The sequence below is a fragment of the Uranotaenia lowii genome, chromosome 1 (assembly GCF_029784155.1).
Source record: "Uranotaenia lowii strain MFRU-FL chromosome 1, ASM2978415v1, whole genome shotgun sequence".
Lineage (NCBI taxonomy): Eukaryota > Metazoa > Arthropoda > Insecta > Diptera > Culicidae > Uranotaenia > Uranotaenia lowii.
Window position 1 is genome coordinate 16,701,526 of NC_073691.1, and position 60,948 is coordinate 16,762,473.

At 39.2% G+C, this 60,948-nt stretch overlaps 16 protein-coding genes across 16 annotated transcripts; 8 read left to right on the forward strand and 8 right to left on the reverse strand.

Moving 5' to 3' along the window:
- Positions 1-14,334: 14,334 nt before the first annotated feature.
- LOC129740990 (histone H2B) lies at positions 14,335-14,839 on the reverse strand. Its single transcript, XM_055732677.1, has one exon. It carries the CDS (start codon positions 14,837-14,839, stop codon positions 14,465-14,467), a length of 375 nt encoding a protein of 124 aa, XP_055588652.1. The 3' UTR covers positions 14,335-14,464.
- A 326-nt stretch (positions 14,840-15,165) lies between these two features.
- On the forward strand, positions 15,166-15,549 carry LOC129741076 (histone H2A). Its single transcript, XM_055732779.1, has one exon. It carries the CDS (start codon positions 15,175-15,177, stop codon positions 15,547-15,549), a length of 375 nt encoding a protein of 124 aa, XP_055588754.1. The 5' UTR covers positions 15,166-15,174.
- Positions 15,550-20,615: 5,066 nt separating this feature from the next.
- LOC129741098 (histone H4) lies at positions 20,616-21,035 on the reverse strand. The gene has a single exon (XM_055732804.1). The coding sequence runs from the start codon at positions 21,000-21,002 to the stop codon at positions 20,691-20,693; it is 312 nt and encodes a 103-aa protein (XP_055588779.1). The 5' UTR covers positions 21,003-21,035; the 3' UTR covers positions 20,616-20,690.
- A 246-nt stretch (positions 21,036-21,281) lies between these two features.
- LOC129758101 (uncharacterized) lies at positions 21,282-26,551 on the forward strand. Its single transcript, XM_055755545.1, has 4 exons — positions 21,282-21,715; positions 23,902-24,275; positions 25,410-25,781; positions 26,092-26,551. Exons 1-4 carry the CDS (start codon positions 21,313-21,315, stop codon positions 26,509-26,511), a joined length of 1,569 nt encoding a protein of 522 aa, XP_055611520.1. The 5' UTR covers positions 21,282-21,312; the 3' UTR covers positions 26,512-26,551.
- On the reverse strand, positions 23,125-23,573 carry LOC129740986 (histone H2B). Its single transcript, XM_055732663.1, has one exon. The coding sequence runs from the start codon at positions 23,571-23,573 to the stop codon at positions 23,199-23,201; it is 375 nt and encodes a 124-aa protein (XP_055588638.1). The 3' UTR covers positions 23,125-23,198.
- LOC129740953 (histone H2A) lies at positions 23,886-24,362 on the forward strand. Its single transcript, XM_055732617.1, has one exon. It carries the CDS (start codon positions 23,907-23,909, stop codon positions 24,279-24,281), a length of 375 nt encoding a protein of 124 aa, XP_055588592.1. The 5' UTR covers positions 23,886-23,906; the 3' UTR covers positions 24,282-24,362.
- A 3,777-nt stretch (positions 26,552-30,328) lies between the features above and the next one.
- On the forward strand, positions 30,329-31,063 carry LOC129740883 (histone H1B-like). Its single transcript, XM_055732538.1, has one exon. It carries the CDS (start codon positions 30,329-30,331, stop codon positions 31,013-31,015), a length of 687 nt encoding a protein of 228 aa, XP_055588513.1. The 3' UTR covers positions 31,016-31,063.
- A 2,301-nt stretch (positions 31,064-33,364) lies between these two features.
- On the reverse strand, positions 33,365-33,739 carry LOC129740997 (histone H2B). The gene has a single exon (XM_055732687.1). It carries the CDS (start codon positions 33,737-33,739, stop codon positions 33,365-33,367), a length of 375 nt encoding a protein of 124 aa, XP_055588662.1.
- A 335-nt stretch (positions 33,740-34,074) lies between these two features.
- LOC129740938 (histone H2A) lies at positions 34,075-34,853 on the forward strand. The gene has a single exon (XM_055732594.1). It carries the CDS (start codon positions 34,075-34,077, stop codon positions 34,447-34,449), a length of 375 nt encoding a protein of 124 aa, XP_055588569.1. The 3' UTR covers positions 34,450-34,853.
- A 1,182-nt stretch (positions 34,854-36,035) lies between these two features.
- LOC129741023 (histone H4) lies at positions 36,036-36,442 on the reverse strand. The gene has a single exon (XM_055732717.1). It carries the CDS (start codon positions 36,415-36,417, stop codon positions 36,106-36,108), a length of 312 nt encoding a protein of 103 aa, XP_055588692.1. The 5' UTR covers positions 36,418-36,442; the 3' UTR covers positions 36,036-36,105.
- Positions 36,443-39,125: 2,683 nt separating this feature from the next.
- LOC129740980 (histone H2B) lies at positions 39,126-39,519 on the reverse strand. The gene has a single exon (XM_055732648.1). It carries the CDS (start codon positions 39,498-39,500, stop codon positions 39,126-39,128), a length of 375 nt encoding a protein of 124 aa, XP_055588623.1. The 5' UTR covers positions 39,501-39,519.
- A 5,758-nt stretch (positions 39,520-45,277) lies between these two features.
- On the forward strand, positions 45,278-45,779 carry LOC129741094 (histone H2A). The gene has a single exon (XM_055732796.1). It carries the CDS (start codon positions 45,281-45,283, stop codon positions 45,653-45,655), a length of 375 nt encoding a protein of 124 aa, XP_055588771.1. The 5' UTR covers positions 45,278-45,280; the 3' UTR covers positions 45,656-45,779.
- A 693-nt stretch (positions 45,780-46,472) lies between these two features.
- On the reverse strand, positions 46,473-46,943 carry LOC129741011 (histone H4). The gene has a single exon (XM_055732712.1). It carries the CDS (start codon positions 46,916-46,918, stop codon positions 46,607-46,609), a length of 312 nt encoding a protein of 103 aa, XP_055588687.1. The 5' UTR covers positions 46,919-46,943; the 3' UTR covers positions 46,473-46,606.
- Positions 46,944-51,108: 4,165 nt separating this feature from the next.
- LOC129740867 (histone H1B-like) lies at positions 51,109-51,816 on the forward strand. Its single transcript, XM_055732537.1, has one exon. It carries the CDS (start codon positions 51,109-51,111, stop codon positions 51,793-51,795), a length of 687 nt encoding a protein of 228 aa, XP_055588512.1. The 3' UTR covers positions 51,796-51,816.
- Positions 51,817-53,714: 1,898 nt separating this feature from the next.
- Positions 53,715-54,089, reverse strand: LOC129741005 (histone H2B). Its single transcript, XM_055732700.1, has one exon. It carries the CDS (start codon positions 54,087-54,089, stop codon positions 53,715-53,717), a length of 375 nt encoding a protein of 124 aa, XP_055588675.1.
- Positions 54,090-59,894: 5,805 nt separating this feature from the next.
- LOC129741086 (histone H2A) lies at positions 59,895-60,278 on the forward strand. The gene has a single exon (XM_055732788.1). It carries the CDS (start codon positions 59,904-59,906, stop codon positions 60,276-60,278), a length of 375 nt encoding a protein of 124 aa, XP_055588763.1. The 5' UTR covers positions 59,895-59,903.
- The last annotated feature ends 670 nt before the right edge of the window (positions 60,279-60,948 follow it).

A 60,948-nucleotide genomic window follows, 5' to 3' on the forward strand; every position in this document is an offset into this window, starting at 1 on the left:
TCTATCAATGGCTCCGACGATGTGAACCTGCAGAACCAGTTTAACCTCTTTGCCTCCTGGTGTGATGCCAATCGCCTATCTTTAAACCATGATAAATGTGTGGTAATATCATTTTCCCGCAAACGACGCCCGTTCTCAGCCGTTTATTTCCTTGGAAACGATGCAATCTCTCGAGCTCAACACGTGAAAGATCTTGGTGTGATCCTCGACGCGTGGCTGGATTTTAAGAATCACACCAACTATATCGTTGACAAAGCCTCCAGAAGCCTGGGTCTTCTTTTCCGCATGACGAGGGACTTTAAGGACATCTACTGCCTGAAGAGTCTTTACTGTAGTCTGGTTCGATCGATCCTCGAATATGCTTCTGCGGTTTTGTGCCCATATTATCAAAACAGTGCTGATCGCATCGAAGCCATCCAACGACGTTTTTTTAAGGTATGCCCTTCGACACTTAAACTGGCAAGACCCTTTTCGACTTCCCAGCTACGAAAGCCGCTGCCGCCTGATCGACATCGACACGCTGCAAGCCCGCAGGACCGCCACTCGTGCTTCTTTCGTCGCTGATCTGCTTTCATCAAGAATCGACTCTCCCGCACTTTTGGAAGTTCTTCCACTTAGCGTCCGACCTCGTGGTTTGAGGAATCGGGATCTTCAGCTTTTCGTTCCTGTTAGACTAAACAATTACAGAGCCAACTCTGCAATTATTGGCGTCATCAAGACTTTCAACCGCTTCTCTGAACATTTTGATTTTGACGATTCGAAGGTTGTATTCCGAAGAAGAATTCTTAGTGTTCTAAGTTCAGTGTAGATTTGTATTTGTAGTTAGTCTCTTAATTTTTAAATATCATTTGGATCAATATATGATCTGTTGATTTAATAATAAATAAATAAAAATAAATAGTCAGAAGCACAGAAGGTGCAAGTCAGATATTTTGGTTCTTGACAGCTTGGGTCCAAGGTGTTTGAAGTTGTCGAAAAATACAAGTTTGTTCAGGAATTAAAGATTTTGTCATGATTGGAAACTAAATCTGAGTCTTAGTTTAAAATTTGTTATAGTTAATCAGAAACTAAATATGTGTTGGAAATTGTTTCTTAAACTTTTCAGAACAAAGTTTCTGATTCAGACTAAGCTTGTGTCTTGTGTTCTTTAGTGAACATTGTCGAAAATCTTGTTTGAATTTTGTCAAAACTGAGTCTCAGGCAGAAAAAAGTCTTTGTCAGAAATATGGTCAAAATATTTACAGAAATCCCGTCTGAAATATTGTCAGAAATTGAGTCAGAGAAAATTGGTCTGAAACTTGTCAGAAACTGAGTCCGTTTGCAAACCTCAGAAACAACGTGTCAGTTTGAGAAGTTGTCTGAAGTTACGTGTCTGAGTTCGTCAGAAAATGTAAGCCTGTGTCAGCCATTTCTGATTCTGTATTCAACGAATTGAGTCCGAAGGGTCTGATTTGCCCGAAATCGAAAATCGTTCGATATTTTGTCACAATTTAAAAATAATCTCCTAAACTTTAACAATAAATTCACCTTCTTAAGTGTTTGTGCCAGAAATTGGTCAGTTTTGGGCAAATTGGGCCAAAGGTGTCCGATTATTCAGAAATTGGATATTGTTTTTTCCTTTTCCTCTGGTTTGGGTTGAGTTGCTGCTTTTTCAGCTCTGAAACGTCGGAGTGAAGTAAAGTAGAAGTTTTGAAGACCGTTTCTTCCAACTGAAGGTTATATTCTCTCTGTATTGATTGCGAAAACCGCAAAAAATACCAACCTGGATGCGAAAAAAGCGAGAAAACAGTATAATTGAAAGCTTTGTAAACGGCTTTGTAAAAGGTTGTGGGTAGTAATGTGACTTCTTCGTCACTTACTACAAACAACCAGCTGGTGCTGGGCGAAGTAGCTTAAAGCTATCGATAACACTTCCTTCCAAAGCGCTCTAGCTTTGACCTTTCCACCTATCAATTTTCATTTCTGTCTAAATTACTCTCTAATAAGAATTAGAATTTGCCGATATGCCATAAACTTAAATAGGAACATGTTTTTTTTTTTTTTTTTTTTTTTTGTGATGGTCCCACAGGCCCATTTGGGTCCTTCCTCCACCCCATACGCATCTTTAGAAGTGGGAGGGACAGTTTATCCTTAGGATAATTCATATTGTTTACTTTATTTTATCAATTTCTGTACGACTTATTCGTCTTACTCCCGCGTATGTCCATCACCGTACAATTTCTATCTGATGCTTCGTCAGATCTTCATCACTATTGTATTATCCTTTTTAGGATTAGTCCTTTTCTCAAATTAACTGTTTCACGTAATTTATTGCCAGGTTCTTAAAAGTGTTTAAGTTTGGGCTGTCTTTGATGCTTCTTGGTAGGTTGTTATACATTTTCAGTCCGTTATAGAACACAGAACGTTTTGTCATCTCTTTTTTCGAGTTTGGTAATCTGAAATCATGTGCTCTTCTTGTATTGTATCCGTGTACATCAATTCCGTACTGCAGACCGTCTGATAAATAAGCTGGAAGCAATCCTCTAATCATTTTGTAGATAAAAATCAAACTGTTATACGCAATCCTCTGCTTAACTGACAACCATTGCAGCATATCAAGCATTAAAGCACTAGGAGTGTATCTGTTGCATCGTATAACTACTCGCATTATTTTGTTTTGTATTCTTTGCAGCCGCTTTGTTTGTGTTTCTGATGCATGAAGCAATATCGTAGCACAATAATCAAAGTGTGGCATAATAACAGATTTCACGTAAGTTTTGACCAAAAAGTCATATATCTATTTATTCGACAAAGTACACCATATTTAATGGCAATTTTCTTTATGATGTAGTCGATGTGAGCTATGAAATTTAGTTTTTCGTCGACTTGTACTCCTAAGTATTTAACCTGACGTACTTTTTCGACGACACAACCATCAATTAACAATTCTGGACAAACTCCAATCTGTCGATTTCCAATAATCATCCAGCTGGTTTTATTTAAATTAAGGCACAGTTTTCTATGCTTTAAAAACTCTGCAATGTTTCTCAAATCTGAATTTGCCTTTGACACCACGAGCTTTAAGTCTTTACCACTCCAGTAGGAGACGGAATCATCTGCGAACAGTTTAAGGCTACCATGACCTAAGCAATTTTTCATGTCATTGATGTAGAGTATAAATAACAAGGGACCCAATACACTTCCTTGGGGAACCCCTAGACTGTTTTCTCTGAATTGAGAGTAAGATGAACCATATTTTGTTCGTTGCATTCTGCTATTCAAGTAATTCTTAAACCAGTTTAAAACCGTACCATTTATGCCATATTTCATCAGCACTTTTACAAGTTCTAATCGATCAATTGTCTCGAATGCTCTTTTGAAGTCTAGAAACACAGCCACTGTGTATTTACCGTCCTCAATATTAATTTTCCAATTACGAAGTAATAGGTTTACAGCAGATTCAGTAGAATGCTGCTTCCTAAATCCTGACTGCTCAGCAATCAAAATGTCTTCACGCTCAATAAAGCGTAAGAATTGCTTTTTGACTGCTAATTCTAAGACCTTTTCTTGGATTTCCAACATGTTTATAGGTCGATATGATGAAGCCTCTCGTGCATTCTTCTGTTTTTCAATAGGAATCACTGTTGAACATTTCCAGGTGTCGGGATGTCGGTTTTGAGGAATTTTATATTACTTGGGAAACGAGATTGGGATCAGGAACAGAATCAGAATAAGAATTATTTAGTATTAGTATCGAAATTAGGGTTGTGATTAAGGCCAGAATGATAATTAGAAGCGGGATGAGGTTCATGATCAGTATCAAGGTCAAAATCGATAAAAATTAGGATCAGATCAAGGGTCAGGATCAGTATCAGTATCAGATTCAGGTCAGGATCAGGATCTGGGTCTGGACCTTTATCAAGATCTGGATTTTGATGAGGATATGATTCAGAATCGAATTCAGTTCCAGGATTAGTATAAAGTTCAGATAATGTATCTAGATCAGCGTCAGGATCAGTATTAAGTTCCGGATCTCAATCAGAAGTCTGGATTGGGATCAGGTTCAGGAACTGAACACGGAGTAGAATCTGGGGTAAAATTATGAATCCTTTTCGATTCGAGTTACCCGTTTCGAGTTGAACTCGAATCGAATTAGAATCTGTATTACGAATCTCGTTCGAGTTCTAAATTTTATAGTACTAGATTTCGAGTAAATCGGGTAGTAGATCATCGCGAAACGTTCCATTCGAATCGAGATCGGTAATGCCAAAGTTGGTCGAATCGAACGAAACTCGATTGTTTCGAGTTCCATAATCCCGCCCCTGGATCTAGATCAAGATTGGATTCAGTTTCAGAATAAGAACCAGGTTCAAATACGTGATCAGAATGATCAGAGTCAGCATCATGATCAGATTTCAGACCAGGATTAAGATCAAGATCGAGTTCAGAATGAGTTACAGGATCAGATCCGGTTCTAGTTTTTGATCAAGGTCTGAATTCTGATCTGGATATAAATCAGGATCAAAATCAGTTTCAGAATTCATTAACAGATTTCCGATCAGGATCAGGATCCAGATGAAAATAAGGATCAAGATCAGAATCCTGATCAGAATAAGGATCAGAATATAAATCAGTTTCAGGATTCGTATAAAGGTCAAATACCAGATCAAGATCAGAGTCAGGATCAGGATCGAAATCCGGATCCCAGTCAAGAAGTTCGATTGGGATCAAGTTCAGGATCTGAACACGGAGTAGAATAGGGATCTAGATCAAGATAAGATTCAGTTTCAGGATAAGAATCATGTCATATATGTGAACAGGATAATCAGGATCATTATTAGATTTCCGATCAGGATTGAGCTCAGGATCAAAATCAAAATAAGGATCAAGATGAAGGTCTTGATTTTGGTCAAGATCCAGAAGCTGATCTGAATATAACCCAGGATCAAATTCAGTTTCAGGATAAAAATCAACGTCAGACACTGGACCAGCATCAGAATCGAAATCAGGAACGGAATTTGGTTCAGGATCTGCTGAACAAGGATTTATCTCTTGATCTTGATCAAAATCATGTTCATTTTCAGGTAGATCAGGGTCAGGGTCATGATCAGATTCCTGATCAGCATTAGAATCAGGAACAAGATCAGAATGAGGAACTGGATCCGAATCAGTAACAGTATTAGTTTCTCGATCGGGATCTGAATCAGGATAAGATTTTGGATTTGAATCTTGATCACGATCTGGACTAGAACCGAAATCAGGGTCATGTGATTAAAAAAAAATTAAAACGATCAAGATCTTGATCACGAGAAAGATTTGCATCTAGATTTGGGTCCGGACCAGGATCAGAATTGGGATCAGAATCAACATTAGGGTCTGTATCAAAATTTTCGGAATTTTATTTCCAATTGTTGTGATCCTTTTGGTTCTTTTGAATCTGTTCTAAGTTTGATTTAACTTTTCGAACCGCATCTCATCTTAGTATCTTATTTGAAATCATGATTCGAAGAGATTTAAACTAAATTTAAAGAATAATTTTCTTTTTTTTCCAGATCCAGAAGTCGATCTTTGAGCTAACTGTTAGAGTTTTGAGTGGTTTTTCGTGGATGTTCTTGGCGTTTTTAGACCTTATTTTATTGTTATTTCGTTTGAAAGCCTGTTTTAAGCCGTTCTAAGCTTGCACTAGCTTTTGCACGACCTAAACCAGCTGTTCTGAGCGCTGTTCGTAATTCATTCTTAAATCTTTAAAGAAATAAAGTTTATTAAAATTTTATCTCTATTTTTAATAAATGTCTAGTCCACAAAGCCGATCTCTTCAAAAATCGTCCTTACAAGAAAATTGAGACGTTCGAAACTCTGACGTAAGTTTTCAGACGAAGGAGTAATTCAAAAACGAAATAATTAAAATGTTCAAAAAAAGAGGCCTATCTCAGCTTTTATGTTATCAATTCCGAAAACGCTCATACCTATCTAAGACCAGAAGGAAAAAACCCACTTTTCTCACAAATGAAAACAAAAACAAGAAAAAAAAACTATTTTCCCGGCATCTTCTGAACACGCTGAAAGACAATGATGGTCGGCCGGCCTCTCTGGCATAGGATCATCACTTGGGGCTGGCTGGCTGGCTGACTGGAAGCAACTCTGTATCTGACAGTTTTGGCATATTTCATATTCTTTTTGAAGAGCCTGAGACTAGGAGGATGGACCCATGTAGGTCTAACTAGACACAGAGCCGACAGTTCTAGTGGTTGTTTTTTTTCTTTTTTCAAGTTTGAAAAGAGTTTTTTCAAAGCATGAAGATAGGATGCTGATACAGAATAATGATGCACAAAAATTGATTGACTTCTTACAAAAAAAATCTTAAATTTGTTGTTATTTAAATTTTGAAACAAATTATTGAGTTGATAAAATTGTATTAGATTACAATTTTGATTCCAATTTTTGTTACCTTTTCGATGTTTTGTGACCCAAAAAAAACTTTTCTATTACAGGGATGAACGAACAAAGGGAATTCTTGGGCCAGAATAGAAAAAGTCAAGTTCAGCATCGAAGGGCACAACTTTTTGGGAAAAGAAAACTTAATAACAAAGATTGAACAGCTCAAAACTGGGCTGCTTTCAAATCGAGAGAGAATGAGAAAAGGGCTAATCTTTCTGTTTTCTCGAGGCAAGGGAGTTTTTTTTTCTAGAAAGAAAGGGATGCAAAAAGTTGACCGGACAAACAAAACCGCCACCACCAAAAGGCAGGGGAAGGTCACAGTCCGGTGGAAGGGCATAGTAGCAGCAATTTCAGCAATTGGACCGTAAAAGATGACCTTTTTCTTTGGCCGGAACTTTGTGTAGGAGAGCCCCAAAATCGATAAGTCGGCTCCAATCGACCTTGTATCGATAAGGGGGGAAATTTTTCGAGCTTCAGTAAATTTCCGAAATATCAAAGAACATTTCGTTCAAAATGAATATAAATGAGAATTAGTCAAACTTGGATTTTTTCTCTCCCAGGAAATCCAAGTAGAGAAAACTTCAAACGAGGTAACTTAAACAAGGCCGACAGTCACGTCTCATTTCAATTTTCGGAACGGGAACCCCGGCAATAAGCCGTTCGATTTGAGTGAACCTTCAGCATACCGGAAAAGTCACGTGCATTCAATCATTTCACCTCAATACTTTCCACAGCACCACCACAACATTCTCAGGAGCCACTATTAGGACTTTCGCCAAGCCAGAGTCGTTTTTACAGCAGCAGCAGCAACATCCGGAAAACCGATTTCCCACTGAATGACTGAATGTCTGACTGACTGGGTTTCTTTTCGCTTTCTAGGGAACTCTCTACCTCCGGATACGGTTCAATAAAATGTGGCCACAAAACGATCGGATTAGTATTTGGATCAGCAACTCTCGACATTTCTCGGCTTCGCAGAGGTACTTAGTTTGGGTGGGCTTTTGCTTCGGTTGTCGATGTGGAACTCTCATTCCGGGTCTTCAGCAGGAAGAAATCTGTGCCTCCCGCGAATATTTCGAATGGAAAAAGTTGGATTTCCTTCCGATTTGGATGAAAACGCTCCGGGTGATTGTTTCTGGGGGAAACTTGAAGGATGCTTACCTGGAAGAGAAAAAGAAAATGAAGGGAAGTTGATTAAATGATGAATTAGGATAGGTTTGTTAAATGTTAACTCTAGAAAAGAAGTACGTTATTTTTTTTTTGGCTTTGAATCCCAAAAACTAGATTTTTTGTGGGGACTTCTAAACTCCTTTTTTTAAATTTCTTGTTATTTTTAATTGCTTTTTTTTACAAAAAGTAGCTCCCCTTGCTAAAAATCGGTCGATCTATCAAAGTATCTATCAGAGGATCTATCAGAGATCGATCTTAAAGCTCCGATTTTTTAAGGTGGATCGATCCTACGGCCGTTTATCTAAAACGATCTTGGAGATCCTTTTTTTCCTGAACATCGATCAATCCTAGTTTATAGCATTTGGGAAGCCTTTGGAAACAAGCATATAATTAAAAGGGAATTAGCTCCTTATGTTATTTTTTTTTAAATTATTGGACAAAAATTTTTTTATGAGAAGGTGCTTGCAAAACACACCGACACATTTTTTTACAGAAATTTACGCAAAATGTGCAAATAGTTCTCACATACGAGCAAACATTTCAGAAGTGCATTTTCATAAATGGAATACGATACTTGAATAAATCTATAAAAATCTAAATAATTTCAAATCTTTTTCCAGTACAATAAACAGCTCAAACACTCCGTTGATTCCAGAAAAAACCTTCAAATTTGTTACTTTAGTTAAAAAAAACAGGCTTTTCAATGGCAAGAAAAACACCAGTTTTTTTTAAACTCAAGGTACCGCCTAGCTGTTATCAATATATTATTAAAAAAAAATTTGAAATTCTAGAAGAAGACCTGAGAATCGATTCTGCTTGCTTTTGTAGAGATCTCTGAAGGAAAAAAGCCATAGTAAAATAAAATATAAATTCATCGATTTTTACCTTTTTGTTGACATTTTTTCCTAATAAAAAACGTCAAAGATTCTTTCGGCATCTCAAATCGAGCATTGTTAACAATGTTAAGGCCTAAACATAAATCACTCAATTGCAATATGTTCAATCAAATCTCAGAGGCAAAAATTCTACTATATTTTTATAAAAATTGACAGCTTCAACAAAATTAATAAAAACGACACAATTTACGAAAATGACAAAATTGTCAAAAAAAAAAACCAAATTAACAAAATTGTGAAAATGGACAAAATCGACTCAATAAAAAAATTATCAAAAATGAGAAATTCGACAAAAATGACTAATTTGACGAAATTGAATTAATTGCAATAGAAAAAATTGATCAATTCGTCAAAAATTACTAATTTCTAAATAACAAAATTTACAAAATCGACGAAATTAACAAATTTAACAAAATTACAAAATAGGTTAATTCGACAAAAATTACAATATTGATAAAAAATAATTGTCAAAAATTGAAAAAATTACAAAAAAGACAACATTAACAACAATGCCTAAAATGACTGAAATTACAAAAATAACCATAATGACAGAAACACAAAATTGACAAAAATTTCAAAATTGAATCCATTCGCAATCCTGACAAAATTGTCAAATTCAACAAAATTAACATAATTGATCAAATTGAAAAAGTTGGTAAAATTGACAAAGCCGACAAATTTCACAAAATTGCCATCAGTGACAAAATTGACTGAACAGCTTAATTGACTATAAACGACAGAAACGATAAAACTGAACAAAAATGATAAAATTGGCAATATTTTCAAAAAAAAAATACAAAAAATGCCAAAAATAAGAAAGCTGAAAAATAAAAAAAAATTGACCAATTTGGGAAAAAATGGCAAATTGTTCAAAATGAACAGATTGACAAAATTAACAAAACTGACGTAACTGAAAAAAATACAAATTTAAGAAAATTTGACAAAACTATCCAAATGTATCAGTTTGAATGAATTAAAAAAAATGACAAAATTAACACAATTGATAAGAGAGACAAAATTGCAAAAATAATCGACATTTTGTAATTTTTCTCAATTTTTTTTTTCAAACTTTGGTCCATTTTGTCAAATAGCAAAATGCCAAAATTGGCAAAAATAAGAAAGCTGAAAAAATGAAAAAGTTGACCAACTAGGAAAAAAATGAATAATTGGACCAAATGAACATATTGATTAAATTGACAAAACTGACGTAATTGAAAAAAATTACAAAATCGAGAAAAATTGACAAAACTATCCAAACTGACACAATTGCCGCCGCCCGTGGCGTAGAGGACAGCCTTCCAGTCTTCTAAGCCAGAGGGTGTGAGATCGAATCCCGGTCTCGGCATACATAGTACACTTTCGGTGGGTTGGTGGTTTTAGCATTTGTAAGATGCTAGCCATCATATCCCCGAAAGATGTACGCTTAGAATTAAGAAAAAAGGAATCTCTTCGAGGAAACATCATGTTTCATTGAGATCCTGTATGTGTTTGTGTTCGTTTAATTGACAAAATTCACATAATTGACAAAACAGACAAAATAAAAAAAAATCGACATTTTGTTAGTTCTCTCATTTTTTTTTTTTTTATTTTTGTCCCTTTTGTCAAATAGAAAAATGCCAAAATTGTAAAAATAAGAAAGCTGAAAAATAAAAAAAATTTGATTTATTTGGAAAAAAAATAACAAATTGGACAAAATGAACACATACATCGACAAAACTGACGTAATTGAAAAAATTAATAAAATCAAGAAAAATTGACAAAAGTATAAAAATTGAAACAATTGACAAAATTAATAACATTAACATAATTAACAAAACGGACATAATTGAAAAAAATCGAAATTTTGTAAATTTTCTCAATTTTGTCAAGTAAGTCAATTTTTTTCAATTTTGTCAATTTTTTTCAATTTTGTCAATTTTTTTAAAATTTGTCAATATCTTTATTATTATCAATTTTGCAATTTTTGTTTCAAATTTTACGAAAATGAAAAACTTGATATAGCTGAGATTTTCGCAATTTCGTAAAATTAGTCCATTTTTTCTAATTTTTTTTTTAAATTTGTCAATTATGTCAAGTTATATCAATTAAGTCATTTTTGACATGTCGCAAGTTTATTACTTTTTGTCATCTTTGTTGTTTTTGTTATATTTTTAATTTTTATTTTTTTCTTTTGTCATGTTGGTCGTTTTTGTCATTTTTAAGATTTTTGGTTAATTTTGTCTTTTTGTTAATCTTGTCATTTAAGTCAATTTTTCATGATTTGACAATTGTATGAATTGTGTTAATTTAGCCATTTTTGTCATTTTGTCAATTTTGTAATTCTTGTCATGAATGCAATTTTTGTCCATTTTGTCAGTTTAGTCATTTAAATTACAAATTAAAAAAATTGACGAAATTGTCAAAGGTACAAACTGACCTGAAAGACCATATCGACATTGAAAAATTTGCCAAATTCACAAAATATTCTAGAATGATAAAATTGCCAATTTTGTTACATATTTTACCTATTATTGGACCCTATGTTACCGCATCGTATATTACTTTAGCGAATGTAAGATCATGTACGCTGTTTTACAATTCAACAGATGATGGAATTGCTAAACCGTCTGGGTGCTGGGTTTTTTTTATAGTAAGTGAGATGCGCACATTTCATCCAATAATATTTTCTTTATCCTCGTTTCCTTCACTTCAGAGGTTATTGAAAGCAAACGTTGAAAAAAAATTAATATATGGTTGGGCGTTTTTTAATACTTTCCTTTAATTTTATATCTAGTTAATTTTGAGATAACCATATGCTGAGAAACGGCATCAAACAGGATATTCCAGGATCCAGCCATTCAAAAACCGTCAATTAGTTGCAAAAGATGTAATTTATATAATTTTTTATGAATACTTTTGTCCTCAAAAAATTTTAATTTTTCAAATTTATTTTATGAATGAAATTTTATGAATCAGAATTTTGAAATCCCAAGGCACCATTTGTTTATTATTTTGTGTCATATGATATAATTAACAGTCTGTAAGAAAGGCTACAATCCACTGTGAAGTGTATAAAATCGGGTTTTTTTTATTGCAGTCCTCTCACATGCCTTCTTTTTTTAAGTGGTCCTCCCAATCCGTATTTTCAACGGGCCTCTCGTCTCACTTTGCAATATTGCAAACTTTTTTTTATATTGAAGCCCTCTCGTACACCCTTTATTTTTTAAGCGGTTATCCCAAACCCGAGTCTTGTTTTTGCAGGTGGTCGCCCCAACACGCAAGCATTCGTTTGGTTGCAGTCTTTCAATCTTGATTTAAGGCTGTTTTTACAAATTTTCGAAGGTGATGGAAGGTTTTACAGTAACAAGAGATATCACAGATAGAAAGAACTTTTTTTTTGTTTTAGAAAAAATTAAACAAATAAAAAAATATAAGAAGAATAAAATTTAATTAAGAAAGAAAAATTTAAGAGCATAAAAAATTAGTATAAATATAAAAAACTGAAATAAACACAAATGAAGATGGAAAAAATAAAATTGGTTTAAAAGCCAACCTTTTTTATAAAACGGAAAATTGAAGGTATGATAAATTTAACAAAGATGAAAACCTTAAACGAGAAAAAGGAAAACGACGATACTATAATTAGATCAAGGTGGGAAAGTATAAATTGATCATAACATTACTTAAATGTGATATAAAAAGTAAAACGAAGCTCAACAGGAAATTAGAATAAAACAAAAAATAACCGAAAAAGAGAGGTTAAAATGAAGATAAAAAGTACCAAGTATTTTTTCAAAGGAGGAATAAAAATAGAATACTGAAAATAATATTGAAGGAGTATGAAGAAAAACATTGAACGGCACTGGAAAAATTCGATGCGGATATATAATAGTATAAAAAAAACATTCTAAAAAATGTGCAAAAATAACTTCAATGCAAATGCAGGTAAAAATATACGAGAATAAAAGACAATGATGAAAACCTGTTTAAAAATATAAAAGCAAGATCTGTGAGAACCTCAGAAAACTAATGAGAAAAAAGTGAAAAAAATGAAACAAAAGTATGGTTAAGAAAAAAAAACACCCAAATTCTTGTTCATATTGTAAAGATCATCGATAAAAAAAAATTACTCTTTAAAAATGTTTTTCATTTGTCTTATTCTTCAGCTGTAGCAGCCCCCCAACTTACAAAATTTTGTGGCGATACAATGAATCTACTTTTTTGTCTTTGCAAACATCGCTTTTTTTTTTGGCCAGGAATTTACCACATCGTGGCATTCTTCCCTTGAGCAAACATCGCGATGGTTTTAACGTGTTTTAACTAACAATTTTTGTACGGGTCCTCTCAGTTCTTTTAAACGAACACACACTAATAAGATCTTAGTGAAAGTTCATGTTTTATTTTGCAATTGGCAATCTTTCTATGTTTGTGGCGATCCTCTCATCGCGCAGTTTTTTTTTTGTTACAAATTTTCATACCTTTCTGCCTTACTACTGCGATTGTCACAACACGGAATTTTTTCGAGCCAAATCTTCCAATTCGCAGCCCTTATTGAGCGGTGTTCCCAACTACCAATCCCTGTCATCATTTTTTAAGTGATCCTTTCTCAAATTACAATCTGATTTGGTAGCGGTCCTCTCTATCCGAAGTCTTTTAGATCTCGTTCTGTTTAATTTGACCGTTACACATTAATCGATTCAACCGTTGGTGCTTGTATGTCATTAAATTCATTCCCTGTTCAATAATTCATTCAATCATGCTGATACAGTATGCCCATCAAAATTGAGAATCCCTGTTGCTTATCGTAAAGTCATCATTAAAGAGCACTCCCCCTCTCTTTGAAAGGTACCCCAGGAATACCTCTTAATAATGCTGGAGCTTTTGTTGATATATGAACCACCCCTTTATCGTTTTCCTCCCACTTCATCCCCTGTTCTGTTTACTTTGTCATTCAAAAAATTAACAATGGGGTCGGTGTGAAAGGGGTTAATCCGGGCATCAGTTTTGTTATTCTTTCACCGGAGCCGGAGCTGCTCTGAAAACGAGAAAGAGAGATCGTTCGTAACAGAAGCAACAGCAGGGAGTAGGTAATGGTGTGGTTAAATCTTTTTGCCTCACATTATCTTCTTTCCAGTCACACCATTCCAACTCACATGATAGCATTCATCTAACCCCACATACACATGAGCATCCTTAAGAATATGTGATGAAGCAACTTTTGAGTTTTTTTTTTTACATCTCGAAAAAATATGATGAAAACGTTTTCTTTTCAGCTCACCCAGCTCTTCACTGAATATAAAAGCCAGTATCGGCAGTCAACAGTTTACTTTCGAAAAAAATGTGAAGAAAACTCCTGACGAGGATGGAAAAATTAATGGAAAAGATACACACACAACCATAAACATACCCAGCTTGGTACGGTGCATATGATGCCCTGGAGGAATAAAAAGGGAAAAAACGCGGGAAATTCATCTTATAAACCAAGCGTATTTTCGGATTTTTATCGCTTGGTAGATCCCGCTCGAGGGACAAACGGTGACTGACTTTAGGGCTTCATTTTGTTTTATTACAGGCGAAAATCTGTCCGTTTCAACACACTTTGACGGTGTGAGTTGAGAAAGCCGTTGAAAAGTTTTCTCTCCCAGTGACCTAGTTTTGCGAAAGCAAGTGGTTGAATAAATTTGCACAAAAAAAGTTAAATTTTGACACAAAACAGGGCAATTTAATTAAATATAATGTAGCGATCATTGAACTCATGAAAAATTCGAGTTGCCCTATTATACTATTTTTTCTGTATGTTCCGAAAAGTCTAACTGATTTCATGATCTATGCTAAATCTACACTTGTTAAAGTAAAAAATACATTAGCCTGGTTGAACAATTTACAAGATATATCAAATGGATTATAAAATTCATTTCATTTGTCAAGAAAAAGTGACGCGACTCTCAAAAAACTCGTTGTGGCCCTGAAAAGGGCCGTTGGAGAACAATATTTTTTCCAATTTACTTGGAGCTGGTGTACTTGGTGACAGCCTTGGTTCCTTCAGAGACGGCGTGCTTGGCCAACTCTCCCGGAAGCAGCAGACGTACGGCAGTCTGGATTTCGCGGGATGTGATGGTCGAGCGCTTGTTGTAGTGAGCCAGACGCGACGATTCAGCAGCGATACGTTCAAAGATATCGTTGACGAAGCTGTTCATGATGCTCATGGCCTTCGATGAGATTCCGGTATCAGGGTGGACTTGCTTCAACACTTTGAAGATGTAGATAGCATAGCTTTCCTTCCTGCGGACCTTCCTCTTCTTCTTGTCTCCCTTGGCGATGTTCTTCTGGGCCTTGCCGGACTTCTTGGCGGCCTTTCCGCTGGTTTTCGGTGCCATTGTAGAGTTGTTGAGATAAAGTTCGAAACGAAACTGATGAATTCGGCAAAGGCTGCAGCTGCTTTTAAGCAGGCAAAACTCGTCCGGCACGGTTTTCCCGTTTTTCGATTTCGCCTTATTCCCCTACAGTTTTGCCCATTATTCTCCTGTACTTTTTATGCTCACGAGAGGGTAACATATTCCCCTCTATGTTTTATGCTTCATGTTCGCCATAAATATACCTGCTTGAGCTCAGGGTTGCCTAGGGTATAAAACTACCGACCCTCTCTGAGTTTCCAACATTCTACATTCGTCAATTCGTTTGTGAAAAGTTACTCGAAACTCATCTCAGCAAAATGTCAGGCCGCGGCAAAGGAGGAAAAGTCAAGGGAAAGGCAAAGTCCCGATCATCTCGTGCCGGACTTCAGTTCCCAGTTGGTCGTATCCATCGTCTGCTCCGCAAGGGCAACTACGCAGAACGTGTCGGAGCTGGAGCTCCCGTCTATCTGGCCGCTGTCATGGAATATCTGGCAGCTGAAGTGCTGGAATTGGCAGGAAACGCCGCTCGTGACAACAAGAAGACCCGTATCATCCCGCGTCATCTTCAGTTGGCCATCCGTAACGACGAGGAATTGAACAAACTGCTTTCGGGCGTCACCATTGCTCAGGGAGGTGTTCTGCCAAACATCCAAGCCGTTTTGCTACCCAAAAAGACCGAAAAGAAGGCTTAAACTAAGATCATCTCTTCTTCAAACCAAACCGTCCTTTTCAGGACGACAAACATTTGTGTTAAGGGTTTAATGATACTTTTGATTTTTTCAGTTCCGAGCAGACTTTTATGACAAAATTCTACCAAATTTTGCTATCATGCCTTACAAACAAGCTCAAACAAAGGATAAAATCTCGGTTGAAGATTTTCCGATCACTTTTCCAAAAGCTTGGCAGCCATCAGAGCACATTTTGAACATATCCACATTTCCGATCATTCTACGTTACTGTAGGATACAGATGAGCAAGCTAAAATAATCAGTGTAGAAAATGGTATTCATTGCTTACTCGTTTCTAAGCGTGCAATAAACTGAGAGTCGCATGAGTGCGATGAGTGCATGAATGAAAGAGAAGGACACACGAAAAGGACGTTTAATGGAAAAACAATAACGAGAAACGACCCACGGAAATGGTTAGTCGATTGACGAATTCTCGAGACGATAGATGCTATCGGTTGTGCATCAGATTTTGAATATCTCTGAATCCGACATGGCGCAGTTGTGACTCCACGGATCGGGTGAGTATACTGTGAGAAAAAACGGAAATAGCCGCTTTGATTGGCGTTAAGTGCATAAAAGATTGTTTCAAAAGGACTCCGATGAGAAGGCGGAGATCCTTGAAATTAATTTGAAAAAGAAAAGTTATTGAATAATGGGACTTCGATGAGAAGGCGAAGATCCTAATAATAATTTAAAAAAAAATGAAAAGAAAAATGGACTTCGATGGGAAGGCGAAGTTCCAAAAAATTAAAATGAAAACAAATTGAATTCAAAAGAAATGATGGACTTCGATGGGAAGGCGGAGATCCAAAAAAAAAAAAAAAAAAAAAAATAAGTATTGAAAAATATGAAGGGCTTCGATGGGAAGGCGAAGTTCCTAAGAAAAAAAAATTCTAAAAAAAAAAGAAAACTAAAATTAAAATAAGTATGTATTTAAAAATTGTAAGGGGCTTCGATGGGAAGGCGGAGCTCCGAGAAACCAAACTGAAAAGTGAATAATAGTTAAAAACAAAAAAAAGGTAGAAAGGAAAGTTATTGTTTTGGAAGTGGATTACGATACATGTGAGAAAAAAAGTTCTGAGAAAAAAAGTCTTAGTCAGAGTAAATATGAACCGCTCTAAATAAAAATAATTTAAAGCTAAATATTCCATGCATATATTTAGTAATTACAAATTTTTAAATGATTTTTTGATTGTGAAGTTCAATACAAAAAAAATGTAAAGTTTGTCAAAAAAAATTTAAATACTATTATACATGATATTTAAATTAAAAATCACTCCAATTTATTGCATATTTTATTTGAATGTTCTTTAGTTATGGGATTGTAATGTTACACATTTTTATGTTTTATATTTGAAGTTGAAAACGATACCAACTAAAAAAAAAATGTTCTCAATGTACCAGAAATTTTATTTCGATTCTTCAAGCGAGAATGCAATTCCAATTTGTTTTATATTTTTCGAAAAATTTCAAAGAAAGTTAAAAAAATTAACCAAGTTTACATGAACACATAAAAAGTTGAAAAAAGGATTAAATTAATGTTAAAATGGAAAAGTTGTCTTCAAATGAATAGGTAAATTGAATGAAATCTGCTGTAACTAAAAATCAATTTCTTATTTCTAATTTCCTGTTTCTTTGTAAGAATCAAGTTCTGAAATTCGGGACTGAGACTCGAGTTTAAAATTGTCCTTAATAATGTTAATGATTACTTCGTCATAATTTCGAATGAATCTGTTTTACGGTTATGACAATAAATCTGAAATATGCATCCATGCATCATGCAAATATACATGAAATCAATTACAAAAGGTTTCGTCATAAGTTTGAAACTGCAGTTGAATCTTAAGACTACGTCTACAAGTAAAGCTGTGAACATTATTATATGTCTGAGATCTGAATTTGAATACCAACTTTAGTATACAAATCGAAACAAATTTCATTCTGATTCTGAGCCTGAAGCCATCATGTACAAACGTCATTTTAAGTCTTCTAATCCAGAATTGAAATATATTTTTCTTCAATTATTAGAGCCAGTTTTAAACAGTCTTGAAACGGAATGGATCTGATTCTGGAAATTTGAGCCTGTTTTTTGATACTTATTGAGTCTTCAAACCTTTCTGTATGATCATATGAATTCAAGTGTAAAACCGGAATCAACAACCGTCATTCATATTCTGGTAATCCAGAATAATGAATGTGAATACAGAATTTATAACGATAAATTATTACATCAAACATTTGATTAAAACAGAAAGCAAGATCACCTTATCTAGAATATGAATATGAACTTGAATCTCAAAACTAAACTCATTTCTTAACGTAGACATTTTTTCTGAATCTGTGTCTTAATCCAATATCTACTAACGTCTATGATCTATGGTTTGGATAACTATGAATTTAAAAATAAAAATATAACAATAGTAAAAGGTTATCTGAAAGTCCTAGGGAAGAATGACCCTGGCAGTTAAACTCCCTTAAAAAAAAAAAAAAAATCTGAAAGTCCAAATTTCTCATAACAACTTCTCTGTGTTAGAACTAAGAGCCTGTCTGTTAAATTAAATTTACAAGTTAAAGCCAAAATCTCGAGTATTGGTAAAAAAAAATTAACAAATATGTAATGAAGAAGTTATATCCGATTTTCTGATCATAAGTGAAATGCTGAATCTAACACTTCAATGTCTTAGTCCTTAGTCGGTTATAGAAACGGAAATATAGATTTACAGAATCTTAAATTGAAGTCAGAATTTTGAAAAGGTGACACTTGCTGTACTGTAATCAGAAGTCTGACTCTGCGAATTCGGTCACTAGTATTTACCTGGAAATTTTAATCTGGTTGCCAAGTACTTTGGACCGATGTATAAGACTGGAAACTATATCTGATTCAAAGTCGACATGGGTCGTCTGAACCCAGGATCTAATGTTTGATTTGCGATCTTAAAAATTCTTCGGTTTTGATCCGCGTGTTGATCTGACTCAAAGTAATTGCGGCTCTTATAAGGATTGGTTCACGCCTGGAATGGTCCCTGGAAGTTGAGTAGGGTGGACGAGACCGGAAATGTTGGTGAGACGATGATATTTTCATTGATCCGCTTGCACCAGAGCGACGTACAAAGAGTAATCCGAAACGAAACCAGGTCTGACATTTTGACTGGAATTGGATCGTTGAGCAACAAAGAAGACTTACGATTTCTAAATGTTTGAAGATTAATTCGGTATAAACCAATATAAAATGCTCGATTTCTTTTACTGCTGTATTTCTCCGGTTTCTGCACCGCTGAAAAGGTTTGTTTATGTTCGGTTTATACTTGGACTTTGATGGCATTTAGCATGCGTTACTTGCGTTACGTTGCACTCCCACGCTCGATTCTGTATATTCGGGGTTAAAGAAATTCAAAATGTGTTCATCGTCTTCCAAAGTACGAAAAAACATCAATTTGGTAAATGAATGTGTTAGGTATTTTTGCACAGGAGAAAGTAAGGCTTAATAAAAAAAAAAGATGCATGGGCCACTCGCAATTTAGTACTGTAATACCAAGAACGGCTAAAATTATATTTATCAAATATTGCTTGGGTCAGTGAACAGATAGTTTTTCTGGTTTCAAATCATTGTTATAAAAAAAAATGGAATGTAGCAAATAGGTTGATCAGATAAAAAATACGGATTTTAAATTTTTTTGTAATGGTGATCAAAGTTCTAACATCGCTTAAATTTTAAATTTATTTTAGTATAAACGGAATTGTAAGAAAAACAAAGAGAGAGAGAGAGGAACTGGAAAATCAGGCATCCCATAGAGCAAGTCACGTTTTTGTTGAGCTTCAAAAATATTCAAATTTAAGTTCTGTAAATCAAATCACTACAGAGGTGAAACGGGATAACTTTTCGCAGCTTTTAATTGTTACATCGTACATCACAAATTCTTGCTAGCAAAGGGTTTAATTCTTGTAAAATACTACAGGTTTTTATTATTTATATAATGGCGAGAACCCCCTTTTTAATACCATTTAGTATTTCTCTAGGAGAGTAGAGGCAAGGGAGATTGTAGGATACAGATGAGCAAGCTAAAATAATCAGTGTAGAAAATGGTATTCATTGCTTACTCGTTTCTAAGCGTGCAATAAACTGAGAGTCGCATGAGTGCGATGAGTGCATGAATGAAAGAGAAGGACACACGAAAAGGACGTTTAATGGAAAAACAATAACGAGAAACGACCCACGGAAATGGTTAGTCGATTGACGAATTCTCGAGACGATAGATGCTATCGGTTGTGCATCAGATTTTGAATATCTCTGAATCCGACAGTTACTACCGAACAAAGTGTGTAAATTGAAATTTGAGGGAAAAGATTAGATGAAAATCGATGTTGACTTGAACCCACGTCTTGCGCCTCTCCGAAGCCTATGTATTGACATTCTACTACAGGAGACATCTTGGCCTATAATAAATAATTGACATTCTACTACAGGAGACATCTTGGCCTATAATAAATAATTGACATTCTACTACAGGAGACATCTTGGCATATAAGTCGAGTGTCGAAGTCTATGGATTGAAGGGTATTGTTCTTCCATGTGATCATCATCATTTTCGTTGTCTATTTCTATTCCCATCATTTCATCATACGGTAATTGGACTCATATTTGGACATTTTTAGCACGGCAATTTTCAATTTATACATTTGGATTCATTTCTCCACAAAAAGTATCGCTGACGGAAAGTTTTAGTCAAGACCTATCTATGGGTCACATTTTAAAAATTGTTATTTCTAATTTCCAGAAATTTTGAACTAACATTTTTTTTCTGTTCAAAGCACTAGATACGGCTTACGATTTGACTGTCTTAAATATTTCAATTTTAATATTCCTAGTTTCGAGTATCATTCAACATGAAAGCTTTTGATTCGGAAGTTCATTGCAATGCAGAATTAAAATCTTATCATATGTTGAATGCTAAGGCACTTTCGTAATGTCGAAGCGATTTGGGTAAGCGAGCAACAAACATATCAATAGTTGAAAAATATTCAAAATCTCCTTCTAGAAAAGTTTGGTAGCCCTGAAAAGGGCTGTTGGTTTGATAGAAATTGACAGAATAAATCCGGCGTCCAGTTTAACCTCCGAAACCGTACAGGGTGCGTCCCTGTCGCTTCAGGGCATAGACGACGTCCATAGCAGTGACGGTCTTGCGCTTGGCGTGTTCAGTGTAGGTGACAGCGTCACGGATCACGTTTTCCAGGAACACCTTCAGCACACCTCGGGTTTCCTCGTAGATCAGACCAGAGATACGCTTGACTCCTCCACGACGAGCCAGACGACGGATAGCGGGCTTGGTGATACCCTGGATGTTGTCACGCAGAACTTTGCGATGACGCTTGGCGCCTCCCTTTCCGAGTCCTTTGCCTCCCTTGCCACGGCCAGTCATTTTAGAAGATCGTTGTTATGTTGAAACTTTCGAAACGAAACTAATGCTGAATGGACGGTGACGGCTATGCTTTTATATGATTTTCGGAGGGTCGGTTATCGAGCATTCCGTTATGCTGCCTCTTCGCTGAGTGAGCATTATGTTGCCTGGATTGAGGGGAAGTTCCCCTACCATAAATGAATATAGCAGAAGTTCACATCAGCAGGAATATGTTTCTCGAGTTCAGGTATAAATATGTCCGCTCTTTATCGCCGATGGTTATTCTGAATTCATCGTTTTTCGTGATCGTTGCTGAAACCATTCATTCACCATGGCCCGTACCAAGCAGACCGCTCGTAAGTCCACCGGAGGAAAAGCTCCTCGCAAGCAGCTGGCGACCAAGGCTGCCCGTAAGAGCGCTCCAGCTACCGGAGGAGTTAAGAAGCCTCATCGTTATCGGCCAGGAACTGTTGCCCTGCGTGAGATTCGTCGTTACCAGAAGTCGACTGAGCTGCTGATCCGCAAGCTGCCTTTCCAGCGTCTGGTTCGTGAGATCGCCCAGGACTTCAAGACTGATCTGCGTTTCCAGAGCTCGGCTGTCATGGCCCTGCAGGAAGCCAGCGAAGCTTATCTGGTCGGATTGTTCGAGGACACCAATCTGTGCGCCATTCACGCCAAGCGTGTCACCATCATGCCCAAGGACATCCAGCTGGCTCGCCGCATTCGTGGAGAACGTGCTTAAGTTGCTCCGGATCTGATCTGTTTCTGCCAATTCAAACAAAACGGTCCTTTTCAGGACCACAACTAAATCTGGAAGGAGTCTTTGATTCGGTCAGTTTCACTATCGACACAATACTCTTTTTTTAATTTTAGTTAGTTCTCTGGCCATATTTCACTTGATAATACCAACGTTTGCATTTAAGAATGTGTGTCATTTTTGGCGCATTCCTAGCAAAATTTGGGAGGATCATATAACTGAAATGGTCTTACGCTACACAAACTATTGCGGATTTCGTTAGGACAAATTTGAATTTATAAATATAGTGAATAATATCTTCCGCCATAAATTGAACCTTAAAAAGGTGTCAATCGTTCTTCTGCGAGTTTCCAGCGCGTCGATATTCCGATATTTCTGCTAATCATTCAAGCATTTTCAAGGCATATTTCATGAACTTCTTATTACCTCTCTCAATTCTGTTGTTATGAATGTTAAAGTATGGCCATCAAACAATACTGGCATACTCAATTGCGGTCCGGACCTATTCAACGAATATTGATACAATCGTATAGAGGCATCATTCGATTCATGACAAATTGTGCTGACTTTTACTAGCATTAAATTTGCCTTTTCCTTTACTATAACATTTTCTATGTGTTTCGAGAGGTTTAGCTCTGAGTGTACTTCAACTACCAGGTCATAATAAAGGTTCGCGTGCAACGATCAAGTCATTTTCCAGGCGATATTCGTACTTGATGATGCCTTGGTAAAGTATTTTACAGATTTGTTAATCGTTATTTACTTCTGATCAACAGATCACATATTGATCCACATGATGACTTAAAATTAAACTAAAACAAAACACTTAGGTCTAACTACGGGGTCCTCAACGCACTTATTACTTTTCTTCGGAAAACATCCCTCGAAACGTCGAAGTCAAAATGCTCGGAAAAAACGGTAGAACGATTTCATTGCACCGATGAGGGCGCTGTTCGTTCCATAATTGTTCATTCGAATGGGAACATACAATTGAAGATCCTCATTTCTAAGGCCTCGGAACGTACACAGATCGTACAATAATTTGTACGAAACAATGTGTAAATCATCGGTATACATCAGCATGACACATCAGACAGCACTTCATGAAACTCGTTCCCAACAGTGATGAAAAGAAGAGGTCCCAAGTGACTCAGTCACGGTACGCCAATTCCAACCGAGAAAGTGCAGGATTTCACGTTCCCAAACATTACATGAATGTCGTTCAAGAATCACGTTCTTCAATAACTCAATATAATGCAGACTGATTACTTAATCTATGCTTAAAACTATGCTTACTTATACTATAGTCAAAACATACATAAGCAGGGTTGAACGACGTACAGGATATGTCAAATGCGTTGTTGAATTCATTTCTTTTTCCAAGAAAAAGTGACGCAACTCTCAAAAAACCTTGTTGTGGCCCTGAAAAGGGCCGTTGGAGAACAATATTTTTTTCCAATTTACTTGGAGCTGGTGTACTTGGTGACAGCCTTGGTTCCTTCAGAGACGGCGTGCTTGGCCAACTCTCCCGGAAGCAGCAGACGTACGGCAGTCTGGATTTCGCGGGATGTGATGGTCGAGCGCTTGTTGTAGTGAGCCAGACGCGACGATTCAGCAGCGATACGTTCAAAGATATCGTTGACGAAGCTGTTCATGATGCTCATGGCCTTCGATGAGATTCCGGTATCAGGGTGGACTTGCTTCAACACTTTGAAGATGTAGATAGCATAGCTTTCCTTCCTGCGGACCTTCCTCTTCTTCTTGTCTCCCTTGGCGATGTTCTTCTGGGCCTTGCCGGACTTCTTGGCGGCTTTTCCGCTGGTTTTCGGTGCCATTGTAGAGTTGTTGAGATAAAGTTCGAAACGAAACTGATGAATTCGGCAAAGGCTGCAGCTGCTTTTAAGCAGACAAAACTCGTCCGGCACGGTTTTTCCGTTTTTCGATTCTGCATTATTCCCCTACATTTTTTTCATTCTTCTTCTTTATTTTTATGCTGACGGAGGGTAACATATTCCTCTCTATGTTTTATGCTTCATGTTCGTCATAAATATACCTGCTTGAGCTAAGGGTTGCCTAGGGTATAAAACTACGGACCCTCTCTGTGTTTCCAACATTCTACATTCGTCAGTTCGTTTGTGTAAAGTTACTCGAAACTCATCTCAGCAAAAATGTCTGGCCGCGGCAAAGGAGGAAAAGTCAAGGGAAAGGCAAAGTCCCGATCATCTCGTGCCGGACTTCAGTTCCCAGTCGGTCGTATCCATCGTCTGCTCCGCAAGGGCAACTACGCAGAACGTGTCGGAGCTGGAGCTCCCGTCTATCTGGCCGCTGTCATGGAATATCTGGCAGCTGAAGTGCTGGAATTGGCAGGAAACGCCGCTCGTGACAACAAGAAGACCCGTATCATCCCGCGTCATCTTCAGTTGGCCATCCGTAACGACGAGGAATTGAACAAACTGCTTTCGGGCGTCACCATTGCTCAGGGAGGTGTTCTGCCAAACATCCAAGCCGTTTTGCTGCCCAAGAAGACCGAAAAGAAGGCTTAAACTAGGATCATCTCTTCTTCAAACCAAACCGTCCTTTTCAGGACGACAAACATTTATGTTAAGAGTTTAATGATACTTTTGATTTTCCAGTCCCGAGCAGACATTTTTGACAAAATTATACCAAATGTAGCTATCACGCCTTGCAAACAATTCCGAATAAAAGTTAAAATCTCGCTTAAAAATTTTCCGATCACTTTTCCAAAGCTTGGCCCATTAGAGCACATTCTGAACCTATCCACATTTCCGATCATTCTACGTTGCTACCGGACAAAGTGTGTAAATTAGAATTTCAGGGAAAAGATTAGATCAAAAACATGCGGAAAAATTCGCTTTGTTTGATTTCAAAGTAGTCGATGATTCCGTTGAATTCAGCTACAGTATTTGAAAGACCCAAATACTAGTATTTCACTAGCTCGAGTCGATAACCCACTGAGGATGCTAGCAAGTTGCTAGTGAAATACTAGTATTTGGGTCTTCCGAATACTGTAGCTGAATTTAAAGGAATCATCGACTACTTTGAAATCATAGTTTCATTCAACTAAGAGGTTCTTCAAACCTTTGATTATTAATCGCCTTGTTTCCTGGTAGGACTTGAACCCACATCTTGCTCCTACCCAGGGCATATGTATTAACATACAGGAGAAAACCTGGCGTATGAAAGTTATATTAGTTGAGTGTCGAAGTCTATCGAAATGAAGAGAGTTGTTCTCCCATGTGAACATCATCATTTCCGTTGTCGATTTCTATTTCTATCATTTCATCTTACGTTAATTAGGCTCATATTTGGACATTTTTAGCACGGCAATTTTCAATTCACAAAGTTGGATTCATTGTTTCACAAATTGTTTTGCTGCCTAATGTTTGAGTCAAGACCCATCTGTTTTATAAATAGTAAATCCTTAAATTCAGAAATTTTTAACTAGCATTTCTTTCGGTTCAAATCTCTAGATATGGCCTTAAATTTGACTATATGGCTTTAAAATTCCTAGTTTCGAGTATCATTTGACATGAAAGCTATTGATTCGGAACTTCATTGGAATGCAGAATTTAAATCACATCATATGAAAAAATCTAGGCTCTGAACTTACGCATCAATAATTTGAAAATAATGAATAAATCTCCTTCCAGAAAAGTTTGGTAGCCCTGAAAAGGGCTGTTGGTTTGATAGAAATTGACAGAATAAATCCGGCGTCCAGTTTAACCTCCGAAACCGTACAGAGTGCGTCCCTGTCGCTTCAGGGCATAGACGACGTCCATAGCAGTGACGGTCTTGCGCTTGGCGTGTTCAGTGTAGGTGACAGCGTCACGGATCACGTTTTCCAGGAACACCTTCAGCACACCTCGGGTTTCCTCGTAGATCAGACCAGAGATACGCTTGACTCCTCCACGACGAGCCAGACGACGGATAGCGGGCTTGGTGATACCCTGGATGTTGTCACGCAGAACTTTGCGATGACGCTTGGCGCCTCCCTTTCCGAGTCCTTTGCCTCCCTTGCCACGGCCAGTCATTTTAGAAGATCGTTGTTATGTTGAAACTTTCGAAACGAAACTAATGCTGAATGGACGGTGACGGCTATGCTTTTATATGATTTTCGGAGGGTCGGTTATCGAGCATTCCGTTATGCTGCCTCTTCGCTGAGTGAGCATTATGTTGCCTGGATTGAGGGGAAGTTCCCCTACCATAAATGAATATAGCAGAAGTTCACATCAGCAGGAATATGTTTCTCGAGTTCAGGTATAAATATGTCCGCTCTTTATCGCCGATGGTTATTCTGAATTCATCGTTTTTCGTGATCGTTGCTGAAACCATTCATTCACCATGGCCCGTACCAAGCAGACCGCTCGTAAGTCCACCGGAGGAAAAGCTCCTCGCAAGCAGCTGGCGACCAAGGCTGCCCGTAAGAGCGCTCCAGCTACCGGAGGAGTTAAGAAGCCTCATCGTTATCGGCCAGGAACTGTTGCCCTGCGTGAGATTCGTCGTTACCAGAAGTCGACTGAGCTGCTGATCCGCAAGCTGCCTTTCCAGCGTCTGGTTCGTGAGATCGCCCAGGACTTCAAGACTGATCTGCGTTTCCAGAGCTCGGCTGTCATGGCCCTGCAGGAAGCCAGCGAAGCTTATCTGGTCGGATTGTTCGAGGACACCAATCTGTGCGCCATTCACGCCAAGCGTGTCACCATCATGCCCAAGGACATCCAGCTGGCTCGCCGCATTCGTGGAGAACGTGCTTAAGTTGCTCCGGATCTGATCTGTTTCTGCCAATTCAAACCAAACGGTCCTTTTCAGGACCACAACTAAATCTGGAAGGAGTCTTTGTTGTTGTTTCATTTTTATTCGGCGACCTTGATTGTTGACGTGAACCGCATCAATGAAAGGTCAACTACCACAAAGTTCAATAGCTCAATGTATCACATAGCTATAACATATCAAGTTTTATGATTGTTTTTCTTGGGCTAAGCAAGCCTTAGCTCATTGACTTATTTCACATGAATTATGATAGGGGAGAGTGGGGTATCGTGGGCCATAGGGAAACGTGGGCCACTTTTAATATCTCAGATGTGTGTTGAGATAAAAATCTCAAACCAACTGTCATCGTCGTCGCTTTGCCCGAGCATGTATTTCTATATGTTGTTGACGTAAATACGCATCATATGCTTCTTTTATTTATAAAGCAAAAAAAAGTTAGAAAAATTTACTAACATAATTAAAAAAACACCCGCTAATTGCATCGATGGGGATCCTAAAGTTCATAACAAAAATATGCTAATACACACATGATCTTAGTTTTGTCATGATCTTTCACGTGGAAAAGGAATTTTTGATGAAGTATCAATAAGTCACACAAACGCAACCGATTTGCAAATCATAGCTTGTGGGGAATCGTGGGCCACACATCTTTAACCACCTATGTTTTTATGTTTTTATACATATTTAGAACTAAAAATATGTTTTCATTATCTGTAAAGTTTTCTTATTTATGAAAAATATTTTGTCCATCCTATATAAGGAATTTTGCCAAAACTTTCGCGAGCCAGGTTTTGGAATCTATTTGATCATACACAGCTCTCATTTTTATTTCATCATCTGAAATTGCTTTAAAATAACGAAATGAATTATGAAATTACATTTTTGGGTCAACTCAAGAACTTTGCATGTTATTTGGTCAATTTGGATTTGATGGCCCACGATTCCCCACCTTTTTTCAAAATCCAAAAAAATATTGCTTTTTTTTAATTAGTCAGAATTTGGGGGAAAGAACTTTTTAAAAATCTAAAAAAATACCTTATGATACCTTGAAAATGTAGAAAACCACACCATTTTTTATTTTCATTTTATCTTTTATAATAAAGAAGTTATGGAACAACGAAAAAAAGTGGCCCATGATACCCCACTCTCCCATATATGTTTTCCTGGGAAATTTAGTTCGCAAGACTTCGGTCTTCGTTGTATTTCTTAATAGTTCAAGCATCAAAAATAACAGTGCTAACTAAAAAAATACAATTGTTAATTATCTTTTCACTTAAGCATAAATACAAGTTTAATTAGTGATGAAAAAAAAATCTATGAGTAACCGATTATTACACTATCAAAAGATTCATTCTAACTACGAATACATAGAATTGTTCCAGTTATCTTAAAAGTTACTACACTACTATTTCCTATTTATTTTAATTGAAAAACTTTAGTGTGAATATATTCATATTCAAAGATAAAGAATTTATTCCAGATTGTTATAAATATTAAAATTATATCTGATTCAAAAATGTATACAACTTTTCATGAAACACGGATATTAAAGTAAACGGTCGAAAACGATCAATTACGTGTCACGCTCAAAAGATTCATAAAATAGAATCTATATTTTGAATACCAAAAATGGAGTAGCTGTAGACGTGCTTTGAACGAGTAGTGATGGTTATTGACAATTCCACTAGAAGTCATTCTCGAAGCGTCATATGTTTATGAGTTTTACCTATGTACGGTTTTTTACTGCTCAATATCAAACTTTGCTATCCGAATGAGACATAATCTTGTTTTAAGAATAAATAAAAAACTTATATAATTTAGCTAGCATCGAATTTTTTAAATAATTTAACATCTTACGAGTACTGTATCAGAACTGTACAGAAAAAAAAATGAATATCAAAATATCTCATCTTCATATCATTTTGATACATCCTGATCGGGAAGGACAGAATTGAAAATTACCTGTTTTGCTGATCTACTTCGGGCATCACGCTGCTTATCTGAAGAACAATGTCAGCTCATCCAACGATGCATCGCTCTCGGCCTTTTGCGGTTTCTCAATTATGCAGAACACTGTTTCCCAGGAGCTCTTCTAACACATTCCTTGAAATGCACTTATTCCCAATTTATGGAATGATCCAATTCTGTTGCGTGAGCGACTACACTTGATTCGTTGATTATCATATTGTTTCTAAATCATTTCAATATTCTTGAAGTCGAACTTTTATTTATTTGGTCTTCTTTTTAACGAAACAATCGGTCTTGAAAAACCCTCTCTTCAATCTCGTAGACATCCAACGTTCAAAAAATCCCGTTCAACTTTTTCCTAACACCTCACGTTTTGTTCTTATGCGCATTCAACGTCTACCAAACACCTTACGCACTCATAGTTTATTCCGCCTTTTCGGCTTAAAATTTCTATTGGAAACAATTGAAATGCACTGAAAATATTTGTTCACAATAAACAATATCAACTCACTTTCACATATTGTGTCAGAAATTTGAAAAAATAGATTAAAAATTATACTAACTTTTATCAACGCCCTCAGTTAGAAATGCACTATTTTCAAACCGATCACTTACTGAATAACAAAAAGAACTCTTTAACACACACGACATACTAAAACGAACTTATGTCCACAAACCAGAGCGTTAGAAACGACATTCGATCACAGTACTCACTCATCGATAGTTTGAGTTTCTTACTTCATATTGAACACTTATCAGGCACAACTATTATCGATATTTAATCTTGAGCTTGAGCTAGTTGCCATCACCACAGACTAACGTTTCTTCCAATTGTTTCAACTTTCTGGAGATATCAACTCGAAATTTGTGTCCTAATTTTGTTCCGAGGCTCATACTCTGTCGGCTTCCAAGATATGTATGTAAAACTGCAATGAAATGAAAAATTTGTTATTCCACGATACGATGAATTTCGTGTTCGTTCTGATATCGAAATTAACATTTAGATACTTCAAAAATTAAGTACCGAAGATTTCTTTGATATTGTGATGTAGCTGTTATCATATTTTGATTCTTGACTATGAAAGAATACTCTTGTCCTTATAAACATTTCGTACTTTTCGAGATATCTAAGGATTTGAAAGGAAAGGTTTCGTTCAATATATGAGTTAGATTTTTCAATGATTGAAAGCAAGAAGTAATCTTGAACTTACTCTTGAATGGTACGATAATTTTAAAACAAAATCAAAAGTAAATCTGATCAATATTAACAACATATTCATAATTTATCAACGTTAACTGACAAGACAAACTACCAAAAATACATTGAAACGATATCAGATAGCAACGAGCTTAGACACTATTTAAAGTTGATAAATCAAATAAATACCCGAAAATTTCGATTAAGAATTCAATGGAACTTATCCCTCTTCATTATGCTCAATGATACACCGCAGTTTTTGTTGTTTCAATAGGGAAAATCGACTATTTAAAAAACAATTCCCACCTTAACGGCCGACACCTGATTAAAAAGAACCAAATTTCTAATGTTCCCGTTATTATTGAACAACTTCGAAAAGCTTGTAAGACAAATCATTTGTTTCCAATCAAATGAACGTTTATGCATATACAATTTGATGTCAGATTTGTTTAAAAAATAGCCAATAAAATATGCTTTCCGAAAATCAAAAAAGTAATTTCTTAACAAGTAAAATTGCTACCTACCGCTTTTCACTAACAAGGACATCAAATGCAAAGGACCCTCAGGCGAGACAAATGGCGTCGTTCGTAAACTTTTCCTCGTGAAGTGTGAGCATTCTACCAAACCAACACCAAAATGACTGATACCGAAATTGCTGCTGCGGCTCCAGCTGCCGCTGCCTCTCCTGCCAAGGCCACCAAGGAGCCGAAGGCTCCCAAGGGAGATAAGAAGCCGAAGAAGCCATCCACCCACCCGCCGGTCAACGACATGGTTGTTGCCGCCATCAAGGCCCTGAAGGAACGCAAAGGATCGTCGCTGCAGGCCATCAAGAAGTACATTGCCGCCAACTACAAGTGCGATGTGGCCAAGCTGTCGCCCTTTATCAGAAAGGCCCTGAAGAGTGGTGTTGAGAAGGGAAAGTTCGCGCAAACCAAGGGCACCGGAGCTTCCGGATCGTTCAAGATCAAGGCTGAGGAAAAGAAGCCAGCTGGTGAGAAGAAGAAGAAGGTCGCTGCCAAGAAGCCAAAGAAGCCCGCTGGTGAGAAAAAACCAAAGAAGGCCGCTGGTGAAAAGAAGGCTGTTGCCAAGAAACCAAAAGCCGCTGGCGCTAAAAAGCCAAAGGCCGCTGCAGAGAAAAAGGCCAAGGCTGCTACTGCCAAGACCGCCAAGAAAGCCGGCACAGTGAAGAAGGCCGCGGCTCCCAAGAAGGCTGCTGCACCCAAAAAGGCCGCTGCCAAGCCAAAGGTCGCCAAGAAGCCCAAGACCCCCAAGAAGCCAGCGGCCAAGAAGGCTGTAGCCAAGAAGGCTGCCGCCAAGAAGTAAATTGTCTCATATTTGACCAATTGAACTTAACCAATCAGTCCTTTTCAGGACTACCAATCGTTTCAAGTCAGAGTTTTCAAATGATTTTTTTCTCATTCGTGGTAGATTAATGGTAATCTTAATGATTTTATAGCGAGTGCGGTTGTTTGCGCGAAAGCTAGCATAAATGTAAATGTTGAAGTCATCAATGCAGGTTTACATGGTTAAATAAGGTGCAGGTTTACATGGTTACTTTCTAAGTAAGGTCCTTACATAGCTACATTATAAAAGATCGATTTCTGGCTATGCCGCAAGTGATCGTCAATACGCGAATCTTCAATCGTGAGTTCCAACACATGTCCTAGATTGAGAATGTTGATGAATTTTCGGAGCACCAAAAACTCTCCCATGCTAACCGTAACGTAGTACCCTCAATTATCATCTTCTTCCTAGCGCTCTCACGAGTTGCTACTAAAATGGTAGAACGATGCACTAACTAACACCTCCTGAGACATCGAATCCTGGAATGCTGTTGCCTCAATAAGGCTTCCCGATCAGGAGGGAAAAACTAAATTATATCAAGATGAGATATTTTGATACTAATTTTTTCCTATCTAAATAAGTTATTATTCAGTACATGTAGGATGTTAAAATATCTCAAATTTTATCAAAAAATCTATGCGATCACAGCTGAATTATATCAATTTTAGATATGCTCCTTTCAAGATTATATCTCATTCAGATACAATAGTTTAATATTGGACAGAACGAAACCTATCAAAATTATAACTTATCAAGATATGAGTGCTTCGAGAAAAAATTCTAGTGGAATGTCAATAAACCACATTACTTGCCACTTACATGCTAAAACCATGCTCCATTTTGGGTTTCCCAAAACTTGGATTCAATTTTATGGATCTGTTAAGCGAAACCCGATCAGGAGAGCATATCAAAATAATAACTAACGTATCTCAGCAAGATATTTACATCTGATTCAGTTATAATTAAGTACTGAAAAATTTAGATTTTAAGTTTCTCCAATCTGAATTATATCTTATTCCCATTGACAGACTTGAATGGGGTTGAGATAATTTTCAATGATGAATTTTTTTGGGTTGTCCCTTAATAAAATGATTATATCGTATTTTGATATTTACAACTTTTTCTGAAACACGGACATCGAAGTCAACGGCCCAAACCGTGCATTGATGAGTTTCGCTCAACAGATCAATAAAATTGGATCCAATTGGTCCAATGGAGCATAGTTTTAGCAAATAATGTGGTTTATTGACATTCCACTAGAAATTTTTCTCGAAGCACTCATATCTAGATAAGTTATAATTTTGATAGGTTTTGTTCTGTCCAATATCATACTATGCTATCTAAATGAGATTTAATCTTGAAAGGAGCATATCTGAAATTGATATAATTTAACTATGATCGCATTGATTTTTTGATATAATTTGAGATATTTTAACATCCTACGAGTACTGAAAAATAATTCATTTAGATAGGAAAAAAAATAGTATCAAAATATCTCATCTTGATATAATTTAGTTTTTCCCTCCTGATCGGGTTTATTTTAGGAAAATCCGAAAAAAATCATTATCATTGAAAATGAGCTCAACCCCATTCAAGTCTGTCAATCAGAATAGGATTTAATTCAGATTGGAGAAACTTAAAATCGAAAATCGGTTTACTAGACCACGTAACTAGAACCACAACAAGTTTAAAGTCAAGTTAAAACATTGCGGACTAAATACGAGATGATCTTGAACGCTTGACACGAATGCGCTTCACTGAGAATCATAACTCAAATGTGATACCTTTTATTGAAGGAACTTCATTCTACATAATTGTGAACAACACTTTCCATAACTCATAGATACTAAACTTATAGAATTTTGTCCAGTCATTCCTGAGATAGAGCATGCTAAATTTTGTGTTTTTCGAGTTTAGATTAGCGGTCCCAAATGTGTTCAGAATACATGTTTTAGTGGTGAAATAGAGTTATTGTCTATTTTTGGAATTTTCAGCATTCGGGTTATCGATAATCCACATTCTGAATAAGGTCCTCAGATAGCTACATTCTAAACTAGCGACTGCCGCCAGTTATCGTCGTTCACAATTCACAATCTTTGTATACTTCATAGAAGCGGGAATATCATACAGACTTATTACTTAATCCATGCTAAGAACTATGCTCACTAATATTACAGTCAAAACATACATAAGCCTGGTTGAACAATTTACAAGATATGTCAAATGGATTATAAAATTCATTTCATTTGTTAAGAAAAAGTGACGCGACTCTCAAAAGCCTTGTTGTGGCCCTGAAAAGGGCCGTTGGAGAACAATATTATTTCCAATTTACTTGGAGCTGGTGTACTTGGTGACAGCCTTGGTTCCTTCAGAGACGGCGTGCTTGGCCAACTCTCCCGGAAGCAGCAGACGTACGGCAGTCTGGATTTCGCGGGATGTGATGGTCGAGCGCTTGTTGTAGTGAGCCAGACGCGACGATTCAGCAGCGATACGTTCAAAGATATCGTTGACGAAGCTGTTCATGATGCTCATGGCCTTCGATGAGATTCCGGTATCAGGGTGGACTTGCTTCAACACTTTGAAGATGTAGATAGCATAGCTTTCCTTCCTGCGGACCTTCCTCTTCTTCTTGTCTCCCTTGGCGATGTTCTTCTGGGCCTTGCCGGACTTCTTGGCGGCCTTTCCGCTGGTTTTCGGTGCCATTGTAGAGTTGTTGAGATAAAGTTCGAAACGAAACTGATGAATTCGGCAAAGGCTGCAGCTGCTTTTAAGCAGACAAAACTCGTCCGGCACGGTGTTCCCGTTTTTCGATTCCGCCTTACTCCCCTACAGTTTTTCCCATTCTTCTCCTATATTTTTATGCTCACGAGAGGGTAGCATATTCCCCTCTATGTTTTATGCTTCATGTTCGTCATAAATATAACTGCTTGAGCCCAGGGTTGCCTGGGGTATAAAACTACCGACCCTCTCTGTGTTCCCAACATTCTACATTCGTCAGTTCGTTTGTGTAAAGTTACTCGAAACTCATCTCAGCAAATATGTCTGGCCGCGGTAAAGGAGGAAAAGTCAAGGGAAAGGCAAAGTCCCGATCATCTCGTGCCGGACTTCAGTTCCCAGTCGGTCGTATCCATCGTCTGCTCCGCAAGGGCAACTACGCAGAACGTGTCGGAGCTGGAGCTCCCGTCTATCTGGCCGCTGTCATGGAATATCTGGCAGCTGAAGTGTTGGAATTGGCAGGAAACGCCGCTCGTGACAACAAGAAGACCCGTATCATCCCGCGTCATCTTCAGTTGGCAATCCGTAACGACGAGGAATTGAACAAACTGCTTTCGGGCGTCACCATCGCTCAGGGAGGTGTTCTGCCAAACATCCAAGCCGTTTTGCTGCCCAAGAAGACCGAAAAGAAGGCTTAAACTAGGATCATCTCTTCTTCAAATCAAACCGTCCTTTTCAGGACGACAAACATTTATGTTAAGGGTTTAATGATACTTTTGATTTTCTCAGTCCCGTGCAGCCTCTTATGACAAAATTATACCATATTTTGCAATCACGCCTTGCAAACAATCCCGAAAAAGTTAAAAAGTTAAAATCTCGGTTAGAAATTTTCCGATCACTATTCTTAATGCTTGGCCAACCATTAGAGCACATTCTGAACCCATCCACATTTCCGATCATTCAATGGAATTTCAGGGAAAAGATTAGATGAAAATTGATGTTGAAAATCATGCGGCAAAAATAGCTTTGGTTCCCGATAGGACTTGATCCACATCTTGCGCCTCTCCGGGGCCTAAAGTATGGACGCATTAAGAAGGGTCTATCTCGGAGCTTTGTAAACAAAATAAAAATGTTTTGTAATCAAAATGTAGGGTTTTAATTGCACTTCAAAGGCAAAATAAGAAAAAAAATATTCCAATGTTGTTTTGATGAAATTCCGAATTTTTCGTCGAGAAACACTCATCGTAGTTTGGACACCCTATTCACTGCCCTCAGCGGCCATTTTGTTCCAAAATATCTTCATCTCTGTTGCATCCCGAGTCGTTCTACCATTCTTCTTCATCCTGCTTGACAATTGTCCAAAGTTTCTCGATAGGGCGGAATTGAGGGCAGTTGGGTGGGTTGATGTCCTTTTCGACAAAATCCACATTTTGGCCCGGTACCACTGTAGTAGTCTTTGCTGTAGTGGCAGCTTGCCAAATCTGGCGAAACACTTTCTTGCCAACTTATCGGCAAAAACGAATTTGAACTTGGTGGGGACATCACCCCGACCAGTGGCTTTGTAAAGTTTTTGGCCAGGAAGCCGCTCAAAATCAGATTTTACTATTTTTGAACCAGACCACGTCGAGTTTTTGACGTGGGTGTCCAAAATTAATGTTCGACTCGCTGCTTCCATTATGTGTAACTTTATTGGAACAAAACGAATCGTTATGAAATTTCAACACTGATAGAGGAAACATTTCCGAACAAAGTACTGTAAAATCATTCCATATCCGACAACTAGGAGCGCTATGGTATAATAAACAGTGCGTCCAGATTTTGGATGATCCATGCTTTATGTATTAACATTCTACTACAGGAGACAACTTGGCGTATGCAAGTTATATAAGTCGAGCGTCGAAGTCTATCGGAATGAAGGGAATTATTCTCCCATGTGAACATTATTATTTTCATTGTCTATTTCTATTCCTGTCATCAAATCTTACAATAATTGGACTCATATTTGGATATATTTAGCACGGCTATGTTCCATCTATACATTTTAAAATTGTAAATATTTATTTCCGGAGATTTTGAACTAACATTTTCTTCTGTTCAAACCTCTAGATATGGCTAAACATTCGACTGCTTTAAATATTTTCATTAAGGAATTCCTCGTTTCGAGTATCATGAAAGTTTTGGATTCGGAAGGCACACAGTTCTTTGTGTCGAAGCGATATAATTATTTGGGTAAGAAAGCAACAAACATATAAATAGTTGAAAAATACTGAATAATCTCCTTCCAGAAAAGTTTGGTAGCCCTGAAAAGGGCTGTTGGTTTGATATAAATTGACAGAATAAATCCAGCGTCCAGTTTAACCTCCGAAACCGTACAGGGTGCGTCCCTGTCGCTTCAGGGCATAGACGACGTCCATAGCAGTGACGGTCTTGCGCTTGGCGTGTTCAGTGTAGGTGACAGCGTCACGGATCACGTTTTCCAGGAACACCTTCAGCACACCTCGGGTTTCCTCGTAGATCAGACCAGAGATACGCTTGACTCCTCCACGACGAGCCAGACGACGGATAGCGGGCTTGGTGATACCCTGGATGTTGTCACGCAGAACTTTGCGATGACGCTTGGCGCCTCCCTTTCCGAGTCCTTTGCCTCCCTTGCCACGGCCAGTCATTTTAGCAGATCGTTGTTATGTCGAAACTTCCGAAACGAAACTAATGCTGAATGGACGTTGAGGGCTATGCTTTTATATGATTTTCGAAGGGTCGGTTATCGAGCATTCCGTTATGCTGCCTCTTCGCTGAGTTAGCATTATGTTGCCTGGATTGAGGGGAAGTTCCCCTACCATAAGTGAACATAGCAGAAGTCCACAGCAGCAGGAATATGTTTCTCGAGTTCAGGTATAAATATGTCCGCTGTTTACCGCCGAGGGTTATTCTGAATTCTTCATTTTTCGTGATCGTTGCTGAAACCATTCATTCACCATGGCCCGTACCAAGCAGACCGCTCGTAAGTCCACCGGAGGAAAAGCTCCTCGCAAGCAGCTGGCGACCAAGGCTGCCCGTAAGAGCGCTCCAGCTACCGGAGGAGTTAAGAAGCCTCATCGTTATCGGCCAGGAACTGTTGCCCTGCGTGAGATCCGTCGTTACCAGAAGTCGACTGAGCTGCTGATCCGCAAGCTGCCTTTCCAGCGTCTGGTTCGTGAGATCGCCCAGGACTTCAAGACTGATCTGCGTTTCCAGAGCTCGGCTGTCATGGCCCTGCAGGAAGCCAGCGAAGCTTATCTGGTCGGATTGTTCGAGGACACCAATCTGTGCGCCATTCACGCCAAGCGTGTCACCATCATGCCCAAGGACATCCAGCTGGCTCGCCGCATTCGTGGAGAACGTGCTTAAGTTGGTCCGGATCTGATCTGTTTCTGCCAATTCAAACCAAACGGTCCTTTTCAGGACCACAACTAAATCTGGAAGGAGCCTTTGATTCAGTCAGTTTTACTACCGACACAATACTCTTTTCTTAATTTTAGTTTGTTCTCTGGCCATATTTCACTTGATAATACCAACGTTTGCATTTAAGAATGTGTGTCATTTTTGGCACATTTCTAGCCAAATTTGGGTGCATTATACAACTGAAATGGCCTTACGCTACGGATTTCGTTAGGACAAATTTGAGATGATAAATACAGTGAATAGTATCTTCCACTAGTCAGAACCTTAAAAAAGGGTGTCAATCGATCTTCTGCGAGTTTCCAGCGAGTCGATATTCCAACATTTCTGCTAACCATTCAAGGTTTCTCATAGCATATTTCATGAACTTCTTATAAACTCTCTCAATTCTGTTGTTATGAATGTTAAAGTATGGCCGTCAAACAATACTGGAATACTCAATTGCGGTCCGGACTAATTCAACGAATATTGATACAATCGTATAGCCATCATTCAATTCATGACAACTTGTTCTGACTATTACTAGCATTAAATTTGCCTATTCCTTTGCTATAGCATTTTCTATGTGTTTCGAGAGGTTTAGCTCTGAGTCTAACTCAACTACCAGGTCATAATGAAGGTTCGCGTGCAACGATCAAGTCATTTTCCAGGCGATATTCGTACTTGATGATGGCTTGGTAAAGTATTTTACAGATTTGTTAATCGTTATTTACTTCTGATCAACAGATCACATATTGATCCACATGATGACTTAAAATTAAACTAAAACAAAACACTTAGGTCTAACTACGGGGTCCTCAACGCACTTATTACTTTTCCTCGGAAAACATCCCTTGAAAAGTCGAAGTCAAAATGCTAGGAAAAACGGTTGAACGATTTCATTGCACCGATGAGGGCGCTGTTCGCCCCATAATTGTTCATTCGAATGGGAACATACAATTTAAGATCCTGATATCTAAGACCACGGATAGTACAGGGTGACAAAAAAGTCACACAGAAAAATCTCAATATTTCAAAGAATAAGATGAATATCAGAATCCGAATTTCATAGCTTTATTCAGTAACTCATCAAGATACTTCACAGACGATATCTCGGAATTACACCACCTTTCTCTGATCGAACCAGCTTCAGACGTCTCGGAAAGTCGTCGCAAGCGGCGCACACGTCCGGTCTCGTATAACCTTTTTCAACCTTGGAGTTCTCACAGACCTTGGTCGTCTAGATCGTGTCTCCTCGGTGCCTCTGGTCTCTAGGTATCGATTTATGGACTTTCTGGTTGATTATGAGCAGTTTTAAGTGTTTGAATATGTTGAATATGTGTCCGGGTTTGTACTCTCTTACATATTCAGCGATAACAGCTGCTCTCAACTCTGCCACTCACAACTTAATGTACACAAACTGCACAGAAACGAAACTCTGCCACTATGGGCAGCAAAGTTAGCCCATTCATTTGAAATTTGAAATATAAATGGCATCAGAGAGATGCAACGTATAGGCTCCGGCGACCCCAAAAAAAAAGTGTGACCGGACTTTTTTGTCACCCTGTATACAGCATGACACATCAGACAGCACTTCCTGAAACTCGTTCACAACAGTGATAAAAAGAAGAGGTCCCAAGTGACTCAGTCACGGTAAGCCCATTCCAACCGAGAAAGTACAGGATCTCACGTTCCCAAACATTACACGAATGTCGTTCACACATCACGTTCTTCAATAACTTAATATCATGCAGACTATGACTATTACTTAATCTATGCTCAAAACTATGCTTCCTAATATTAAAGTCAAAACATACATAAGCATGGTTGAACGATGTACAGGATATGTCAAATGCGTAGTTGAATTCATTTCTTTTTCCAAGAAAAAGTGACGCGACTCTCAAAAGCCTTGTTGTGGCCCTGAAAAGGGCCGTTGGAGAACAATATTATTTCCAATTTACTTGGAGCTGGTGTACTTGGTGACAGCCTTGGTTCCTTCAGAGACGGCGTGCTTGGCCAACTCTCCCGGAAGCAGCAGACGTACGGCAGTCTGGATTTCGCGGGATGTGATGGTCGAGCGCTTGTTGTAGTGAGCCAGACGCGACGATTCAGCAGCGATACGTTCAAAGATATCGTTGACGAAGCTGTTCATGATGCTCATGGCCTTGGACGAGATTCCGGTATCAGGGTGGACTTGCTTCAACACTTTGAAGATGTAGATAGCATAGCTTTCCTTCCTGCGGACCTTCCTCTTCTTCTTGTCTCCCTTGGCGATGTTCTTCTGGGCCTTGCCGGACTTCTTGGCGGCCTTTCCGCTGGTTTTCGGTGCCATTGTAGAGTTGTTGAGATAAAGTTCGAAACGAAACTGATGAATTCGGCAAAGGCTGCAGCTGCTTTTAAGCAGACAAAACTCGTCCGGCACGGTTTTCCCGTTTTTCGATTCCGCCTTACTCCCCTACAGTTTTTCCCATTCTTCTCCTATATTTTTATGCTCACGAGAGGGTAGCATATTCCCCTCTATGTTTTATGCTTCATGTTCGTCATAAATATACCTGCTTGAGCCCAGGGTTGCCTTGGGTATAAAACTACGGACCCTCTCTGTGTTCCCAACATCAGAACAGTTCAGTTTGCGACGTTGACGAGTTTAGACGCTTTTCGTTATTATCGCGTGCTGTTCGTAGTGCTCTCGACTATCTTTTCGGTGTTTCTATAACACAGACATCCATTTCAAGCAATTTTTCAGTGACATTGTGTATTGTGAAATTGACTTCTGATTGAACTCTTTTTGAGTTTCTCGCCATTATGGCGGATCGAAACCCACCTTGGGGTGGGCAAACCGATCCCGGACAAGCTTTTCGAAGAACGCTCCCTTCGTGGATGGATCCAAATGGATTGCATGGGGACTTGCAATTTCTATTAATGAAACCAGCCGATAAAGTGAAGCTTCCAGCTAATCCATTTATAATCGCTAAATCTATCGATCGTGCGGTGGGTAAAATCGATGGTGCGAATCCTATCGATGGTGGTAACTGTTATCTACTAAAAGTGCGTAGCCCAGACCAGTTCAGCAAATTAGAACGTATGACGGAGCTTATTGACGGAACCCCCGTCACCGTTAGCTCCCATCCCACATTGAACACTTGCCAACGCGTAGTTTCGTGCCGGGAAGTTTTTGGACTTTCGGATAAGGAAATCCTCGATAATCTACTCGACCAACATGTGATAAAAGTGTACCGTTTCGTGAAAAAAGTTGACGGCAAGGAGGAACCAACAAATTCTATGGTCCTTACATTTAGAGGGACAATACCTCCAACACACGTTTATTTTGGTTACGTTAGGGTTCCAACTCGGGCATATTACCCTCGACCACTTATGTGTCTCAAGTGTGGCAAATTTGGTCACACCAAACTTCGTTGCAAGCACCCTGAAATATGCCTTATTTGCGGTGAATCTCCCTCTCATCCTGACTGTCCGAAAATTCCCCACTGTGTTAATTGCGATGGTTCGCATTCCGTAAGAGATCGTTCTTGCCCTGTCCAACAAGAAGAGCAAGAAATTGTCCGAATCCGGGTTGATCTGGGAATTTCTCAGGCAGCTGCGGTTAAGGAATTTCGCTCTCGATGTCTCTCTGCCCAAAACGTCCCCAGTAAAATCCAACAGCGGTTAGTAATAACCAAACCAAAAGCCACAGCGGATGAAAAGGATGCCCGCATTCTGCAGTTGGAACAGCAAATCGCCGTTCTCACTGCTCGCCTAAACGAACTCCAACCTATGACCGATTTTGACTCCGAAACTGACAACAAATCCTCTGACAGTTCTGTCACCACCATGGTGACCGAAGCCAGCGAAAACACCTCATCTACAACCAGATCCACAACCAAACGGAACCGAGGCTCCCAGAAATCATCTGATGATTCCCAGAAATCTTCTGATGATTCCCAGAAAAAACCCACGACACCAAAAAAGAAACGGGCTCTCCCAACCAGTAAGTCAAACATAACTGAACGACCCCATGGTAGAGAACCCTCCTAGGCTTCCTTCTAAAATTTGGTAAGTTTAAACCCTTTATTCTATCACCATGGCTAATACATCAAATATCAATCCTCCCGATATATTCCTCCAGAATAACGTTTCCTCTCACGAAGCCCTATCTTTGAACATCAATTCCCAAACAACAAGCTCCCTCAATGTCCCAGATTCCTCTTTCCCCAGAATTCCCACCCCAATACGTAAAACCCCTTTCGCTCTACAGTGGAACCTAAGAGGTCTAAGAGCACGAGCTCTTGAAATTCCATTACTGATTAATGAATTTTCACCTATCATCCTTGCCTTTCAAGAAACCCTTGCTCATCCAAATCAGATCTCCGAAACTTTCATCAAAGGATATAAACTATTATTGAATACCAACCCTGGTCAAGGATCTGGTATCGCTGTTAAAACTGGCTACCCCTTTTCCAACATTCCCATTGATTCCCCTTTAAATGCAGTTTGCATCCGTCTCAAATCCCCCTTCGAAATAACAGTACTATCGATCTACATCTCACCCGAAAAATCCTTTAATGACTACACCAAAGAACTGGAAGAACTATTAGAACAGCTACCTCAACCAGTGCTCATCTTAGGTGACTTTAATGCACACTCCACCAGCTGGGGCTGTCATAGAACCGACAGAAAGGGTTCTTTTACTGAAAATTTCTGTTATTCCAAAAACATCACAATACTAAATAACCTCCTACCTACTAGAGTTGACCCCTCCACCGGAAACACCTCTTCCTTAGACCTGAGCCTAGTATCCTGGCACATCGCCTCAAAATTCAGTTGGAGAGTCCTTGACGACACCCATGGGAGCGATCACTACCCAATAATAATTTCCCTCGAACACTCTGCTCCAAAAGTAGCCACAAGACCGCGTTGGAAGTATGGAGACGCCGATTGGGTCGGATATCAAATTGATATAGAACGAGCCCTTGATACAGATCCCCATCACACCCCTGAATCCTTTTCCCAACTCCTTTTTGATACTGCTGCTTTACATATCCCACGAACTACTGGCGTACCGGGCAAACGATCTGTCCCATGGTGGGGCCCTGAAGTCCGGGACGCCATAAAACTCCGCCGGAAAAAACTCCGTGCGCTGAGACGCCTCTCAGCTGACCATCCCAACAAAGAAACAGCTCTTAATGAGTACAAGACCGCTCGCTCAGCTGCCCGGGCAGCTATCAAAACCGCTAAAAGTAACAGTTGGAAGGAATTCGTCGAGGAAATCAATCCTGACACACCTTCTGCCAAATTGTGGGAAAAGATTAAACGCCTGAGTGGCTCCAATCGCACAAGTCGTTTCCAGCTTCTGATTAACCAACAATACTCAAACGATCCCTCTCTTCTAGCCGAATCCTTTTGCCAACACTTCTCATCCATCTCATCCCCTGATCCTTCCAACAATAGCAACTCCCCCATTGATTTTAAAACCGACTTAATCCTCGAATACAATTCCGATTTTACCTCACATGAACTTGATATAGCCCTCCAAAAGGTGAAGGGCCGATCGGCTGGACAGGACGAAATTGGGTATCCTCTATTAAAAAACCTTCCCCCCGTTGGTAAAGCATATCTTCTTCGAATACTGAACAAAATCTGGGATATCGGAGAAATTCCAGTACAATGGAAAGAAGGATTGATCATTCCCATCCCCAAACCGCAGCAAGATCTACACCTTATTAACAGTTTCCGCCCCATAACCCTTTTGAGCTGTTCGGGGAAAATTCTCGAACGAATGGTAAAACGACGTCTTGTGTCCGTTATTGAATCTAGAAACCTTCTGGACACCCGACAATATGGTTTTCGTCCCGGATGCTCAACTGATGACCACCTTACTATGGTTGAAAAAACCCTTGACGATGCCCGAGAAAGACGCCACCACGTTGAGTGCCTATCCTTAGATATTTCCAAGGCCTTCGATAGGGTCTATAGACACAAAATACTATCTACTATTAAAGAATGGGGCATCCTTGGTAGAATGGGACTCTTCATACAAAGCTTCTTATCAGAACGAAAGGCCAGAGTCTTCATTGATGGCAAACTATCCTCGTCCAGAGTCATCGAAAACGGCGTGCCACAGGGGTCAGTCATTGCCCCAACACTGTTCCTAATTGCAATGCAATCGCTGTTTAAAATTGTCCCAGAAAACATCCAAATCCTTATTTATGCCGACGACATCACCCTCTTTTCTATCTCTCCCTTTTCTCTGCTAACAAGAAAACGTCTTCAAACTGCTGTTGATAAAATAGCTAACTGGGCTCCTACTATGGGTTTTAACTTTGCCCCCGACAAGTCTAACCTAATGCACTTTAGCCACAAGAAGAGAAGACTGAACAGACTCCCTCCCCTTGTGATGGACAGCAAAACCATTCCCCTTGTCCACGGAGCCCGCATCTTGGGCGTCTGGGTGGACGATCGTCTGAGATTTGCACGTCACTGTAACAAAGTCCGTCAAGCTTCCTTTCCCAAACTTAACATTCTCAGAAAGGTATGTAGTGCCAGTGGCGCTGGATCCCGCGTGTCGTTGTTTCGATTTCTCCACGGATGGCTTTTGCCAACAATGCTTCACGGTTTCGGCATTTTTAGTGTTGGAGGTGATCATATTGCAAAAAGTCTTGAACCAGTTTACAACCAAGCCGTCCGTATCATAAGTGGTGCTTTCAGAAGTAGTCCTATTCTGTCCCTTATGGCCGAAAGTGGACAAGTTCCCTTCGAATACATCCTCTGCCAAAACCTATCTGCCAAAGCTATCCGCTGGTTATCCTATGGTCGGGACCCTGATGTCCCTCTGGTCAGGCGAGCCGAGAACTTTTTACAAAAATACCAAGGGTCTCTCCCTGACATTGCACCCCGCCCCGAACCCAGGTCCCGCAAATTTAACTCCCCGATTCCTCAGGTTGACTTAAGTCTTCTTTCCAAAATACGCGCCGGAGGCAGCCCCGTAGTTGCCCGGTCATTTTTCCAACATCTTGTAGAAAGAAAGTATAAACATCTTCCTAAATTTTACACCGACGGTTCAAAATCCACTGATGGTCGTGTGGGATGTGGTGTGTTCAGTAACAACGCTAGCCTAGCACTTTCCTTACCACCCAAGTGTTCTGTATTTAGCTCAGAGGCTTTTGCCATCTTGAGAGCTGCACAAGACCTTTGTCCTCATCCAAGATCTGTAATTTTTTCCGATTCGGCTAGTTCATTGAAAGCCGTCCTGGCTGGAAATATAAAACATCCATGGATAAGTGACCTATCCGATCTTGCTGTCCAGAAAAACATTACCCTATGCTGGATACCCGGCCATGCCGGCATCCAGGGCAACGAAGCTGCTGACCGTCTTGCTTCCGAAGGCAGTGAACATGAACCACCCAACATACCAATTCCTTCTCCAGACGTCTCTCACTGGCTCAAAGAATTCCTTTCTATGACCTGGAGCAATGAATGGAACAGTTGTCGGGATAACAAATTAAGAGAGATAAAGAACTGCACCTCAACTTGGACCGACCGAAAAGCTTTCCTCGAACGGCGTGCTCTGACACGATTGCGAATCGGGCATACAAGGTTGACCCATGGTCATCTAATGGAGAAAGAGGACCCTCCAGTATGCCATGCCTGCAATGTACCGACAACCGTTAAGCACATATTAGTGCAGTGCCAAATGTACCAACAAGAACGAACCGACAGTGATCTCTCCAACAGCCTTCGGGAAATTCTTTCGAATGACCCAGATGAAGAGGAAAAAGTCATTAGTTTCCTCCGAAAGAGCAACCTATTTGCTGAAATTTGAATTATCTATTCTGTCCTATCATCTTTCCTATCTATCTATTTCTTATTATTTTCCTTTCCTTATTAATATAAAAAAAAAAAAATCAAAAAAAAAAAAATTACAAAAAAAAATACCACAAAAAAAAAATACCACAGAAAAAAAAAAAACTACAAGCCACGGAAGGAAAAGGGATGAATCATCCTAAGGGATGAAAATCCCGGAAAAAAAAAAAAAAAAAAAAAAAAAAAAAGTGTTCCCAACATTCTACATTCGTCAGTTCGTTTGTGTAAAGTTACTCGAAACTCATCTCAGCAAATATGTCTGGCCGCGGTAAAGGAGGAAAAGTCAAGGGAAAGGCAAAGTCCCGATCATCTCGTGCCGGACTTCAGTTCCCAGTCGGTCGTATCCATCGTCTGCTCCGCAAGGGCAACTACGCAGAACGTGTCGGAGCTGGAGCTCCCGTCTATCTGGCCGCTGTCATGGAATATCTGGCAGCTGAAGTGTTGGAATTGGCAGGAAACGCCGCTCGTGACAACAAGAAGACCCGTATCATCCCGCGTCATCTTCAGTTGGCAATCCGTAACGACGAGGAATTGAACAAACTGCTTTCGGGCGTCACCATCGCTCAGGGAGGTGTTCTGCCAAACATCCAAGCCGTTTTGCTGCCCAAGAAGACCGAAAAGAAGGCTTAAACTAGGATCATCTCTTCTTCAAACCAAACCGTCCTTTTCAGGACGACAAACATTTATGTTAAGAGTTTAATGATACTTTTGATTTTCTCAGTCCCGAGCAGACTTTTATGACAAAATTATACCAAATTTGGCTATCATACCTTTCAAAGACGGAACAAAGGTTAAAATCTCGGTTATAAAATTTCCGATCACTATTTTTAAAGCTTGGCAACCATTAGAGCACATTCTGAACCCATCCACGTTTCCGAACATTCTTCGGCTCTTCAGGGAAAAGATTAGATGAAAATTGATGTTGAAAATCTACAGAAAAAATCGCTTTGGATCCCGATAGGACTTGAACCCACATCTTGCGCCTCTCTGGGGCCTATGTATTAACATTCTACTACAGGAGAAAACTTGACGTATGAAAGTTATATTAGTCGAGTGTCGAAGTCTATCGAAATGAAGAGAGTTGTTTTCCCATGTGAACATTATCATTTTCGTTGTCTATATCTATTCCCATAATTTCATCTTACGGTAATTGGACTCATATTTGTACATTTTTAGCACGGCAATTTTCAATTCACACAGTTGGATTCATTGTTCACAAATTGTTTTGCTGCCTAATGTTTGCATCAAGACCCATCCTTGGATCACATTTTAAAATTATAAATTTTTTTTTCCGGGAATTTTCAACTTACATTTTTTTTTGTTAAAACCTCTTGAAATGGCTAAAGATTTGACTACTTAAAGTATTTTCATTAAGGAATTTCTTGTTTCGAATATCATGCGCTCTGGATTCAGAAGACACACAGTTCTTAGTGTCGAAACGTTATAATTATTTGGGTTAGCAAGCAACAAACATATCAATAGTTTGAAAATACTGAATAAATCTCCTTCCAGAAAAAATTGGTAGCCCTGAAAAGGGCTGTTGGTTTGATAGAAATTGACAGAATAAATCCAGCGTCCAGTTTAACCTCCGAAACCGTACAGGGTGCGTCCCTGTCGCTTCAGGGCATAGACGACGTCCATAGCAGTAACGGTCTTGCGCTTGGCGTGTTCAGTGTAGGTGACAGCGTCACGGATCACGTTTTCCAGGAACACCTTCAGCACACCTCGGGTTTCCTCGTAGATCAGACCAGAGATACGCTTGACTCCTCCACGACGAGCCAGACGACGGATAGCGGGCTTGGTGATACCCTGGATGTTGTCACGCAGAACTTTGCGATGACGCTTGGCGCCTCCCTTTCCGAGTCCTTTGCCTCCCTTGCCACGGCCAGTCATTTTAGCAGATCGTTGTTATGTCGAAACTTCCGAAACGAAACTAATGCTGAATGGACGTTGAGGGCTATGCTTTTATATGATTTTCGAAGGGTCGGTTATCGAGCATTCCGTTATGCTGCCTCTTCGCTGAGTTAGCATTATGTTGCCTGGATTGAGGGGAAGTTCCCCTACCATAAGTGAACATAGCAGAAGTCCACAGCAGCAGGAATATGTTTCTCGAGTTCAGGTATAAATATGTCCGCTGTTTACCGCCGAGGGTTATTCTGAATTCTTCATTTTTCGTGATCGTTGCTGAAACCATTCATTCACCATGGCCCGTACCAAGCAGACCGCTCGTAAGTCCACCGGAGGAAAAGCTCCTCGCAAGCAGCTGGCGACCAAGGCTGCCCGTAAGAGCGCTCCAGCTACCGGAGGAGTTAAGAAGCCTCATCGTTATCGGCCAGGAACTGTTGCCCTGCGTGAGATCCGTCGTTACCAGAAGTCGACTGAGCTGCTGATCCGCAAGCTGCCTTTCCAGCGTCTGGTTCGTGAGATCGCCCAGGACTTCAAGACTGATCTGCGTTTCCAGAGCTCGGCTGTCATGGCCCTGCAGGAAGCCAGCGAAGCTTATCTGGTCGGATTGTTCGAGGACACCAATCTGTGCGCCATTCACGCCAAGCGTGTCACCATCATGCCCAAGGACATCCAGCTGGCTCGCCGTATTCGTGGAGAACGTGCTTAAGTTGCTCCGGATCTGATCTATTTCTGCCAATTCAAACCAAACGGTCCTTTTCAGGACCACAACTAAATCTGGAAGGAGTCTTTGTTGTTGTTTCATTTTTATTCGGCGACCTTGATTGTTGACGTGAACCGCATCAATGAAAGGTCAACTACCACAAAGTTCAATAGCTCAATGTATCACATAGCTATAACATATCAACTTTTATGATTGTTTTTCTGGGCTAGACGAGCCTTAGCTCATTGATTTCCCGATCAGGAGAGCATATCAAATAATAAAACAAACGTATCTCACCAAGATATTTAAATGTGATTCAGTTATAATTAGGTTCTCAAAATTTTCAAGATTTCAAGGTTCTCTCATCTGAATTATATCTTATTCCGATTGACAGACTTGAATGAGGTTGAGCTCATTTTCATGATAAAGATTTTTTTTTGGATTGTCCTTAAATAAAATGATTATATCTAATTGTAATATACGTACAACTTTTTATGAAGCACGGACATCGAAGTCAACAGCCCAAACCGTACATTGATGAGTTACGCTCAACAGATTCATTAATTTAAACCCAATTTTTGGGAAACCAAAAACAGAGCATGGTTTTAGCAAATAATGCGGTTGATTGACATTCCACTAGAAATTTTTCTCGAAGCACTCATATCTTGATAAGTTATAAATTTGATAGGTTTTGTTCTGCCCAATATCAAACTATGCTATCTGAACGAAATAGAATCTTGAAAGAAGCATATCTAAAATTGATATAATTTAGCTATGATCGCATAGACTTTTTGATATTATTTGAGATATTTTAACATCCTACGAGTGCTAAATTATATCTCATTTTGATAGGAAAAAATTGACTATTAAAATATCTCATCTTGATATAATTATGTTATTCTCTTCTGATCGGGTTATTTCACATGATGATATATGTTTTTCCTGGGATATTTAGTTGGCAAGACTCCGATCTTTGTTGTATTTCTGAAGAGTAAGAGCATCAACATTAACAGTGTTAACAAACAATACACAACTGTTATTAATCTTTTAACTTGAGCATAAATACTAGTTTAATTAGTGATAAAAAAAATCTATGACACTATCAAAAGATTCATTCTAACTACGAATACATAGAATTGTTACAGTTACCTTAAAATTACTACACTACTATTTCCCATTTATTTTAATAGAAAAACTTTATTGTAAATATGTTCACATTCAAGGATAAAGAATTTGTTCCAGATTGTTATAAATATTAAAATTATATCTAATTTTAATATGCATACAACTTTTCATGTAACACGGAGATCGAAGTAAACGGTCGAAACCATAAAATATAATCTTTATTTGGAATACCAAAAATGGAGTACCTGTAGGCGTGCTTTGAACGAGTAGTGATGGTTATTGACAATTCCACTAGAAGTCATTCTCGGAGCGTTCATATGTTTATGACTTTTACCTATGTACGGTTTTTTACTGCTCAATATCAAACTTTGCTATCCGAATGAGACATAATCTAGTTTTGAGAATATAAAAAACTTATATAATTTAACTATGATCGTAGTTTTTAAATAATTTGAAATACTTTAACATCTTACGAGTACTGAATCATAGCTCATTTTGATAGAAAAAAAAAATGAATATCAAAATATCTCTTCTTCATGTCATTTTGATACTTCCTGATCGGGAAGGACTGAATTGTAAATTACCTGTTTTGTTGATCTACTCCGGGCATCATGCTGCTTATCTGAAAAACTATGTCAGCTCATCCAACGATGCATTGCATGCATGCATGCATGCCTTTTGCGGTTTCTCAATTATGCAGAACACTTTTTTTCAGGAGCTCTTCTAACACATTTCTTGAAATGCACTTATTCCCAATTTATGGAATGATCCAATTCTGTTGCGTGAGCGACTACACTTGATTCGTTGATTATCTTATTGTCTCTAAATCATTTCAATATTCTTGAAGTCGAACTTTTATTTAATTTGGTCTTCTATTTAACGAAACAATCGATTTTTAGAAACCTCTCTCTAATCTCGTAGACATCCAACGTTCAAAAGATCACGTTCCACTTTTTCCTACCACCTCACTTTTTGTTCTTTTGCGCATTCATTTGTTCACAATAAACAATATCAACTTACTTTCACATATTGTATCCGAAAATTGAAAAAATAGGTTAAAATTTAAACTAACTTTTATCAACGCCCTCAGTTAGAAATGCACTATTTTCAAACCAATCACTTAATGAATAACAAAAAGAACTCTTTAACACACTACACAAAATACTAAAACGAATTTATAACAGTCCACTAAATAAACCTGAGCGTTAGAAACGACATTCGATCACAGTACTCACTTATCGATAGTTTGAGTTTCTTGTTTCATATTAAACACTTATCAGGCACAACCGTTATCAATATAATCTTGAGTTTGAGCTAGTGGCCATCACCACAGGCAAATGTTTCTTTTTATTGTTTCAACTTTCTGAATATATCAACTCAAAATTTGTGTCCTCATTTTGTTCCGAGGTTCTTACTCTGTCGGCTTCCAAGATATGTATGTAAACTGTAATGAAATGAAAAATTTGTTATTCCACATACGATGAATTTCGTGTTCGTTCTGATATCGAAATAAACATTTAGATACTTAAAAAATTGTGTACCGATGATTTCTATGACATTGTAATGTAGCTGTCACCATATTTTGATTCTTGGCTATGATTGAATACTCTTTTCCTTATCAACATTTCGTATTTAATAAATATCTAAGGATTTGAAAGGAAAGGTTTCGTTCAACATATGAGTTAGATTTTTCAATGATTGAAAGCAAGAAGTAATCTTGGACTTGGACTTCAGTGTTACGATAATTTTAAAACAAAATCAATAGTAAATCAGACCAATATTAACACCATATTCATAATTTATCAACGTAAACTAGCAAGACAAACTACCAAAAATACATTGAAACGATATCAGATAGCATTGAGCTTAGACATTATTTAAAGCTGATAAATCAAACAAATGTCCAAAAATTACGAATAGTCATTACAGGAAACTTATCACTCTTCATTTTGATCAATAATACACGGCAGTTTTCGTTGTTTCAATAGGGAAAATCGACTATTTAAAAAACAATTCCCACCTTAACAGCCGACACCTGATGAAAAAGAACCAAATTTATAATGTCCCCGTTAGAATTGAATCACTTTGAAAATCTTGTAAGACAAATCATTTGTTTCAAATCAAATGATCGTTTATACGTATACAATTTTAGGTAAGGTTTGTTTAAAAAATAGCCAATAAAATAGGCTTTCCAAAAATCTAAAAATTAATTTCTCTACAAGTAAAATTGCTACCTACCGCTTTTCACTAACAAGGACATCGAATGCAAAGGACCCTCAGGTGAGGCAAATGGCGTCGTTCGTAAACTTTTCCTCGTGAAGTGTGAGCATTCTACCAAACCAACACCAAAATGACTGATACCGAAGTTGCTGCTGCGGCTCCAGCTGCCGCTACCTCTCCTGCCAAGGCCACCAAGAAGCCGAAGGCTCCCAAGGGAGATAAGAAGCCGAAGAAGCCATCCACCCACCCGCCGGTCAACGACATGGTTGTTGCCGCCATCAAGGCCCTGAAGGAACGCAAAGGATCGTCGCTGCAGGCCATCAAGAAGTACATTGCGGCCAACTACAAGTGCGATGTGGCCAAGCTGTCGCCCTTTATCAGAAAGGCCCTGAAGAGCGGTGTTGAGAAGGGAAAGTTCGCCCAAACCAAGGGCACCGGAGCTTCCGGATCGTTCAAGATCAAGGCCGAGGAAAAGAAGCCAGCTGGTGAGAAGAAGAAGAAGGTCGCTGCCAAGAAGCCAAAGAAGGCTGCTGGTGAGAAAAAACCAAAGAAGGCCGCTGGTGAGAAGAAGGCTGTTGCCAAGAAACCAAAAGCCGCTGGCGCTAAGAAGCCAAAGGCCGCTGCGGAGAAGAAGGCCAAGGCTGCTACTGCCAAGACTGCCAAGAAAGCCGGCACAGTGAAGAAGGCCGCTGCTCCCAAGAAGGCTGCTGCCCCCAAAAAGGCCGCTGCCAAGCCAAAGGTCGCCAAGAAGCCCAAGACCCCCAAGAAGCCAGCGGCCAAAAAGACTGTAGCCAAGAAGGCTGCCGCCAAGAAGTAAATTGTCTCCTATTTGACCAATTGAACTTAACAACCAATCAGTCCTTTTCAGGACTACCGATCATTTCAAGTCAGAGTTTTCAAATGATTTTTTTTTCACTCGTGGTATGGTAATCTTAATAATTTTATAGCGAGTGCGGTTGTTTGCACGAAAGCTAGCATATATGTAAATGTTGAAGTCATCAATGCAGGTTTACATGGTTAAATAAATTGAGTAATCTTTAATTTACTTTCTAAGCAAGTGCTTACATAGCTACATTATAATTGATCGATTTCTGGCTATGCCGCAAGTGATCGTCAATACGCGAATCGCCAATCGTGAGTTTCAACACATGCCCTAGATTGAGAGTGTTGTTGAATTTCCGGAGCACCAAAAACTCTCCCATGCTAACCGTAGCGTAGTACCCTCAATTATCATCTTCTTCCTAGCGCTCTCACGAGTTGCTACTAAAATGGTAGAACGATGCACTAACTAACACCTCCTGAGACATCGAATCCTGGAATGCTGTTGCCTCAATAAGGTTTTCCGATCATGAGGGAAAAACTAAATTATATCAAGATGAGATATTTTGATACTAATTTTTTCCTATCTAAATAAGTTATTATTCAGTACTCGTAGGATGTTAAAATATCTCAAATTATATCAAAAAACCTATGCGGTCATAGCTAAATTATATCAATTTTAGATATGCTCCTTTCAAGATTATATCTCATTCAGATAGAATAGATTAATATTGGACAGCACGAAACCTATCAAAATTGTAACTTATCAAGATATGATGCTTCGAGAAAAAATTCTAGTGGAATGTCAATAAACCACATTATATGCTAAAACCATGCTCCATTTTGGGTTTCCCAAAACTTGGATTCAATTTTATGGATCTGTTGAGCGAAACCCGATCAGTAGAGCATATCAAAATAATAACTCAAACGTATCTCACCAAGATATTTACATCTGATTCAGTTATAATTAAGTACTGAAAAATTTAAATTTTAAATTTTTCCCATCTGAACTATATCTTATTCTGATTGACAGACTTGAATGGGGTTGAGATAATTTTCAATGTTGAAGAATTTTTTCGGGTTGTCCCAAAATAAAATGATTATATCGTATTTTGATACATGTACAACTTTTTCTGAAACACGGACATCGAAGTCAACGGCCCAAACCGTACATAAATGAGTTTCGCTCAACAGATCCATAAAATTGGATCCAATTAGTCCAATGGAACATAGTTTTAGCAAATAATATGGTTTATGGACATTCCACTAGAAATTTTTCTCGAAGCACTCATATCTTGATGAGTTATAATTTTGATAGGTTTTGTTCTGCCCTATATCAAACTATGCTATCTGAACGAGATATAATCTTGAAAGGAGCATATCTAAAATTGATATAATTTAGCTATGATCGTATTGATTTTTTGATATAATTTGAGATATTTTAACATCCTACGAGTACTGAATAATAACTCATTTAGATAGGAAAAAATTAGTATAAAAATATCTCATCTTGATATAATTAAGTGTTTTCCTCCTGATCGGGAACTCATTAATGCACGGTTTTGGCTGTTGACTTCGATGTCCTTGTTTCATAAAAAGGTGCACGTATATCAAAATATGATATAATCATTTTATTTTAGGACAATCCGAAAAAAAAGCCAGTTATCATCGTTCACAATTCACAATCTTCGTATACTTCATAGAAGCGGGAATATCAAACAGACTTATTACTGAATCCATGCTAACTATGCTTACTTATATTACAGTCAAAACATACATAAGCATGGTTGAACGACGTACAGGATATGTCAAATGCGTTGTTGAATTCATTTCTTTTTCCAAGAAAAAGTGACGCGACTCTCAAAAACCTTGTTGTGGCCCTGAAAAGGGCCGTTGGAGAACAATATTATTTCCAATTTACTTGGAGCTGGTGTACTTGGTGACAGCCTTGGTTCCTTCAGAGACGGCGTGCTTGGCCAACTCTCCCGGAAGCAGCAGACGTACGGCAGTCTGGATTTCGCGGGATGTGATGGTCGAGCGCTTGTTGTAGTGAGCCAGACGTGACGATTCAGCAGCGATACGTTCAAAGATATCGTTGACGAAGCTGTTCATGATGCTCATGGCCTTTGACGAGATTCCGGTATCAGGGTGGACTTGCTTCAACACTTTGAAGATGTAGATAGCATAGCTTTCCTTCCTGCGGACCTTCCTCTTCTTCTTGTCTCCCTTGGCGATGTTCTTCTGGGCCTTGCCGGACTTCTTGGCGGCCTTTCCGCTGGTTTTCGGTGCCATTGTAGAGTTGTTGAGATAAAGTTCGAAACGAAACTGTTTTTTTTTTTTTTTATTTATTATAGAGACTTTGAGTAGTCTCACTCATTCGTCTCTGTTATTCTAACTTAAAACTAGACGTTTAATTACATGTTCATTTACAAATCAACTTAGATCTTATCAATCATATCAGTAATGCGTAAAAATTTTAATAATTTCTTCTCACTTATTTCGTCATTGAACAGAATACTTTCCAAGTCAGCATCAAGATCAGCAAGTTGTCTTTCTTTCAGAAGTCCGGGGCAGTCGACAAGTAGATGTTGGATAGATATTTGCACCCCACAAAAGGTGCAAACCGGAGGACTGGTTCTAGCATAGATATGTTGATGTGTGATAAGAGTCACCCCAATCCGTAGACGGGACAGAATTCTCTGGTTGTTGGAGTCGGCCGTGTCGGTTCCAGGTAGAGTTGAACTTTTGATTCGCCTTAGAAAGCAGGATCTGTTACTCCGCCAAGAAGCTTCCCAGCATGCAGCTAAATTGAAATTCACCCATCGTTTGATGTCTTTGCCGGGGATGTCACTGGATGGTTCGTCGGTGTTTGTTCTTCCCAGGTTAGCTAATTGGTCGGCGGTGTTGTTACCAGTAATTCCGGCATGGCCGGGAATCCAGCAGAATGTTACGTTATCCTGATGCCCATCCAATGCTTGGATGAGGGGGTGACGTTTGGTGCCTGTCTGCATTGCTGTAAGGACGCTGGCAGAATCTGTGAAGATCACGTTCTTTTGATTGGTAGAAAGACACTCATCAACCGCAATTGCTAAAGCGGTAGCTTCAGCACTGAAGATAGAGCATTGGTTCGGCAGGCGAAAGCTGCTCCGTTCATTTCCGTACAGGATACCACATCCTGTAGATCCGTTTGCAACTGAGCCATCTGTGAAAATCAAGTGATGGCTTTTGTACTTCTTCTGCGTTACCTCATTGAAGAGATTCGAAGCAACTACTGGATTGCATCCTGCTTTAAGTTTTTCCTTGAATGTCCAGTCAATCGAGGGGGGCCTTTGGTGCCAAGACCTGTCGGTGATCCTCGGCAGCTTCAATGGAGTTGGGATGTTTAAGTTGGTTGCCGCCTGAAATAGCCTCTGAACTCTTTGGCACAATGGGCTGGATTGAGGAAGACCTCTTTCAGCAAGTCGCGTGCTTTTGTTGGATATGTTTTTTAGTGTTAACAGGTTCCAAGGCAAATGACCACTTTCGCAAAGCAAAGCAATATTAGGGCTGCATGGTAGAGCACCTGTGATAATTCTTATAGCATTGTGATAGATTTTTTCCAGTTTCAAGTTGACTTTGATTCCTCCGAGTGTGTATATTTCTGCTCCATATAGAAGTTTGGGGATTAACCAGCCATGCATAATCCGAAAGAGTATAGAGCGTGTTGCTCTTTGTCGACCTCTACCAAGCATTTTGAAGAGGTTCAGATGACACCTGCTGCTTTTGACCAGTTGATTACAGTGAGGTATAAATGAAAGCTTGCGATCAAATATGACTCCAAGTATTTTGACCGAACGTACCGATGGAATAACGATGTCTTTTAAAATGACTGATTTCGCTGGTTTGTGAGTTTTGTTGCATATGTGCTGGACTTGACTTTTTGCTGCAGATAAGTTGAAACCTGAGAATCGACTCCACTGTTCGACTTTCTTGATGGCGTGTTGTAGGAGCCCTCGACAGGAACTTGGTGTTTCTTCTATCGCGACCAGTACTATGTCGTCAGCATAGATGAGAATTTGGATGTCATCGGGGATTGAACAAAAAATAGATTCCATGCAGACCAGGAATAGAGTAACAGAAAGAATTCCACCCTGAGGTACGCCATTTTCTAGGAGTCGGGGATTGGAGACCGTGTTCCCAATAATAACTTTAAAGTATCTTTCCGTTAGGTAATCCTGAATGTATAACATAAGTTTGCCTCCAAAACCCCATCTTACCATATTATCTAGTATGAGCCTTCGCCACGTTCTGTCAAAAGCTTTAGATAAGTCCAATACTGCTAGGTCAATATGCTTTCCCTCATTAAATGGAGAATGGATGATAGATTCTAGCTCGGAAAAATAGGTCTCGGTGCCCTTGCCGCTTCGATAGGCGTGTTGATGTCGGTTTAAAAGTCCCTTTTCTTCTAATTCGGTGATAAATCGTCTGTTAACCATGCGGTCTAGGACTTTTCCAAGGCAGTCTAGAAGGGAAATTGGGCGAAAATTTTCCACCTGTCTACTGTTAGCTTTACCTGGTGCTTTTGGGATAGGAACGATCAAACTAGTTTTCCATTGCTGAGGTATTATGCCAGTCTGCCAGATATTGTTATATATATCGAGGAGGATGAGTTTAGCTGTGATAGGTAAGTTCTTAAGAAGAGGATATCCGATTTGGTCAGGACCAGCAGATTTCCCATGGCTTTTGTTCAGGGCCCAATTTAATTCGGAAAAATTGAAGGAGTCGTTATAGCGAGAACTATCTGTGACATCAAAGCTAAGTTCGGTGGCTTCAGCTGAGGCTTTTAGCTTTTGGAACTGTTGTGAGTATCCACTGGTGGCAGATGTTTCGTAAAAGTATTTGGCAAAACACTCAGAGACTATTTCAGGTTGGTTGGTGAAATTACTGTCGATCACAAGGGATGTAGAGGAATGCTTTTTCTTACCTGTGAGGTCACTTACTCGCTGCCAAACTTCTCTTGATGACATTGTAGGGTTGATTTCAGTCACGAACTGGTCCCAAGAACTAGCTTTGGCTTCCTTAATTGTTTTCTTAGCTTCTTGGTTGGCTAGCTTATACTCGAGGGCTGCTTCAGATTTTTTCGGATGATCATTTGAAAGTCGTCGTAGTTTTCGCAATGCTTTCCGCCGTTTTTTAATAACATCCTTGACGTTGTTGTTCCACCAGGGGACGGACCTCCTACCCGTTTTCCCAGTGGTTCTGGGGATAGTTTTTTCTGCTGCCTCGAGGATGGATGTACAGAAATGCTCGACAGTACAGATGGCGATAGGGTCGATTTTATGGGAGACTTCCATCCTGTAACGATCCCAGTCTGCTTCGTCATACTTCCATCGTTGACGGTATGTCAGCTCATTTTGTTGATCAATATGGAAGAGATGAGTGGGATAATGATCGCTGCCACATGTGTCGTGATGAACATCCCACTGGGTTGAGGACAAGATCTCAGCTGATACAATACACAAATCTATGGCGGATACAGATAAGCCGTCAGGAGATATACGAGTTGGTTTTCCGTTGTTCATGAGGCGTAGATTGAATTCCTGAACGAGGTCCATGATGACATGTCCACGTGTTTCGGTTTTGGAGCTTCCCCACTCTTGATGGTGAGCATTCCAGTCTCCTGTAATTATGATGGGCTTGGGCAGATTTTCGAAGAGTTCCTTCAGGTTCGTTTGGAGGTCTTGAGGATTTTTTCTTAGCGGTGGAATGTAAATACTCACATAAGTAGCTTTAATCGGACCATTGACTTGGACGGCGACGACTTGAAGCGAGGAATGAATCGTTATTCGTTGGTGTGGAAGATCTTTCGAGACGCCGATAACAACCCCATCACAGAAGGAAGGACCGGCTCCGTCTTTAAAGTGCCATTCGTAGCTAGAAGGCATGATGCAGGTGATGTTTGTTGATGAGATCCATGTTTCTTGAAGGGCGACAATAGCTGGTGTTTGTTGATTCAGTAAAAGTTCCAAGTCGTTGAGATTCTTTCGTAGTCCTCTTATATTCCACTGAGTTACAAGAGTTTTGAGGCTGCCGGTGGTTGTTGATTGTGGCTGATTATTGTTGAAGTTGTTGTGCGGAGACATTATCAGAAGAATTCTTTTTTGTGGCGTTAGCAGCTGGTTTGAAATGCAAAGGTTGCGGCAGGTGACTAGAATTTGGCGTGTCGTTTGAGGTGTTGGTAGTTTCGTTGACCATTGGTGGAGATAAGGATTTACGTTCCTTGGTTTTCTTCCGACTGGGATGAGTTTCGCAAGATTCTCTATCTCTGCCTCGCTTAGGTGTTGGAGGTAAGCTGGCGGAGTTTTCTGTGCAGTCCATATTGCTGTCGTTTTCAGTATAGGTGCTTGAGGAATCATTGCTATCTCCATCGTCTTGGTTTTTCTGCAATTTTTGAATCTGGTTCACGAGCACTGCATTTTGGGTGAGAAGATCGGCCACTTGTTTTTCTAGTTGCAAGATTCGGCTGTTCGAGTTTCGGGCTAGTAGTTCTGAGACCTGATTCTCGAGTTCTCGTATTCTACTGTTTTTGTCACCAGTGTTTTGCTGGGCATCGACAAGTCGTTGTTGCAGCTTAGTTACTTTCGATGCATTCATACGGGACCGAAATTCTTTAACTGCTTCAGCGTGACTTATTCCAAGATCTGTGCGGATTCGAATGACTTCCTGCTCCTGCTTATTTATCGGGCAGCTTCGGCTGATTGTCGCATGAGCTCCGTTGCAATTGTTGCAGTGGGCTTCATTTGTGCATTCTTTATGCGGTGGGGTTTCTCCGCAGTTAGCGCATATTGGATCATTTTGGCATCGCTTTCTTGTGTGTCCGAATTGGCCGCACTGGAAACACAGCATTGGTCGAGAATAGTAGGGTCGGGTTGCTATTCTAAGGTATCCAAATCTGATGTGCGCAGGGGGAACAGTTCCTTTCACTGTGAGCACCATACTGTCGGTGGGGATATCTTTACCTTCAATTTTACGTTTGAATCTGTAGACTCGAATCACGCCTTCTTCCTCCAGAGCTTCGCAAAGCTGTGCATCACTTAGCCCAGCGGCTTCTCGACAAGTGACAACACATTGGCTTGTGTTCATCGTTGGGTGTGGCTCAACTAGTATAGGAGTTCCATCGATAAGCTTGGTGAGTTTTAGGAGCTTTGTCACTTGCTGCTCATTTCGGACACGTAGTAGGTACTTGCATCCAGAATCAATTTGATTGGCGCCATCGATGCGACCGGCGACTTGGTCAATGGATTTGGCGATTATGAAAGGATTCATGGGAAGCTTGGCGTTTTGGTCGGGTTTGATGACTAAAAACTGTACATCACCATGGAGATTTTCGGGGTCCATCCATGATGGAATGGTCCTACGATTGTTGTTGTTTCTTGGTGGACCTGGTAGACCACGCCATGGCGGATAGGCCTCCGCCATCGGTTACGGACGCCAGATGCCCCGGCGGTGGCACGTAAATCTGGCACGTGAGAAACCCCGACGATGGTTTCTACACACGTACGGTCCCGACGAACGACGAAAAACGAACACCAGATCGCCCCGGCGGTGGCTCGAAATCCGGTACGTGTGAAACCCCGGCGATGGTTTCAGCACACGAACGAATCGCGATAAAGAATTACTTTACTGAGAACTGAGAACACTGTTGACTTGTTAGAAACACGTCCAACCCTTTTGACTGTCAGCGCCTACTGTCAGATATGAAAACATGTCCAGTACCAAATGAACTCATAGAATAAGTCCGATTTCAGAATGACATGGAAACGAAACTGATGAATTCGGCAAAGGCTGCAGCTGCTTTTAAGCAGACAAAACTCGTCCGGCACGGTTTTCCCGTTTTTCGATTCCGCCTTATTCCCCTACAGTTTTTTCTATTCTTCTCCTATATTTTTATGCTCACGAGAGGGTAGCATATTCCCCTCTATGTTTTATGCTTCATGTTCGTCATTAATATACCTGCTTGAGCTCAGGGTTGCCTAGGGTATAAAACTACGGACCCTCTCTGTGTTTCCAACATTCTACATTCGTCAGTTCGTTTGTGTAAAGTTACTCGAAACTCATCTCAGCAAAATGTCTGGCCGCGGCAAAGGAGGAAAAGTCAAGGGAAAGGCAAAGTCCCGATCATCTCGTGCCGGACTTCAGTTCCCAGTCGGTCGTATCCATCGTCTGCTCCGCAAGGGCAACTACGCAGAACGTGTCGGAGCTGGAGCTCCCGTCTATCTGGCCGCTGTCATGGAATATCTGGCAGCTGAAGTGCTGGAATTGGCAGGAAACGCCGCTCGTGACAACAAGAAGACCCGTATCATCCCGCGTCATCTTCAGTTGGCCATCCGTAACGACGAGGAATTGAACAAACTGCTTTCGGGCGTCACCATCGCTCAGGGAGGTGTTCTGCCAAACATCCAGGCCGTTTTGCTGCCCAAGAAGACCGAAAAGAAGGCTTAAACTAGGATCATCTCTTCTTCAAACCAAACCGTCCTTTTCAGGACGACAAACATTTATGTTAAGAGTTTAATGATACTTTTGATTCTCCAGTACCAAGCAGACTTTTATGACAAAATTATACCAAATATTTTTAACATGCCTTCCAAAGCCCGAACAAAGGTTAAAATCTCGGTTATAAAATTTCCGATCACTATTTTTAAAGCTTGGCAACCATTAGAGCACATTCTGAACCCATCCACGTTTCCGAACATTCTTCGGATTTTCAGGGAAAAGATTAGATGAAAATTGATTTTGAAAATCATGCGGAAAAAATCGCTTTTGATCCCGATAGGACTTGAACAAACATCTTGCGCCTCTCTGGGGCCTATGTATTAACATTCTACTACAGGAGAAAACTTGACGTATGAAAGTTATATTAGTCGAGTGTCGAAGTCTATCAAAATGAAGAGAGTTGTTTACCCATGTGAACATTATCATTTTCGTTGTCTATATCTATTCCCATCATTTCATCTTACGGTAATTGGACTCATATTTGTACATTTTTAGCACGGCAATTTTCAATTCACACAGTTGGATTCATTGTTTCACAAATTGTTTTGCTGCCTAATGTTTGCGTCAAGACCCATCTTGGGATCACATTTTAAAATTGTAAATTTTTATTCCCGGGAAT

Excerpts from the sequence above, each read along its gene's own strand:
- LOC129740990 (XM_055732677.1), bottom strand. The coding sequence starts at position 14,839 with ATGGCACCGAAAACCAGCGGAAAGGCCGCCAAGAAGTCCGGCAAGGCC.
- LOC129741076 (XM_055732779.1), top strand. The coding sequence starts at position 15,175 with ATGTCAGGCCGCGGCAAAGGAGGAAAAGTCAAGGGAAAGGCAAAGTCC.
- LOC129741098 (XM_055732804.1), bottom strand. The coding sequence starts at position 21,002 with ATGACTGGCCGTGGCAAGGGAGGCAAAGGACTCGGAAAGGGAGGCGCC.
- LOC129758101 (XM_055755545.1), top strand. The coding sequence starts at position 21,313 with ATGGCCCGTACCAAGCAGACCGCTCGTAAGTCCACCGGAGGAAAAGCT. Across the intron at positions 21,716-23,901 it reads TCGCCGCATTCGTGGAGAAC|CAAAAATGTCTGGCCGCGGC; the intron begins GTGCTTAAGTTG and ends AACTCATCTCAG. Across the intron at positions 24,276-25,409 it reads CCAAGAAGACCGAAAAGAAG|AAAAGTTTGGTAGCCCTGAA; the intron begins GCTTAAACTAGG and ends ATCTCCTTCCAG.
- LOC129740986 (XM_055732663.1), bottom strand. The coding sequence starts at position 23,573 with ATGGCACCGAAAACCAGCGGAAAAGCCGCCAAGAAGTCCGGCAAGGCC.
- LOC129740953 (XM_055732617.1), top strand. The coding sequence starts at position 23,907 with ATGTCTGGCCGCGGCAAAGGAGGAAAAGTCAAGGGAAAGGCAAAGTCC.
- LOC129740883 (XM_055732538.1), top strand. The coding sequence starts at position 30,329 with ATGACTGATACCGAAATTGCTGCTGCGGCTCCAGCTGCCGCTGCCTCT.
- LOC129740997 (XM_055732687.1), bottom strand. The coding sequence starts at position 33,739 with ATGGCACCGAAAACCAGCGGAAAGGCCGCCAAGAAGTCCGGCAAGGCC.
- LOC129740938 (XM_055732594.1), top strand. The coding sequence starts at position 34,075 with ATGTCTGGCCGCGGTAAAGGAGGAAAAGTCAAGGGAAAGGCAAAGTCC.
- LOC129741023 (XM_055732717.1), bottom strand. The coding sequence starts at position 36,417 with ATGACTGGCCGTGGCAAGGGAGGCAAAGGACTCGGAAAGGGAGGCGCC.
- LOC129740980 (XM_055732648.1), bottom strand. The coding sequence starts at position 39,500 with ATGGCACCGAAAACCAGCGGAAAGGCCGCCAAGAAGTCCGGCAAGGCC.
- LOC129741094 (XM_055732796.1), top strand. The coding sequence starts at position 45,281 with ATGTCTGGCCGCGGTAAAGGAGGAAAAGTCAAGGGAAAGGCAAAGTCC.
- LOC129741011 (XM_055732712.1), bottom strand. The coding sequence starts at position 46,918 with ATGACTGGCCGTGGCAAGGGAGGCAAAGGACTCGGAAAGGGAGGCGCC.
- LOC129740867 (XM_055732537.1), top strand. The coding sequence starts at position 51,109 with ATGACTGATACCGAAGTTGCTGCTGCGGCTCCAGCTGCCGCTACCTCT.
- LOC129741005 (XM_055732700.1), bottom strand. The coding sequence starts at position 54,089 with ATGGCACCGAAAACCAGCGGAAAGGCCGCCAAGAAGTCCGGCAAGGCC.
- LOC129741086 (XM_055732788.1), top strand. The coding sequence starts at position 59,904 with ATGTCTGGCCGCGGCAAAGGAGGAAAAGTCAAGGGAAAGGCAAAGTCC.